The sequence below is a fragment of the Suncus etruscus genome, chromosome 12, assembly GCF_024139225.1.
Source record: "Suncus etruscus isolate mSunEtr1 chromosome 12, mSunEtr1.pri.cur, whole genome shotgun sequence".
In the NCBI taxonomy this organism is placed as follows: domain Eukaryota; kingdom Metazoa; phylum Chordata; class Mammalia; order Eulipotyphla; family Soricidae; genus Suncus; species Suncus etruscus.
The window spans coordinates 5,404,251-5,476,339 of record NC_064859.1 but is presented as its reverse complement, the minus strand read 5'-3'; the positions used below and the strand labels follow the sequence as shown (position 1 = coordinate 5,476,339).

General features: G+C 36.6%; 1 non-coding gene across 1 annotated transcript; it reads right to left on the bottom strand.

Annotated features, from left to right (window-relative positions):
* Nucleotides 1-51,346: 51,346 nt before the first annotated feature.
* LOC126024793 (small nucleolar RNA SNORA51) lies at nucleotides 51,347-51,479 on the bottom strand. Its single transcript, XR_007500895.1, has one exon. It is a non-coding gene; the product is annotated as a small nucleolar RNA SNORA51 (small nucleolar RNA).
* Between the last annotated feature and the right edge of the window lie 20,610 nt (nucleotides 51,480-72,089).

Genomic DNA, 72,089 nt, shown 5'->3' with positions numbered 1-72,089 from the left:
CTAAACTGGCCAAACCTGTTTGTTAGCAGGTATTCAAAGTGACAGGGAAAGTCCCTGAGGCAAAGTCATCCTGCTGTGGTGCTCAAAGACAAGGAGAGAAGACATTGTCTTGAAGATGCTATGTTTTGACTTGGCCTTTAGAAGTAAATAGGCTGACAGAAAGAGACCAAGCCTTGTCTTATTTGGTGCAAAAATTTCTCTTGGAAAAGGAATTTGATAGAGGCCTTATTTCAGCCTGTAATTTTTACAAAGGAGAGATAGCCAAAATTGTAATGCCAAGCATCTCTTCGGAAATTATTCAACCATCCATGCAGGGGAAAAAGGCGTCCACAGCTGGCCTTTTGAGGAACCTCATGGGGTTTATTTCAGTTCTCTCCACCAGGAAAATCTGAGGATACATCTGCTGGGTTTAGCTCTGTATGCTGTGGCAATCTAGTAGTTAGGATCACAGAGTTCTATCACCAAAAAAAAAAAAAAAAAGGAGATGTGATAAAACTTATAGTGCTGGTTTCAGTAAACAAAAAAAGTTTATTAATTAAATGTATAATCTTAAAAGCAGATAAAATAAATATTTATTTTATCCATATTTTTTAAAACATAGATAAAATAGACATAAATTTTCAAGAACAAAAATCCAGACTTAACTATACAATTTTTAGTGTCCACAGAGGTCAATGGAGTAAATTGAGTGTCTGGTATGTGGTGGTTTTTAATTTATTGGCATTGTTTCATTAATTGAGATGGTACAAAGAGGAATTTCCTTCTTCCTCCTAGAGAGAGGAAGCAACATTACTTCCAATAGGTAGAGAAAGATAGATGTGTTAGTTTCTAATTTTGTTGGATGAATAAGCATAAAAACTTCCAGTCTTTTAGTCTCACATAAACAGGTTTTCTGTTTATTTGTTTTCACAATAGGTTGGTGAGTTTGTTCTAGCTAAGTATCTTGATGGAAAGAAAAACGACTGTTTGAGAAGATGTCATGTTTCTCAGCTTCCACTTGATGTTCAGGGGGTGTTTAGAATAAATGGTAGCTCCTTTACATAACTTTCAAATATCTTTACCCTCTGCTTCAACAGACTTCTCTATATTTCATCAATCTTCTGTTTATCTTCCTCCAACTATGTCATTCTTTTTGCAAAGCAACATCTACAGCAATATTTTTTTATTTTTATTTTTACCATGTATACATATCTTTCACAGTAGTATTTTAGGTACATATCAACATTGAATCAGGGGAATCCCATCACCAAATTTGTCTTCCCCCCATCCCAGTTTTTCTTCTGCAACCCATATATCCCACCATCATCCCTCGGACTGCTAGAGTAGGTGGTCACCTCTTTGTCCTGCTCACTATTATTGATAATATATCTGCTTGGTCCTGGTACCCTCCCCTGTCCCCCCCCCCCTATTTAAGAAGCGGAGCTAAATAAATCGAGTTATGTGGCTTTGTTTGAAGGAAAGAAAAGCAATAGATTGAGGTACAAAATAAGAGGAAAAAAAGAAGTCAAATATGCTGAAAATAGGTGGAGTCTATTTTCAAACTGAGGATTTCAACCTCAGTTTGAGAGAGGATGTGGAAAGGGCAATTGAAACACCATCACAATATAGAAATAAATACCAAATTAAATATTCAGTGAGCACCACACAATAAAGACAAGCACCACACAACTGTCTCGGTTCTGAAATCAACTCATGCCAGAGTGCAAAAAGAAAGAGAAAGATAAGATAAAATAAAATAATATTGGAGACATCAACTTCAATCTCTACACTAATATAAAGACATCAAAAAAATTGATCAATCAATTAATAAATAAATATGTGAAAAAATGATTGTTTTGTGCTTTTTTTTTCCTTTTCCCCCTACATAGCACAGTAACTATTGGGCATATTATAGAGGGAATTCCCTTGGCCTAGAAGATACAGGGTTTCTCCCCCTCTGAAGTGTACTGTCATGGGATTAACTATAAACTCCTTGCATGATCATTTAGTCTCCCCTCGGTGTTTTCGTGGTGTATGGAAGACTTATGCTTCGTCATGGATGGTAAAATCAGACCTCTGTATCTAAAGATCTTGGTGACTGTGCAGCTCAAGGAATGGAGCTTATGATGAAGTCTTTCTTTGTGGTGCTAGCAGTTCTGCTTCTTCAGTGTCATTTTAATCCATCTTCTGTAGTTGGTGGTCTTGGTCATTATGTTGCTCCTAGGATGGAGCCTGTGATAAAGTCTTTCATTATGTTTCCAGAAGATGCAGTTGTCTCAGTCGGACCTCTGGAATTGGAGCTCTTGTTTGTTTGTTGAACAGATCGTAGACCAAAAGCTAGGCTAGAGCTTTTTGATGCTGCTGTTGTTGTTGGTCCCTGGATGTGTACTGTCTCGTCCTGGTTGAAACATCCAGTCATCTGTATATAACAATCTCGGCTTTTGCACAGATCAAAGGGTGATATGTTTTCTGATTTTGTCTTATCGTTAGCTGATGAGGATGAACAACTTGCTCTTAGATCAAGTTGTTCCCATTTCCTCGTTGTCAGATTATCAATTTAGCACTGGCACATGTTGATGTCAGAGCAGCATTATGCATGCCCTGGAGGGGATTGGGCTCCTGGAGCTGTTGTGGAGAACTCTGTCATTTCTAGCTCTGGGGTCCAGGAGTCAAGGCTAGATGTCGGTGTCTAGTTCTCTGGAGTCTAGGTTGTTTCCACATGACATATGTTCAGGGTGGGAAATGTCCCTGTGTTGTAAACAAGTATGAGTTCTTATCCCTAGTAGATAAGAGCTAGTTTTTACACATAAAATTTCCCCTTTGTTTAATATGTCTTTGCAGTAAGAAGTGGTGCTTCATTATATTCCTGGTGGATTTGGGGGTGGAGAGAGAAAAAAATCAGACACCCAACAAAATCTAGGAATATATATATGCTCACACATATCTAAAGAAAAAAAGAATTTATTTTTAAAAATTAAATAAAAGACGTAATTAGAGGAGAAAAGTGGGGCCGGGAGAGATAGCATAGAGACAAGGCATCTGTTCTTCCTGCAGAAAGATGGTGGCTCAAATCCCGGCATCCCATATGGTCCCCCATGCTAACAGGGTCGATCTCCGAGCATAGAGCCAGGAACACCCTCTGAGTGCCACCAGGAGTGACCCAAAAGAAGCAAAAACAAATCAAACCAAATAACAAAAACTAAAACAAAACAAAGCAAAAAAACAAATATAAAAAAGAAAAAAAAAAGAAAAAGGGAGAAAGTGATACAGGAGACTATATTTGGAGAGAAACAGGATAAGAGGTAGTGTTATATATTTATATTTATGATGAAACTACAGGATTCCCCATTGTCTTTTGAGATTTCCTTGTGAAGTGTGGGGTCCAGGCAGGGAGGTCTTGGATAGAGTTCTTGCAGTGGGGGTCCTTTGGAGCTAGTTCTGGTATCAAGCCACAGTCCACATTCAGGAGAAGTGATTAGGAGGGTCACACTGCATGGGTCAGTTGGTGTGTTGGTTGTATTTTCTTGCCCGGAACTAGGTGAGAGTTTGGTGGTTGTCTCTTCACTTGTGTAGTGCGTACTGGCTCGTTGGGTTAGGAGGTCAGTCTTGATGCCTAATGGATTAAGAACTGAGGGTGAAGAGTTATAATGTGGTGGGGATATCAGGGGTGGAATTGAGGGGTGAAGGGATAGCTGGATTTCTGGGGGAGGGAGAGGGGATAGTATATGGGAGGGGTTATTTAGGGTATAGGTATGGGTTGTTTGTGGTTTAGGTTTGTCCCTTAAGGAGGATTCCTATCTCCGTGTGCTCCTGCCCACATATAAACCTATAGAAGCTAGTTTAGGTGTATATTAATGTAGAGAGGTCAGGAGGGCAAGAGGTGTGCTGATTACAGAAAGATAGGTAAGTATAGTACTTGTAAGGAAAGGAAACTAATAGTTCAACTTTTGTATATGTATAGGTTTCCTGTCTCGAGTACTGACCATTGTGTTAGTGAGGTCTATCTATATAGGTGTTTACCCTTTGCAGTATTGTCCACAGCGCCCTATATGTCAGCTTTCCTTTCCTATAGAGAGGATAACCATGTGATTTTTATTGGACATAGGTTGAATTGATGATAGTGAGGAGGAGAAGGTGGAGGAATAGGGAGACAAGAAGAGAGAGCAGGAAAAACAAAACAAACCAACATTCAAACAACAACCACAACAAAAATATGAAGTAATGAGAAGGGAGGGTATAAGAGCAAGTGCATGTTAGTTTGGTTGAATGTGCTCGATGCTTAGGCCATGTGGTAAAACTCTGTAGGTCACGGTTGTTGCTTCGGTGATCTGGCTGGTCATGTGCTTTAGGTTCTAAAAGAAGGCATAATCTAGGGATAAAGGGTATGTTAAAGAGTTTTATCTGGCCATTTTCATGGATCAAGCATAGTATGGTGCCTCGTGTGACTAAGCACCGAGGTACCACCACAGGATGTTCACCCTTTGTATCCAGGAACCCCTATGGATAGAAGAACTGAGAGGTTATTTTGAATGTGGTAAGGTTAAGGCATTCAAACATGTTTTGAGTTGTTTCCGTTGGACTCAGTAATTTTCCATCTTAATCTTTACCTGTAATCCTGTATGAGATCCCTAGTTAAGTTATTAATGGGCCTTTGTAGTAAAACGATAATTACATACCTGTTCTCTCTACGCTTCTGTTTCTGCTGTTGCTGGTTTCTTTATGATATAATGTGTAATTGGGCTTTGTGTTGTTTCTCTTCCCTTTGTTTTGGGCTCTACTCCCCAGTATATGATGATTATTACAGTGTTTGAGATTTCTATCCCCCACAGCAATATTTTACTAGTCAAAATTATTTTTAGGTTAAAAGAATCTTCAGAATCTGAAAGTGTGCATGTCTATAATGACCATCAGAGATATCTTATCATTCTCAGAAATGACCCTCTTACATATGGCCATCAATATCTCATTATAACTCCCTCTTGAATGAAAAATGTGAGTAGTACTCCATATCTCAAGATGACATTTCTAATTTCCCTGAATCCATTTAGTTTTAAGACCTAAGTGAACTTTTATTATTAGTGGACTTGTCCCATATCCCCTGTCTTCTGACTTCATCCCACATGGAGATTTTTCCTGGAAATATTCAGTAGGGTATGACAGTGAGACCAATACTTTCACAACAATGCCAGAATCTCTTAGCAGCCAAAACTTTAACCACAAGTTTAATATGACCACTCCTAAAGTCCAAGGCTGCCTAAAAGTAGGTTTGTGTCCTCTTTTTGAGGAGTACTTTTCAACTTCCTGTCCTGGCACAGAAATTTTTGAAACAGTTGCCATAAAGCACTGCTGGGATAACTTTTAGAGTATTGAGTTTTTTGAAGAGTGACTTTTAATAATATCAAAGAAGTTAATACCTAATAAGTAATGTAAAACTCAACAACAATAGAAAACAGGTCATGAAATGGGCAGAGTATCTTCACTATAGAAAATGTACAGATGACTTAGTCATATGAAAAATGCATCATTTGTTGTTATTATTATAAAAGTGCATTAAAATAATAATATGTCACACGATTCTGAGAGTGATGCATGCCAGAAGACTGTAATTTAAGAGTGAATAAAAAGAAAGAATCCTTTGTATATTCTTGATGGGAAAGTGCAGCTTAGATGGAATGCTCTAGAAATTCCTCAAAATAATAAATTTAGAAAATATATAATCAAATAATACCTCTCTGGTTTGTCACTAAAATAAATGAAATACAAACTGAAATGTGTATGGTATTTGATACTTTCCTAAGTTATTACAATGTTCTGTACAATTAACTGGACTGGAAACAATTTAATTGTTCAGGAACACATCATTAAATGAAAAACAACGCAGGAGCTATTTGAACGCTATTTACCTACAAAGTGATGCGAAAGGATGTTATTAAGTATAAAAGATAAAAACCTGCCATTTGAAACAATAAAGATAAATCTATATGAAATATCAGATAAAGAAAAACAATGCTAAAAATTCACTTTGTGATATAGAGAAATCAATGAACAAATTAATAAAATATAAGATCAATGTTTTAATTGTGAAATAAATTTAGTTATTACAAGGGAAGGGAAAATAGTTAAAAATAGAACAGGTTAAGTAGCTGGACTATTAGGAGTGAATTTAATATAGTATGCACAAATATAGGTCTATATTGAGGCACAATGAAAATTCTATTGTTAGAATGCAATATTATATGAACATAGCATCTATAAAAACAAAATTACTTATTGTACATATTAAGCACTATAAAAAGAATGAAATACAATCACATATACTGTGAGGTTATTAATGTTTCTCTCACTGGCTTGCATTTAAACACGTAAACATGCTTTGCAGAAGAACATGGAATTACAGAAAGCTATTTTAAATATGAACTATCACCAGCAAACTGACAACCAAATGAGAGAAAATGTTACTAGTGGACCATGAACCACTGCAGAGATCTTGAATTACTGGTGCATTCAAAAAACTTAAAAGAAACTTTATGAGTGATGTGAAAATACATGTATGCTCATATATACTGAACATAGAAATGTTGCTTTGTGTGTGTATCATTGAGAAAATACATTCGAGAAACACTATTTTGGGGGTAAGAAAAGGTATAGAAGAATTCAGCTTTAACTTGAAATGACTTGTTTATTCATTTATGTTTACTAATGAAGTTCTGTAATTTATAATACAATTGATAATTTTTCATATTCATAATTCAAGGAGAATGCACATTATTTTTGTATCTTCCTCCCTCAAGGATCCAATGCCCATCTTCAACTCTCACTCCACCATCTTAATTTTGTAAATAAGGTTTTCCATTGTGTTGGTTTTAGTGCTTTGTTGCTAGCTTTAAGTCTTTATATACTAAATATAAGTGAAATCATTTGGTATCTATCTTTCTTTCTGACTGACTTAACTGAGCATGCCATCTTCTAATTTCAACCTCTTGCTAAGCCACAGACCACCAGAAAAGTATATACAACTTATTTCACTTTAATCTAGTTATATAGTGCTCCAAATCCCTTCACCTAAGTAAAACTTTAACAAACCATTTGGCTATATGTGAAGATGTCAAAATACATTTGTCATTAATAATATAAACTTATAAGACAAATAATTTGTAATTTTGAAAACATTAAAAACTCAAATTATTTCTAAATACCTATAAGTGAAAAAGGAAATCAGCCCCCCACACCAACCTTGGCGGGTGTCCCGCCCCTTAAGGAAGTCGTCACTACCTTGGCTCCGCCCTTAAGGAAGTCGTCACTACCTTGGCTCCGCCCTTAAGGAAGTCGTCACTGCTTTGGCCCCGCCCTTAAGAAAGTCATCACTGCCTCGGCCCCACCTTTACCCCTACCTCACCAATGATTCGTGTTACCGTAGCGGAAGTCCAGCCCTCAAGAACTCTCCTTCCCCTCCCACTTCCCATCCTATATAAGGGGGTGACTAGGGCACCACGCGGTCTTTGGTTCTGGTCCTATTCTGGGAATCCATAGACCCTGGCCATTCCGAATGGTCAGTATTAAAGCACTTTTAAGCATTTGCTAGAACTCATCAGCCTCTTCATTTCTCTGTGTCGGGCAGCCAGATTAGGACATCCGAATCTTTCATAAGATGTAGATAACTACATTTTTTAAATTTATCAGAGGAAAAGGCCACAATTTGATATTAAACTATCTGCATTTATAGTTAAATTTTGATCCAATTTTATACACCTAAAGAAAAAGAAATTTGAAGAGCAACTTTAGCTTCAGGTTTGCTTTAGTTGGTAGAAATAATGGACTTGGGGAATTGAGAGATATACATAGAGTAAGCTTTTTCCTTTAAGGTGACTTACCCTGTTCTTTACATATGTTCCCACAAGCACTCCCAAAATGCTCACAGAGCCAGGAATAAGCCCTTAGTCGTACTACTAGGTGGAGGAGGAGAAAGAGAAGGGAAAGAAGGAGGAGGAGGAGAAGGAGGAGGAGGAGGAGAAGGAGGAGGTACTCTATACAAATGAATAAACAATAGAGAACATGATATAACATATACAAGAACTTATATTTTTGGAAATATTTACAGACTCTCCTCAAGTAATACCTGATCATAATATTTAAAAATTTTTAATATATCTTTAATCTATGAAAAACTAACTTCTGCAAGTTTCATGTCTTATGTTTTAGATTCAAAGATATTATTCTTAATATTTATAAAACCAACTATTTAGACATAAGAACAGTGAAGCTTTACATACTTCTACTAAGATGTGAATAGGCTTTAAAAATACATTGATGAAAATTCCTGAGAAAATCAAAAACCTGTGTTAGTGTGTAAGTGTATGTATATGCGTGGTTTGTGTTGTGTCTACCTGTTTATTTATCCTTGTATGTGGTTACATATTTTGTGGTTGAATTATCCAAAGTTTGTACCCTCCCTTTGGATGAAGACTTTGCATTCCAGCTTCATTGCAGTGTGCACTTCTTCCATGTGGTTTGCTTTTACTTTCATCTGAGAATAATTTGGGAGAAGCAGAAACATAAAATTTTATTTGGCTTGAAAAATCTTTTCTCAATTTTTTTTTAAAATGTGACCAGTCCAGCCATTCTATATAAGGATAAAGAGTCAAAAGCAGGCTAATCCAGGAAAAACGTGAACTGAAAACTTCCTCAAATCCGATATTTGTCTAAACTAATCCCAAAATATCCAAGGCTTATTCTTTGCTTTTGAAAACTGCAACATCATAGGAATAACTTTTCCTCTATTATTGGCAGTTCTTTTGCTTATTCACACTTTGCCACTGAAGCTTTTTTCTAAAAGTTCTTTTGGAGAAAGATCGAGTTTAACTAAAATTAAGACTTTACTCATAATGTCACAGAGATTCAACTCAAAGTTATTTTATTTTTAGGCAGTGGTGCAAAATATTTAAATCTTGAGAACTCTACTTCAAAACTGACCAAAAATAAAAGCCATCTAATTGGGCATCCATTATTTAAAACACTGCCTAAGAATATTTACTAAACTTTTGAAACCAGGTATATGTTTGCTATGAAGTTAAATGGAAAAAGTAAAATCTAAAATTATCTGAAGCTACCTTAATAAAATCATGATTTTAAAAAATGAACAGTAGAAAAATATAGATTTTTAAAACTAACCATCAAAATAATAGTACAGATATTTTTTGCTTGAGAATATGGGATTTTTAAAGCCATTCTAAGTTTAATGATAATGAATATTCTTATAATTTCATGTCTGCATTGCTGACTATATTTGTTTAAGAAAAACAAAACAAATATAAAATCAGTTTTGTTTATTTTTCTTTACCATTTACAATGGAAAAATTCATATGGGAATTTTTAATTGAGATTATATTGGTTTAAAGACTGTAATTGTAAATGTTTTTATGTTTTAAGGGTACAGTGTTGCTGAAAGGCTCAGTAATCCAGATGCTGCTCTGACGCAGAGAAATGAAGAGACAGTCACTCAGGCAAAAGCTCAAGAGGGTTCTTTATTCTGGCCGGCCAGGGTCTAGTGCCCATCCAGAACTGAACAGAGGCAAAGGACCACATGGCTTTCTTTGTTCATCCTTATATACCATAAGAAGGGGAGAGGTAGTAGGGATGATTTTCTTATAAGGGCATAACTAAGACATTCTGAGGTAATACAAGTTCCTTATAAGGGCATAACATCCACTAAGACATTCTGAGGTAATACAAGTTCCTTATAAGGGCATAATATCTACTAAGACATCCTGAGGCAATACAAATTCCTTATAAGGGCATAACATCCGCTAAGTCATTCTGAGGTAATACAAGGTATCACATGAGCTTAGGGTTGGTATAACCTTCCTTATAGGACAAAAAGGGTTAGATACAAAAAGCAGCTATAAGCATAGAAAATTACAGAATTCTGGTTACAAAACCTGATCTTTAAGTTCCATGAGCTACAGCAGTGGGGGCTGGTGTAACTAGTTGTTGACTTCCCTTTTCAATCCCCACTTCTTGTATTAAGGCTTCTAATCCTAGAAGCCATTGTGATAGGGGTCTCCATCTCCTGATATTTCTGGTCAGAATTGCCTGCGTGAGCTAATTCTTGGTACTGTTGGCATAATACCATAAGCTTGACTTCCCCAAGAGAAAAGAAATGAAGGAGGAAAGGAAGGAGGAAAAGAGGGAAGGAAGGAGGGAAAAAGGGAAGAAAGAAGGAAAGGAAGGATGGAATGAGGGAAGGAGGAAAAAGGCAGGGGTAAAGGAAGAAAAGAAGAAAGGAAGGAAGGAGAAGAGGAAGGAAGGAGGGAATGAGGAACAAAAGGAAGGAGGAAGGAAGGAGGAAAGAAGGCAGGAAGAAAGGAAGAAAAGAAAGGAAGTAAGTAAGAAAGAAAGAAGAAATAAAGGAAGGAAGGAGGGAAGAAAGAAAGGAAGGAAGGAGAAAGGGAGAGGGGAAAGGAGGAAAGAGGGAAGGAAAGGGAAAAGGAAGAAATGAGGGAAGGAAGGAGGGAAGGAGGAAAGAGGGCAGGAGGAAAGAAAGGAAGAAAGGAAGGAAAGAGGAAAGAAGGAGGGAAGGAAGGAGGAAAGGAGGGATAGAAGAAAAGAGGAAAGGGGGAATGAAAGAAAGGAGGGAAGGAAGGAGGAAAGAAAGAAGGCAGGAAGAAAGGAAGGAAAGAGATAAAGAAAGAAAAAAGAACTGAGGAAGAAAGGAAGGAAAGAAAGAAAGGAGGAAAGAAAGAAAGAAAGAAAGAAAGAAAGAAAGAAAGAAAGAAAGAAAGAAAGAAAGAAAGAAAGAAAGAAAGAAAGAAAGAAAGAAAGAAAGAACAGAAAGGAAGGAAAAAGGGGAAGAGAAAGGGAGAGAAGGAGGAAATGAAGAAGGAAAGGAAGGAGTGAAAGAGGGAAAGAAGGGGGAAAGAAAGGAAGGAAGGAAGGAGGGAATGAAGGAGGGAAGGTGGGAATGAAGGAAGGAGGGAAAGTGGAAGGAAGGAGGAGTAAAGAAGGGAAAGAAGAAAGAAGGGAAGAAGAAAGAGTGAAAGAAAGAAAGAAAGAAAGAAAGAAAGAAAGAAAGAAAGAAAGAAAGAAAGAAAGAAAGAAAGAAAGAAAGAAAGAAAGAAAGAAAGAAAGAAAAAGAAAGAAGGAAGGAAGGAAGGAAGGAAAGAAAGATGAAAGAAAGATAAAGAAAGAAAGAAAGAAAGAAAGAAAGAAAGAAAGAAAGAAAGAAAGAAAGAAAGAAAGAAAGAAAGAAAGAAAGAAAGAAAGAAAGAAAGAAAGAAAGAAAGAAAGAAAGAAAGAAAGAAAGAAAGAAAGAAAAAGAAAGAAGGAAGGAAGGAAGGAAAGAAAGATGAAAGAAAGATAAAGAAAGAAAGAAAGAAAGAAAGAAAGAAAGAAAGAAAGAAAGAAAGAAAGAAAGAAAGAAAGAAAGAAAGAAAGAAAGAAAGAAAGAAAGATAGAAAGAAGGAAGGAAGGAAGGAAGAAAGGAAAGAAGAGAAAGAAAGAAAATAAAAAAGTTTAGAAGGAAGGAAAAGCAGGAAGAAAGAAGAAATAGAAGAATGAAAGAGAAGGAAATAAAGGAAGAAAAGAAATATAAAGAAAAAATAAAGGAGGAAAAAAGAAAGAATGTAAGAAAGCAGGAAGAAGGGAAGGAAAGAAATTAGAAAGAAGAAAAGAAAGAAAGCAGGAATAAAGGAAGGAAGGAAAGAAAGAAGAAAGAAAATAAAGAAGAAAGAAAAACGGAAAAAAAGAAAGAAAAAGAAAAAAGATTTGGGAGGGAGGGAAAAATAAAGGGTGGGAGGAATGATGGGAGGGAGGGAGAGAGAAAGAAATAAAGAAGGAAATTAGAGAGACAAAGAAGAATGATAAGGAAGGATAAATATCTTCTACACGTATATAGGAATACACTTAATTTTTTGTTTGTTTTTTTTTCTTTTTGTTTTTTTGGCCACACCCGTTTGATGCTCAGGGGTTACTCTGGCTAAGCGCTCAGAAATTGCCCCTGGCTTGGGGGAATCCTATGGGACGCCAGGGGATTGAACCACAGTCCTTCCTTGGCTAGCTCTTGCAAGGCAGACACCTTACCTCTAGCGCCACCTCACAGGCCCCGAAATACACTGAATTTTTATTTAAACATTTTATTAATTACTAGTTAAACTAAGCAGTGCTTGAAACACTTGTGGTAACTTCTGATAATGCTCACACCTGTCTGTTTTTGTTTTTTTTTTTTGTGGCCAGCAAGACCACCAGGGTGGGTGTGTCTCTTCTTAAGTATGTCTAATTTTTCTGCTTTTTTTTCTTTCATTGGAAGCTTTGTACATCGGGGGTTAGGTCAATTACTGTGCGGTTAATTAAAATTTAGGTATAGATTTGCTGTGACTATATGACATGTAAGCACAGATTCTTTCTATTCATCATCCAGACCCTTGTTCTCCAGTACTTTTGAACTTGTGTTCTAAAACTTATTATTCCAAAATTATACCTCATTTAATGTATTATTGTTGTTACAGAAACATGTAACTTTCACTTTTTTGATATTATAAAGAGAATTAGAGAGCTATTTAGGATATATTCGTATTGTTAGGTGTCACAAAGTACTATTTTACATAACTCATCTTTCAGATGGAAACATTTGCTTTCCCAAATGTGACTGGTTATAACAAGGAGGTAGGTGATTACTCTGACATGGAGATAAATACCAATATGCAGTGGTCACAGGACAGTGTATGTTATGAACCATTTCTGTATGAGTTTTACAGAAATGAATTTTTGTTAGCTATTACATTAAATACAAAGACTAGAATGAGTATTAATTATATAAAATGTAAAATTATTTACCAAATAACAATGTTTTTTCTCTTATTTTATATCATTGTGACTAAATTCAATAAAATAAATCATAAAAATTTGCAGAAATTTTAACTTAAATGCATGCCTCCTTTCTGATTGTGCACATAATTTATTATAATCTGAGTATTTTTTTCACTCTCCTTTAACTTTTTAATTAAATGGAAAACCATTTTTTCTTCTATTTAATTACCAATACCTCTGTCACATTCAAGTAATATTTTCTGTGTTTATAATTTTTTAAAAATTTGGAGGAAAATATTATAAAATACAGATACCACAAGTATTCCCCTTAACATAGTCCAAATTGTATACAAGTTCATAAACAACAAATCTATTTAGATTACACAGAGGATAGTCTGACAGTGGTCTCTGTGAAATACCAGTCTGTGCCACGTAAGGCAAAACCAATTGCTTTAAATCCTTTTATGAGAACACTTGCCTTAAACACTTGTCAAGAGAAAACCATTTTTTCCCAGCAGGAAACATTCTTGTGAATATTGTACTTTATGTGAAATTGTCATAGTCACTATATGGAAACCTGGACTCATATTTTGGTTTGAGTTTGAGACCTAGGCCAGTAGAACTCAGGGCTTGCTTCTGGCTCTGTCCTCAGATACCACCCCTGTAAAAATTTGAGAAATCTTATATGGTTATGGTGATCAAACCTGGGCTGACAGCATACAAAGCAAGCATCTTACTTACTGCACTTTCTGGCCCCATGGAAACCTGTATATTTTCAAGTAATAAAAGATTTTCTAAAAGCTCATATGAATCATTCAATGGAGACTCAAGTGAGTTTTAACAGGATAACAATATATTTTGTTTTTTAAAATTTTGAGGTGCATCTGGCTAAACATAAGGACAAAAGAAGGAAAACAAAAGAAGGACAAATAATGGAAAATGTATGAAAGAAGAAAAAATAGCATAATAGGTAATCAGATGAAACTTAGAAAGAGAAGGAAAAATAGGTGGAAGAAAGAAGGTTCAAAATGCAAATAATATATTCAAATAAAAATAGAACTATTGTGCATATATCCATTGACTATGACAAGAATAAGTAAAATAAAAATTGTAAAAGGGCCTGATTGCTGCCTAATGCCATTGCGAGCAGCTGCTGCTGACCATAGGCTGTGTCTTTTCGGAACAAACCCACCCAGAAGTGGAGCCAGAGGAGTCCAGCCACTCTGCTTCACTCAGCAGCCTAGCACATCTCAATCACACTATGGGCTTGACAATGGGGAAACAACACCTGCATAGAGAATGAAGGGCATCTCTGATGACCCTAAAAGTACCAACCACCTAATTAACCTCTATATACAGAGTTTAGAGAAAAAAAAATAGGAGGGTGTTCATAGAACTCAAATAAAATATAGATCAAACTGAATGAACCACAAATAAGAATCAAGAGGATATGAAAATAGAAATCAGAAAACTCCAAAATGAAATACGAGGACTGAAAAACTCAGTAGAATAAATGAAAACCTCATTGGAAAGCCTCTGTAACAAAGTAACAGCAGCTGAGGACTGAATCAGTGAACTGGAAGATGATGTGCATAACAACTCCATCCAACAAAGAAAAGAGCCTTAAAACAAGTGATCAGGCAATGGGAAAAATCCTCAAAGAATGTGACCATGGAAAGAGCCTTAAAACAAATGATCAGACAATGGAAAAAATCCCCGAAGAATGTGAACAGGAGGCAGAAGCAATAGCACAGCAGACGACCCTGTAAAGGACCCAGGTTCAATCCCTGGCATCCCATGTGGTATCCCCAAGCCTGCCAAGGGTGATTTCTGAGCACAGAGCCAGGAGTAACCCCTGAGCACTGCCGGTTGTGGCCCTCCCATAAAAAGAAAGTGAACAGATGAAAATAAAAGTCTGTTAAACTCAACAGAAACAATCTAAGAATCATTGGAGTCCCAAAGACCCAGAAAAGAAATCCCGAAAAGAAACAATAGTCAAGGAAATCATTACAGAGAAACTCCCAGAGCTAAAAGGTGCATGCAAATAGATCTTGCATGCCTGAAGAGTACCAGCTAAAAAAATAAAGCAGAGCACCACAAGATACATCCTAGTCACAATGATGAATCCCACAGATAAGGATAGAATACTGAAAGCAGCAAGATCAGTAAGGGAAAATAACATTCAAAGGAGCATCCTTAAGTTTTACAGCATACCTGTCACAAGAAATCTTTGAGGCCAGAAGGTAGTGGTGAGATATAGTGACAAAACTCAATGAAAGGAAAGCTTCACTTAGAATACTGCACCCAGCAGACTCACCTTCAGGTTTGAAGGAAGGATACATAGCTTCGCAGATAAAGGGAACCTCGGAAACTTTACAGACTCAGACTCAAAACCATCCTTAAAAGAAAAACTGTAAGGTCTATGTTAAGACAAGACAGACCAAAAGACACACCAAACTTCTATACAAAGATGAGAGTAAATCCCATGACAATTATCTCTGTCAACTTCAATGGACCAAATGCATTTGACAAAAGACACAGAATGAGAAAATTAATCAAAAAAGCTGAATCCAACATTCTGCTGCTGGCGCCAGAGTGATAATGCAGTGGTAGGGCATTTGCCTGGCAAGTGGCTAACCCAGGATAAATGCCAGGATCCCATATGGTCCCGAGTCAGGACCGATTTCTGAATGCAGATTCAGGAATGACCCAAGTGCTGCTGGGTGTGGCCCAAAACAAAACAAACAAACAAAAGAAATTCTGCTGCATACAAGAAACACATCTGAATAGTCAGAACAAACATAAACTCAAAATCAAAGATTGGAGGAAAATCATGCAAGCAAACAACTTTCTTTATAAAAGCTAGAGTGGCCATATTAAAATCAGATGACATAAACTTTAGACTTAGAAAAGTTATAAGAGACAAAGTTGGACATTTTTTAATAATCAAGGGATGTGTACAACAGAAAGAAATCATACTACTAATAAACATATATATATATGCCCAGTGAGAGACCAGAAAAATATTCTTAAATATTATAGAACAGTAAGACATCAATAGCAACACAATTATAGTGAGAGACCTCAACACCATCCTGTCACCCCTTGATAGGTCATCCAGGATGAAACCCAACAAGAATATATTAGCTCTAAGAGAAGAAATGGAAGAAAGTGGACATATATAGGACACTCCATTCCCAGAAAACTGGATACACATTCTTCTCCAAAGAACATTCTCTATTATAGACCACATGCTGGCACACACCACAAAGAATAAGAACAATCAGTGCTGAGGGGGATGTGGGGAGAAAGGAACTCTCATTTACTACTGGTGGGATTGCCACTAGTCCAGCCTTTATGGAAAAACAATATGAAGATTTCTCAAAAAACTGGAAATTGAGCTCCCATATGATCCAGCGATTCCACTCCTAGGAATATACCCTAGGAACACAAAAGCACAATGCAAAAATACCTTAAAATGTCTAGAAATACCTTAAAAATAAAAAAAAATTTGTTTTTGGTTTTTTGGTCACACATGGCCACACTCAGGGATTACTCCTGGCTCTTCACTCAGAAATTGCTCCTGGCAGGCTCAGGGAGCACATGGGATGCTGAGGATCGAACCATCACTTCCTGGGTTGGCCGCCTTCTAGGCAAATGCCCTACCACTGTGCTATCTCTTCGGCCCCACAATTAATTTTTAAAATGCATTCACAGATCACATTTTTATAAATGACAATTATATATCCTAAAAATCAGAATATATTAACTATTATTAAATATAAGAAATCCTTCAAATATTTGCCATCATTTAAGGATTTTAAAATGTTAATCAGTCTTCAGAATTTGCACAAAAATATGCAATGCAATATTAAACAATAATGTTAGGCATAAACATTTTTTAGAAAATTTTGATTATAATTTATTTTGAATTGTAAGATGATTATCAACTTGGCAGGGTCATTGTGGCCATATTTAAAAAAACTGTAGGGGCCAGCGAGGTGGCGCTAGAGGTAAGGTGTCTGCCTTGCAAGCACTAGCCAAGGAAAGATCGTGACCGCAGTTCGATCCCCCCAAGCCAGGAGCAATTTCTGAGCCCTTAGCCAGGAGTAACCCCTGAGCATCAAATGGGTGTGGCCTGAAAAAACAAAATAAAAATAATTAAAATAAAATAAAATGTAAAAAAATAAAAAGAAAAAGAATATGTGGTGAAATTATTCTCTCTGTTTCTAGGAGTATGTTTTGAAAGAGTTAATCAGTCAATTCTGAGTAAAGAGTTCCTTCCATAATATGAATGGGTCTCATGCAATTAGTTGAAGGTTTGAATTAAAATACAAGATTGATTTCCCTGAACAAGAGGAAATTCTTTACTTTTCAAACTTAAATCATAGCATGGGTTCTTCCCTGATTCTTCTGCCTTATGAAAAATTGTGCCATTAATAATAATTCCAAGGCCAACATAGTCACTTGGTAAATTGTGTTTACTTTAAACTTAAAAAATGAATGCTACCAATATAGACTCAATATAGAAATAGAGTAAGAGATTTCCATGACTTGAATTTTATATATTAAAGGTGTTTATTGTTTATCACTTTATAGAACCATTTGTGTAAATATCCAAGCTTTTTATCCCTTATGCTGTTCTCAGTATACCTGTTTTTGGAAACAATGGCTCACAATGTCCAGAGCCCAGGAATAAGTGGGGGAAACAGATATTGTGTTCAACTAATGCCCAGCTGATCCCTTTGGGAGGCTAGCTTGCAACCTGGACAAAACAGTGCAGTTTAGGGCCAAAGCTGGCTGGTTTTTAGTGATGATCATCTACACAGCCTGAATATCTTGGACTACAACTGAAAGTTTGTGCTCTGGGGTCTCCAGATTATTGATTTACCCACCCTAAAGAAGTTGAACTTGGTATCCTCCACAATTGTGTGAACTAATTCCTTAAAATAAATGAACTTCAAGACATTTCTCATTGGGGCCAGAGAGATAGCATAAAGGTAGGGAGTTTGCCTTGCACGCGGCCCACCTAAAAATGACGGTGGTTTAATTCCCGACATTCCATGTGGTCCCTGAGCCTGCCAGGAGCGATTACTAAGGGCAGAGACAGGAGTAACCCCTGACCATGGCCAGGTGTGACCCAAAAACAAACAAACAAAAAGGACATTTCTGATAGAAACATTTTAGTTTGTTAGGAGAGTTACAAAATAGAGGTATCTGTGATGTTCATGCATAAGTACGTGTAATTTTCTCATAGTCTACAAACAAGGCATGTGAGACATAACAAATTTCATTATTCAGAATACCAAATTAAGCTTTCTTTCATAAAATTCAAGCACTGAAATAGACTTCATATTTTATTCGATCTCTAATAGCAAGGAGTCAAATTTCACACATTGTCTGACACACCAAGTCTTTAGAAAAAGTGGTACATCAAGTATAAACAGTCATAGAGGGACCATGTAAGCTGAATAACTTAGGAGACATTCATATCATATATCACTGTTGGTTGTATAAAAAACTCCTAATCAGGGGCCAGAACGATGGCACAGCACTTTACCTTGTACGTGGCTGATCCAGGACAGACAGCGGTTAGATCCCCGGCAGCCCATATGACTCCCCAAGCAGGAGCGATTTCTGAGCTTATAGCCAGGAGTAACCCCTGAGCATCACTGGGTGTGGCCCCAAACCCAAAACCAAAACAAGCAAAACAAACAAACAAAAAATACTCCTAATCATCATTTAACTGTAAAAACATAAGGGATGCTTTATCACAATTTTAAAAGGAGAAAAGAGCAAATATTATAAATAAATTATTTATCAGGGCTGGAGCAATGGTGCGGCAGTAGGGCATTTGCCATAAATGTGGCTGACCCAGGAAGGACCATGGTTCACTCCCCCAGTGTCCCATATGGTCCCCCAAGCCAGGAGCGATTTCTGAGTGCAGAGCCAGGAGTAAACCCTGAGCGTCACAGGGTGTGCCCCCAAACCAAAAATAAATAAATAAATTACATATTAATTATTGGTTCAATAATTGTTTGAAAGATAAAGTTAATTTGGAACTACACTAAAATCATTGCCATGGTTTCCTTGAATAACAATTGTGGGGAAAAATCTCTTCCAAAGTTAGAGCTTCATGTCGCTTAATTGGTCATCTTTAAATAGAAAGATAATGGTCCAATATTAAAATTCATTTACATTTATGGATAGTAAATATTTTGGAAGGAGAAAAGTAGGAAGATCAGAGATAAGAATGTCTGGAGGCATGTTACATAGATGAATAGTGGGAGTGGGTAAACTGCAAAAGGTCTTTTTATGTTATGTCTATCAGAAATCATCTATCCTAGAACATTTTCTCAATAACTAAATCATCAGAATAGACTAAGCATCTATTCTTTGGTATCAGCTGCCCCTCTATTATTAGAGATCTCATTTTTAAAACACTGAGAAAAATGAACAGAATGATAATAATGTCAAGGGAAGGAGACCAGCTACAAGGCTTTTCATTTATCAAGACTAGTATTGCTTCTGGCACTGATAACTAACCAAAAGAAAAAGAGGCAAATATTAACCTCCCACTTAAAAACCATGTCTTTAAAGGTACCTGATCAAAGAATAGAGACTTAAAGATGGGACTCCTTCTACTACTATCAGTACTGTAAATCTTTTAAATGAAACCTTTTTGAACCCACACACTCCAATATGAATTTCCCTTTACTATAACAAATTATAGCAGCATTCTATCAGTAGGATTACAAGAGTCTTAGATAAGTGCAGTGTTTCTTAACCAGAATCAATTTCCCCCTCTAGGGATATTTGGCAGAAAAAGACATTTTTGTTGTCTTAACTGAGAGGATGCTACTGACATCTAGTGGGTAGAAGCCAGGATTAAACATTCTACTATGTAAAAGGCAGCGTCCCATAACAGAATGATTCATCTATTTATAGAATAAGTTGAATGACAAGAAATCACTATTTATTGATTTTTCCCATAATGTATCATATCAACCCAAAGTAGCAGTCATTAAAGAGCAACCAATAACTTATAGATAGCATATATGAGGTACAAGGTCGAAATAATACATTGAAGAATAGAATGCCATTTGCTTGGTTGGAGTACACATTCAAATTACTGACCATTATATTACACATTGTCTCATTAATGAAAATACATGAATCCAGGAACCGAGAGTTGAAACTAGTAAAGATCAGCACTTTCTTTTTCTAAAATTTAGGTTTTTATTTCTAGTGATAATGGTCTGGGAACCATCCACCAAAGAAATATAAGGAATACTTTTGTGACTGTGAATTTAATACTCCTCATGTCAAGTGGGCAAAAAGGACCCATATATTAATATAACTAATTTAAATATCAGAATAGAGGCTATTATAGTACATTGGAGACAGGAAGGAATGTGTTGGTCTTTGGTTAACTGTATTTTTTGTTGGTAAATGGAAAAATACAACAGATACAGTTTGAGGAAAGCCTGATGACTAGAAGTTTAATCATCACAATTAAGACTTTGGGTCATGCCACCAAATTAGCCAACAAATCAAACTGTGTGTAAAGACTGTGAAAATGGAAAATGACTTACAGTTGAAGCCTCAAATCTCCATGTAAGGTTATAGATATTGTTTGTACTTTTTCCAATCAATTGACCCAGTAAATTGACTTTCGGAATCCAAGAAAAATAATTTTCAGGATCAATAGGAAGCAAGAAAATATAAGACATGTGAGAGTTGTAGGTGCTTTGTATGTATGTAGATAAGTTTCAACAATGCTCAAATTCTCCAACCAAGAAATAATGATTAATCCCATCATCATCTGAGGGCATTAGTAGTTTATAATTTGTATTCATCCATTCTCTCTGTGGTTTACCTACACCTGAGAATCATATTACAAATATTACCAACCTTTAAATGCTAATGTATGACTCAAAATTGACTATGTGGAATATGAAGCCTACTTTAAATATATCTAAAAATATTGGCCTCTAAGGATCCTAAGGGATCCTCCAAGTGGTGCTTAGGTGGACAAAGAATCCAAGAAGTGGTTTTTGTCTGTTTAGACCTGTGGCTCAGTACAAGAACCATAGTATAAGATATAACAGTGTTCTGGCTCTGCACTGCTAAGGATACTAAGCCACTCTGGATGTGTTAGGGGCCTCTACGGCTACATGTAGCAACACATGGGGACCACGTAAAACTGGGAATAAAAACATGTGGGGGGTAGGTAGGAAAGAAAAAATGTTCGACTACAAGCTAAGCATTGCCCTACCTGCTATCTATCTCCTTGCCCCACCTTTTGGTTTATTTTGTTTTGAGGCTACTTCCAGGAGCGCTCAGGAGTTACTCCTGTCTCTGAGCTCAGAAATTACTGTGATGGCGTCTGCCTTGCATGCCCTAGCCTAAGACAGACCACGGTTAGATCCCCTGCGTCCCGTATGGCTCCCCAAGCTAAAGAGTGATTTCTGAGCACATAGCTAGGAGTAACCACTGAGTGTCACAGGATGTGGCCCAAAAGCCAATAAAAAAAAAATCACTCCTGGCTTGGGGGGCCATATGAGATGCTAGGGATAGAACTTTGGTTGGCCTGATGCTAGACAAACACCCTTCCCATTGTGCTCGGCCCTCTTTTTAATGTTTTTTCTTTTCTTTTCTTTTTTCTTTTTTTCTTGCCACATCTGGCGGCTCTCGGGGATTATTCCTGTCCTCTGTCCTCAGAAATCGCTCCTGGCAGGCTCGGAGGGCCATATGGGATGCCAGGGATAGAACCCGGGTCCATCCCTGGTGGGCCAAGTGCAAGGCAAATGCCCTACAGCTGTGCTATTGTTCCCGCACCAATTTTCTTTTTAATTTAAATTGGTTACTGCCTCATGACCTGCCTGACCCAAATTCGCCTTCCTTTCCATCTTATCCAGAGTTTGAACATGAAGGCAATCCTCCACCTAAAATTTAGATACTCAGTTTCATCTCAGAGTCAACCTAGGAAAATTGATATGAAATAGTCAAAATATATATTATAATATATATAGTACTAAAATGTATTGAAAATATATTGCTTAAGCTAATGCTAGGAATTAAAACCAAATCTCAACTGAAAAACAAATGAATCTCAAGTGAAAACAAACAAAAATCTATATCCCAGTTAATATTACAGTCAAATTATTTATAGTTAGATGCGAAAGCTAAGTAGTTCCAATTATGAATAAACAAAATTTTAAACATAAATTCTATAAAAAAACAAATCAGAAAAGAATGAATATAACTTTAAAATTCTACTTTAATTCCTAGTGTAATTTATCAATAAAGTCATCGCATCCTGCATTTTCCTTGTGGGAAGACTTCATTTAATGGAACGTAACTGATATATTAGTTTCAGGTACGTAACAATGATTAAGAATCACCACAATATGTTTAGTTCACAGTTATCAAGTTATATTTTTCTCTTGTAATTTTTAAAGTCACTTTCACAGTAATTTTGAAATATGCAACAATCAGTTATCCAACAACAAGGTAAAATGTATACCTCACAGGTATGATTAACATTGCCAATGTATTTAGTTAAAATTATAAGAAGAGGATATAGAAATCTAGAGAGGTTGCGATGAACCAGGAGGACACCTAAAGGTTGAAGTGAGGCAGCAAAGATATAGAAAATGAATGATTTGGAGTTTTATTTATTTATTTATTTATATATATACTTTGACTTATCAGTTAAAAACTAATTATATCCATTTTTACATATTGCAAGCAATATGGAGTCCAGAATAAGCTAATCTGTATATTTATTATATAACCAGACCAGAGGAAATATTTAACACTATTGAATACTTACAACACTAAACACCAAAGTGAAAACACAGATGCTTATGAAAGAAAAAGTTGGCAGCACAAACTTCTGGGAACTGAATAGGTTTTATTTGTTGTTTTTATTGTGATTTTTTTTTACTTGTTTGTTTTTGTCATCCATTGCACAATAGGCAGTTGTGATTCAGGTATATTTGTTTATTCTGGTAGAAAAATATTCTCCATCATTAAAAAAGAGACATAATCGACAACAAAGATTGCCAGTTTTTGTGAGATTTTAATTTTCTTTTAAAAAGACATATTGGGAATTTTATTACTTCTCTATGCTCTAAAGCATCACTCACTTAGCAAAGTGTTGAGATTCATAGATAAGTAAGTGATGCTTTAGAGCATAGAGAAGTAATAAAGTCACTTCAGAATACATGTGTTGCATGTCTTTCTCCTAGGATGGCTTTGTTATCTTTTCTCTATTTCTGATGTAAACAGCATAATAAAGGATTTATCTTTTATGCTACTCAAAACAACTTTATGTCGGGTAAAATTTATAATGTTGGATTCTACTTTTAGCCAGGAAATACAAACAAAGCTTGGAGACTGCTTGTTCCATGACCCCAAATTCATTCCTTGTTGCTATAGCATTACCCCTGAGAAAAGGGGACTCCTTGTTTTCCTCCCCATAGATGCATTCAATGGGCTTTTGTAAGCTCTTGAATTATAGCATTAAAATTTAAACACTAGGGATTTAATGGAGGATTATTATGACACTCCATTGAATTCTTTCTGTTGCCACTAACAACCCAAGGATGAAATAAAATAATTACTTTTAGAGGTGCTATTTTCTTAAAATTTGAATCATCTGTCTTATGTCCTTGGAGTTTTATATTTTAGTTTATATATGATGCATTAAAAGAATAGTAGTATAATAAAACTGACAAAGATTTAAAGGTTTTTTTTTAATCTTAACTAAGATTTTAACATTTTTTCTTTTAGTTCATCAATCTACAAAGGCAAAGGTATTTTCATAGGACTTCAGATGACGAACTTCATTATTTGAAAATCTGTTATTCCCAAACAACAAATTCTCCAGAGTATGGAAGATGTTCAAAAGAAATGGCATAGTCTATCTCAAATCTTCAAAGTGCTGTGGAAATAAAAAAATTCTTTCCAAAGGCTCTAGAGAGATCTGTCTATATGTTGTGGTAATGGCTAAGCCATTGGATTCGAGGAAAAAAACAAAATATTGAAACATTAGTTTATTATATTAATATATATAATACATATATTTTGTATTAGATACAACAAATTAATGGAACGGAAATTTCTTATTAAAATACTTAGTCCACTGATTACTAACTTTTGCATCACAGAAGACATAAATATTGGTATTTGAATTTTTATTTATTTATAGGATATGAGAATATTTACTATTGGTAATGTTGCATTTAGCTTTAGATTTTTCTGCTAACCATTTGCTTTTCTTTGTGCTATTATTTTTTTTCTCTTTCTGTTCTTAAATCTGCATACAGACTTACATTTAAGATTGTGTATTTTCTACACTAGCAACAATTAAAACAAATGTTGTTACTCTCTTGGCTATCAAAACTGTATATTGTTTCATCTCCTATATTTGTTGAACTATACTTTTAAAAAATTTTTCTTTTGGTTTTTGGGCCACATCCAATGGCTATGCGCTATGTGCTCATAAATTGCTCCTGACTTGGGGGACCATATGGGATGCTGGGAGCTAATTGCTCTCTGTCCTAGGTTAGCACATGCAAAGCAGATGCCCTACCTCTTGCACCACTGCTCTGGCCCCTACTTTTAAAAATATTTTTAAATTATGGTTTTCTTTGTGAGATATTCAAGTTCCTTGTAGAAATAATAATAGAATTAATCACAAAATGAATAATAGCAATACATACATACTACTTTGTATTTTCACCATTGAGATAATAATTATTAACCTTAGTGTGATTATATATATATGAAAATATGTTTACTTTGACCAAATACTTTCAGGGTTTTCTCTTCATAGATACAACCCATAACAAATATGCTTTTTTCCCCAGAGGTAACACATTCACAAATTTATATATATTTATATATATATATACTATTTTTAAATAAAAATGGTAATATTTACATTTTCAGCCTATTTATTATTCACCTAAAACACATTATGAGAGAAATTGTAAGGGGGACACAGCAGTTATATTCTTATAAAAGCAGAGGGCTGGACATTTGAGATCTACTCCTGGTTCTGTTCTTTGGGTCATATATGTTATCAGAGGTGCTCAAAAGATCTTATGCTCCCAGGAATCATATATTGGCCTTTTCCATACAAACTAAATTCTGCATGTGTTAAACCCATTGAACTATCAACAAGGTAACAGCCATTTTTTCAAGTCAAACAGGCTTAAACATACTTATGAATATATTCTTGAATATAGCATTTTAATATGACATGTGAAGCTTGTTGGATCTTTGCTACCTTGTTTGCCATTCCATTGATTCACATCCAAAAATGGGGAAAAATGACCGTGAATTTCATGGCTTCCATGGGTCAGGTGGTTAATTATAATGAAAACACAAGGTACAAGAAGAAAAGAAAAATGGTGAGGAGAAACACTGTCCTTTGTAGCCAGGCCAGAGAAGCAACAAGACTTGAAACCCACAAATGTCCTTCAGGAAAGGACCAGAGACTTCACTACCTGAAACTTACCAATGAATTTGATTTCAGTGTTCTCATATGTGCCAGTTCCCTTCGTAATTCTCTACATGCAGGTTTTTTTCAGACTGCAATTTTCTTGGTATGTTGGAATTTAGGAGAAGGAAGTGAGGTTATTCTGATGTGAAATCAGCAAAATAGTAGATTGAATTATAATTTACAAAATATAAAACTGTGTTTGTCATCATTATTGGAACTGGTCAAAGATTGAGAATCTAGAATATTCTGTATCCACTGAGATGCCTTTACTGTTCACTCAGTTAAAAAGAAAATAAAGCTCTCCTTATTTACCTTATAAGGCCACATTTTTAACTAATGTCATTGAATAATTTCATTCATCTTCTTGGCCTAAGCACTCCAAAACACCACAGGTTCTATCTAATACCATAACAGAAGGGTTTCAATTTTAGATGGAAACAAATACTTAGTCATTTAAACAAAATTAAAGAAAGAACTTTAGATATTATCTTAAGAAAAGTGATACAGCTGCTTTAAAAGGACAAAGCTCTGAAATATAACAATTTATCTTCTCAGAAACATGAAAAGTACTAAAATTAATTATGTAACTGTTTCCATAAATGTAAGATAAGTCTACTCTGCCTATATCTTCTCATGAAATCTGAGCTTTTGCTTTTCTTCAAATTAAAAGACTCTTCTGTGTCTGCCTGCCTGTCTGTCTGTCTGTCTCTCTCTCTATCTCTCGCTCTCTCTCATACACACACACACACACACACACACACACACACACACACACACACTCTCAGAGGATCTAAAGGCCCTTGAAAGGACCCTGCTGATGAGATGAGAGAAGGATAGCTGTTTATTGCACTGCTGCTAGCCAAAAACTTAGCCTTGCTCTGCTTCTGATGTACTGATTCCCACGGCTCCCCAGGCACCATCAGAGCATCAGGTGTAAGAGACTTTAACCAAGTTAGTTCATGTACAGTTATCCCAACCCCTTTCACCATTAGTAGCACCTTTCCTTCCCAGCAGTACTTTGCTAAGAGGATGGAGCCATATTTTTAGAAGGCCTCTGTAGATGGAGCCTCTACTCCTAACAGTCTAACCACTCCTCACAGAAGCCATCTATGCTCTAGGGCCTGAAATCTGCATCTCAACTGTTTTCTGGCTTTTAAAATAAGATTTTTGTGTCAGCCCTTCAGGTCTCCTGGATGGTTTAAAACCCAAAGTTTTCCCCAGTACTGTTATCAGCTCCCTTCCCACTACCTGCTTGCATGAAGCAAGGGTGTCGCCTTACAATAAGAAATAGATTCAGAGGCCAGAGCCATAGATAGCGCAGTGGTAGGACATTTGCCTTGCACGCAGCTGACCCTTGATGGACCGCGGTTCTATCCACCCAGCGTTCCATATGGTCCCCCAAGCCAGGAGCAATTTCATTTTTCTTTCTTTCTTTTTTTTCATTTTTGTTTTTGTTTTTGTTTTAGGTCCACACCTGTTGACACTCAGGAGTTACTCCTGGCTATGCACTTAGAAATTGCTCCTGGCTTGGGGGGACCATATGGGACGCTGGGGGATAGAACCTCGCGGTCTGTCCTCGGCTAGTGCCACAGCTCCGGCTGTCTTCAAAGAAGACAAATGTATTAACATATGTAATTTAAATTTAAATCAAAATTTAAATTCTTCTTTAATATCACAATCTATCCCATAAGTTATCTTTTAAAAGAAATCGTTTCACATATCTAAAGCATGAAATAAACAGAATATTTTTCAATAGCATTATTTATTTAATAAAGTATTTGTTTTATAGTTATGGATTAAGATATTTAATAGCTATATTAATCAAATTGGTAAACTGACATATAAAAAGATTTGAGATAATTAAAAAATATGAACTCAATTCAGATTTGTGGAAATTCATAAATATACTCATTATTTCTACATGTTGTGATATCATGGTTATTTTATTAGAGCCATTTTCTGGTATCTGGTGATGTAGCTTGGTGGTAGTATATCTGTCTTGCTTACCTATGCCAGGCATAGGCCCCATTCCTGGCACCACAAAACAAAAGGAATAAAAAGTCCAAATCTGCTAGGGGGTATACTAGAGTATTTATAAAAAAACATTTTATGCCTGTGACTTTAAAATATTTGGAAAGAGGGGCCAGAGAGATAGCATGGAGGTAGGGCGTGAAGCAAGGGTGTCGCCTTACAATAAGAAATAGATTCAGGGGCCAGAGCCATTCTTGCAGGCAGAAGAACAATGGTTCATATCCCAGTATCCCATATGGTGCTCCGAGCCTGCCAGAAGCGATTTCTGAGCGTAGAGCTATGAGCAACCCCTGAGCGCTGTTGGGTGTGAACCAAAAACCAAAAAATAAATAAAAATGTTCGAAAGAGGTATGCTGCAAGGTACAGATTTGTATGTTTGAAATTTTCCAGTAAGAACACGAAATCCAAAGTCAACTACAACAGAATCGATACCAAATTTACAACAAGTTAGACACAGAAGAGACCACTTATACTAGCAGCCCGAGGGGCAAAGGAGGGGCGATATGGGATGCATGCTGGCAACAGGGGTGGAGGGAGGACAACATTGGTGGTGGGAATGCCCCCATTCAATGTCACTATGTACCTAAAATACTACTGTGAATGATTTGTAATCCACTTTAGTCAAAATAAAAATTATTAATTAAAAAAAAGATACATTTGAAGGGGGCTGTCCTAGTGGGTAGGATGTTAGCTTAGCATGTGGCTGACCCAGGTTGATGACCCTAGCACCCCATATAGTCCTCAAAGCTCCTTTGAGTGATCCTTGAATTCAGAGCCAGGAGTAAACTGGAAGCATTGCCAGGTTTTCACACACACACACACACACACACACACACACACACAGACACACACACACACACACACACACACACCAAACAAGCAAAAAAACTTTTTTAATTTAAAATTTTATAAAGTTGAAGTTGAAGAGATAGCACAGTGGTATGGCATTTGCCTTGCATGCAGCCAAAAAAGGGAGGCACCCCGTTCGATTCCCAGCATCCCATATGGTCCTCAGCCTGCTGGAGCAATTTCTGAGTGCAGAGTCATCAGGAGTAACCCTTGAACATTGATAAATGTGGCCCAAAAAACAATCAATGAATCAATCAATAAATGAAGTTTGAAAAAATAAAATAAATTTATTTATTTTTAAGCATTTTAACTAAAGTATCATGATTTATGAAATTATTCATGGTTGAATCTTATACAGATAATATTCCAGCACCAATAGCACCACCACTATCAAACTCCCTCTCTCAATTTCCCAGATTCCTCCCCATAACTCCTATCAGCCTTTCATCTTGACAAGCATCATTTTTAGTTTTGTTGTTAAAGTTAGGTTTTCCTGATTTCAGTGTTGTTTATTTCATAGTTTGGATATTTAACTGTCTTTCCTTTACACTACCAACCTGTACCACCTTGGACTCTCCTCACCATTATTTTGTATCTGTTTTTCTCTCCATTCAGCCTATTTCTTTTCTCCTCTTCACTATATTCTGGGGTCAAGAGTCATCTAGGCAACTCTCCCTTTGCATTAAACCATTACATTCTCAATTATAAAGTTATCATAGTTGAGTTTTAGACATACAATATTCTAACACCAATCCACCACTAGGTTAACTTCTCTCTACAAGTATCTCCAGGTTGCCTCCCACCACCACTTCCACCACCAAGCTGACCACCTTCATAGGCAAGTTTTTGTTAAGTTTGGTGTTGAAGTTTGTATCTTATGTTTCAAGTGTTAGTTTGTGTTTAGGATATTTTGCTACACTGCTCCACTCCACTGGTACCCAAATCCCCTTGATCCCCACCCCCTTTTGTTTCCCAACCATCTCTTCTAACTCCTTCCCTTCATTTCTTCCCTTCTCTATACTCTGGAGCCCAGGGTGATCCAGACATTTCCCTTAAATCATTGCAATCCCTTATCCAGTTATTCTATATACCATGTATAAATGAGATCATCCTGTGTTTGTCCTTTTCTGGTTTATTTCACTTAATATAATATCTTCAGTTCAATTTACATTGCAGCAAATTGCATACTTTCATCATTTCCTAAAGCTTCATTATATTCCATTATGAATACATACCACATCTTTATGATTCCTTCTGTATGTTTGAACCTCTAGGTTGATTCCATATCTTACCTATTGCACTAAGAAGTACAGTGAATAATGGTATGCATATGTCTTTTTGAATATATATTTTGTGGGGGTAGATACACAAAAGTGAAATTTCTGAATCTTGTAGTAGCTCATTTCCTATCATCTCAATCAGGACCTTATTCTCAATCTTCCTAATCTAAGTTGTTAAGAAAATAGAAGCAGTTTCTCTTGAAACCTTCAACAAAACCTTGATTAACATGGGGCTGGAGAGGTAGCCAGAAGCAGTGAGGTGTCTGCCTTGCTGACACTAGCCTAGGACAGACGCATTTAGATCCTCCGGTGTCCCATGTTCCCCCAAGCCAGGAACGATTTCTGAGAGCATAGTCTGGAGTAACCTCTGAGCATTACCAAGTGTGGCCCCCCCCCCCAAAAAAAAAAAAAAAACCCACCTTGATTAATCTACACTGAAAATAACCCACATTTCAAAGTAACCTGTGCAGGTATATATATCTTAGAAAACACAATCATAACATTCTGAAGACATCTTTTCTTCATAATGATATGAATATGATGCACATCTACATCTTGTCATTATACATATTACTGATCCCTTAACAATAAGTTTTCGCAAATAGAATTAAGGAATCCACAGATTTAGTAGACAAATCTTACCTTTACTTTTGTCTGCACCTCTGAATCACAAATTTTAATACAGTGGTATTAAATAACAGAATATATATTGGTGGAAGAATGTTAACCCAAGCAGTAGATAAATTGACACCCCATTTTCTCCTCTTTCTTCTTCCTTCCTCTCTTCTTTTCATATTCATAAACATATAATTATGATCAAGAAATGGGAAAATTAATACATATAATTGCTGCAGACGGGTTTACTGTTATTTTTTCACTATGATTATTGGGGTAAGATTTTGTTTGGTAAGGTTAAAGTTAGATTAGTAAATGAATAAACTTTGCTACTTATGACCAGTTGATTATAATTAATAAGTAACTATTACTTAAGTTTCTATAAAAATGCATATAAAAATACAGAAAGTCGTCGCCAGTCACATGTTAACTTAAAATCTTATTTTTAGATAGCCGAAATTAAAATTATATTGTTAAATCTATATAAAGTAAGATTGGAGAGATCTTTCTTTTTGGGGGGAACAGCCATTTGAAGGCTGTGTGCAAATTCGGACTGCAGAGAAAGCATTCCTATTTATACATATGCAAACTAAGATAGCCATTTAGTATTATAATACAAAATAAATTGGAGATGCCAAGAGGCAAAAATTGTTTTCAAATTTACTGAAAACACAGAGCAATAATTAAATTTAAAAAAATAGTAATATGTAATTTAGATTACAATAAGTTATGTGCTCCAATTTTTATGAGCACTGTAACATAGGTTGAAAACATCTTAATATTCAATTGCTAGAGTTTTAGTATATAAAACATTAGATTAATACACTATTTTTAACCTTTCAAAATCATATTGATGTTGATAACCAGAAGCTACTATATATAATAACAATTTATTATTAGTAAAAAATGTAAATTTTCTTTACTTGTTTTATGCGCTAAATATGACCAGCAGGAGTGGAGGTATGTTTTAAATTAAGTAGTAGTAGTGTCTGAAACTAATTTTGCACTAATAGACTGACAAATAAAATGGCCTGATTAATTAATTAGCTTTAATGCCATTAACTACAAGAATTAGAGTTTTAGAGTTTGGGGACAAGTCCCCCTTTTACCAAATAAAGTTTTAAAATTTGGTAAAAATTTGAGGGCATCCTTTGAAGGTGAATTACACCTCAACTAGATTAGATTAAGACCAGTGCTGGCAGGTGGTGAATGCCAGCTTATTAAATTAACATTTGAAACTTACATTAAGGCTTAAAGATGGAAATGATGAAAATTGCCCTTATTTATAAAAAATACTATTAATATAGGTAATTAAATGCTAGATGTTTAATAAAGACAATCAAAATTAGTTTTTAGATGTATAATTATTTAACAATAAAAAGTATTACAATTAGATAGCATTTTTAATATTATTTTGACCAATGATATTACGCTTAAAGAAAGTATCATGACCAAGATTAAATTTAAAACTGTCAATAAAATTAAGTTGTTAAAAATATCACACATACACAAAATTAGCAATATTATCTAAGAATGGTTAAATTTTAATTAACTGCAACATTATTAGACAATTTTGATTTATTAAAAACTTTAATAGAAAGAGAAATTTGGAAACCTTAAAAAACCCAGACATTATTTTGTTAACCAATGGGCTCTGTGGGGGCTGATTCCTTCCCCCTCAGGGAACCTAGAAGCGGCTTGGACTCAAAAGGCAAACACATTTTTTTTCTTTGCCTTTCTCTGAGGCGAGGTTTGACCTAGGAAAAGCTGTTTTTTTTTTTTTTTTTGAAAGTTCGCACATTCGTAATATACTCAATTATAGTAAAAAACACTCACTGTTACAACACACAATTTTAAACATACAATCTCAATGCACAGTCAAACTTTTAAATTCACACAGCACATAAATTGACAAACAATACAAAGATGAGTTACAGGTGAAAGATATAAGAGATGAGAAAAAATTTTCCTGCCAGATCTTTGCTGGCTATTATTAGGAAAAAAAAGGGTAAAAAGGCCTTTTTAGAAGAAATAGAAGAGCCGACTCTAGTTAAAAGGTAGTTTTTTGAAGAGAAATAAAATAAATTAATTGCATTTGTTTATTTTTTTAATTCTTAGTTGGTAAATTTCTATTTTTGTTGCATCAGATATGACCTGAAATTTTTTATAGATACACACATATATATTATTTTTAAAGAACATTTGAGCAGAGGCTTATAGTAAAATTTTACTTATTATTAGATATGCAAGATGTTAGTAATCATGATATTTTGACAGATTTTGTAGTATATCTGTTCTCCATAAGGTATATGGTAAGTGAGGTAGAATATAAGGCTGGAAAGTTCCTTTGTTTACACCATTATCCCAAATTAAAATAATTGCACTTTTGGCAACAATATTTGCCAAGCCAAGGCCCATCAAAGGAGATGAAACATGTTCAGTAACCCATGAGTAGGGCCAGTCTTTTCCAGCAATACAGGAAAAGTCTGCACCGGTATCCAAGAGACTTAGTATATTCTTATCCTGAATCTTTATAGATATTAAAGGATGTTTACTTTCTAGTTCTTTATTTCTGTAAGGCAAAGGTTGCCCTGAGGCGTGTACATATTCCTCAAACGTTACAGGAGAACAAGACTCAGCACCATTAAGAGATGTAGTATATGGACTGGTTAGTTCTATAAAAATTTTTATTTTTTGCACAGGAGAAGCAGTAGCCAAGGCCAATATAAGTTTATTTTTTTTTCATTTTATTTTTTTTTTATAATTTTTTTATTTTGAATTATGAGAACAAAAGATGCAAAGAAAGAGGATAAGGTAAAGTTACAGTGGAAGGACAATCACCCATAACATAATTATCAGAAGAAGTCCCCTTGCTGATATCTTAACTTTGAACTTTCACCAAAGAAAGTTAAGATAAATAAAACAGAATCCATGTACAATTACTTTGTCCCTCAAGTCCCCAGATTGTAGCACATTATAATACTTCTTAACAGCACACAAGGCAATCTAAAGCCATCAAACTTACGTAACTCCTTAAACATTAGAGGCATAGTACTTTTTTTTTTTTTTTTTTTTTTTTTTTTTTTTTTGGTTTTTGGGCCACACCCGGTAACGCTCAGGGGTTACTCCTGGCTATGTGCTCAGAAGTTGCTCCTGGCTTGGGGGACCATATGGGACACCGGGGGATCGAACCGCGGTCCGCCCAAGGCTAGCGCAGGCAAGGCAGGCACCTTACCTTTAGCGCCACCGCCCGGCCCTGAGGCATAGTACTTTTTACATTTCCATGTACATGCATATTAGCTTAAGTTAACCTCAAATTTTAAGTGGGTGCGTTTTAAGGATTAGAGTCAAAGAGCACAGTAAAAACGGTGTTAGAGTGGCAATTGTTGTTTGCATAGGCCCACCAAAATATGAGAGGCATGGAAAGGAATAACCTTGTCCTAAATACAAAGAGATCCTACCCCTGAAGTTTCCTGGCATAAGACCGGCTCTAGGCCTCAGGAAAGTTATCGTTCGCTCCAAGACATTGTCCGTAGCGCCAACACACTTATCCACACTTATCACAAAGTCTCTGTTGTTGGTCTCATGTTTCTGTATTAAAGATTCTGGAATCTGCATGTCCTACATTGAAGTCATGATGTGGAGTGCCTTCTCGTTTCACCTCACCATGAAAGGGCAATGCAGGAAGCCCTGTCCTGTAAGTGGGTCCTTGTTGTTAAGTCTTCTCAGTGTTACTGGAAGTCTCTTTTGAGCAGGACGATGTCTGAGCAGTGGTGGGGTCTTCGTTGGTAGAGGATTGCTTCCAGGTGATGTTATAGACAAACCTCACCATAAAGGGGCAATACAGCAAGCCCTGTCCAGTAAGCAGGTCATTGTTCTTGTTGTCTTCCCAGTGTTAAGGAGTGTCTCTTTTGAGTAGATCGATGTCAGAGCAGCTGTAGGGTCGTCCCTGGTACAGGAATGCCTCCGGGTGATGTTATATACAACCTTGGATGTTTTGTAAATGTCTTCTGTAGATCAAGGGGTAAATGGAGAATGCCCATTTTTCTGAGGCCTGTGCCAGGTCTTTATGTCAATGTTCAGGGTGTAAGGTCTCATTGCACTACAAGATTTGTGTGTTCCCATTTCTATTAGATAAGAACTTATTGGTATGTATAGTATTTTCCCATGTTAGTGTGCCTACGCAAACAAGATATAAAGCCACGTGGTGCTATCAGATATATGGGGGCATAAGAACATTTCCAACAAGACCCATGACTTGGTTCAAACATAAGTAAGTTTATTTTTAAAGGCTTTTTTCTCCGGTTCTAAGTCTAATTCATAATTCAACCAATTTTTAGATTCTTTTACAGAAGTTGTAAACTCAGAAGGCCCCTGATTTTCTAATTTTGCCTTTTGAGCCATAGGTTTAAATTTTTGTCTATCATCTGTAAGATTACAAATTTGAGTACATATAGAAGAGATTTCCTGATGGGCGTCATGAGACTCCAGAATGTCCTGGTCCATCCTGCAACCTAAAGAACCAGGGACTAACTTTATGTATAGTAACCTGAATAAATTATTGCAATTGTTGTTAAATTAATGTAGTATGAACTTGTGCCTTAAAACAGTAGAATTCTGTTTACCTTCTCGTCTTAGACCTGGTGCTGCCAGGGAGTCCTAGGTACTCTGACGATGTTCCTACTCGTGCACCTAAAAATGAGAAAAAACTAGGGGGAAAAAAAGAGAAAGAAAAAGAGAAGAGATTGCTTGCTTTCTCCAATGGCCCCCAAACGTTGGGCACCAATCTGCTGCAGACGGGTTAGTGTTGCTAAGCAGAACCTTCATGGGGTCCAGAAACCTTTCACAGAGAGAAAAGCATGAGCACGAGTGGACGAATATGAAATATGAAATAAATGAGATCACACAAAATACATTGTATGGGGACCCTCGCCCAAGGGACGAGAGACAAATTTATTTTTCAGCCGATGACATTTTATAAGCACAGACTCTGGTATGCAAGGTGTCCTCAAAGAGCAGGAGAGCGAAACAAGCCTTAAATTTACATATTAAAAGACCATTCTTCAGGTGAGAAAGAACTCCGCTGGAGGGCAGTGAAACCAGAGCTGGGGATGTTTTTGGTTTTAGCAAAAAGCAGGTTTTTCAAGAAGCCAGGAGGAGAGAGACAGAGAGATTTATGATGTTTATGGGGGGGGGGGCAGACTCAGAAGAACAAGCTGTTGGCACAAGGTTATATTGGCGGGCTTTTGGTACTGACATTTCTTTATAGGAGAGCTGAGGCTGGATTTCTATAGTGGCCAAATAGAGAGAAAAATGTAATGTAATAGCCATGTTGGAATTACCGCCAATGATCCACGCAAAGGGTGGATTGACTTCGTTAAGCGGGCCTTTTGGCAAATAATTCTTTTAAAGGAAAGCACTGCACCAGGGAAGGGAAAAACCACGTTTGGTGTGTGCTTTCCTTAAATGGGAAGTAACATATAATAATGAAAATAAATATACTAGAGAAAAGAAAAAAAATTATGAAATAGAATTTTTGTTTCTTTCACTAATTTTTAAAAATTTGTATCAATAACCAAAGGCTTTTATTATGAAAAGTGACAAAATTAAAATTTTTCTTGGATTTAAAATCATGCTTATAGAAATAAAAAAAAACGTTTAAGGTAGGGGTCCAGAGATTTAGTTAAAGTTAGGGATTTGCCTTACATGTCAGTGACCCAGATTCTAGGTTTGATCCCCTGTGCCCCAAATGGTTTCCTTATCCTGCCAATGATTTTTGCATAAGCCTGGGTATGGCCCAAAAGCAGCAACAAGAATAGTTTAAAGAAAAGATTGATTTTGCTGTGCCTATGCAAACAACAACAACTGCCATACTCATACTTTTTATTATATTTTTAATCTCTTATCTTTAAAACAAAAGCTTACTAAACCTTCTGCTCTTGTATTATTTTATTGGAGATACAATAATTTTTATAGATATACTTGCTACTGATTTTTTTCTTTCTTTTTTCTCCTCTTACACTTTATATTTTTCGTTTTTCTTTATATTTTCTAATAACTTTGCTTTCTGTCATCTTGAAACAAATGTATTGTGATTAGTTATGTCAACTATGTGATGCACTTTTAAATAAAAATATTGAAAAAGTAAAATTAAAATATCATTTATATTTATTTATAAATATTTATAAATTATTTATAAACAGTACTGTCATTATAGAAGTCTTAGTCACACCAAGGAAAACATTCACAATGTGAGGGGGAAAAAATGTGCAACTGATCAATGTAATATGAGTAAATTTCTTGTTCAGCAAATTTCATAGATTTTGTTTTTACTTGCATGTGGAAATCGCATTTGGAAACAGGCAATCACAAGATAAAATTTTATTTTGGAAATATGGGTGGCATAAAATGTCATGTATTGTGATACTTCTAAGATAATAAATAAGCAATGCTTAGATTATATATGGCCTCTATGAACAAAGAATTAGAGATATAGTATAGCAAGCAAGGTGTTTTCATGCATGTGGCCATTCACTGGCACCCACTATGGTCCTGATCCCTGCCAGGAGTGAACCCTGAGCACTCAGTCAGGAGTGGGCTTTCAATAAAGAATACAGCCAGAAGCAGTCAAAAAATAAATAAAACGAAAACCCCATCCCCCACACACAATGATCATTTGGAAAGAGAGGTCAATTTTTACAATTTCTTTAAACCTTGTCCTGAGTTAAGATTAGCAGTAAGAATTCTGCGTAGTTATCCTTTCATCTCAAATATAATTTTCCACTTTAGTGACTTTTAAAGCAAATAGCCAGAGAATTTTTTAGATGTCAAGCTATTTTGCTTTATGTTTTCATTATATAATATAAATAAAATTTTAACAAAGAGAAATGATTGCTCTAAGATAAAAATATTCTAATTGTGGACCTAAAATTGACCTCAAACAAACTTGGTAGGAAGGTAAAAAATGAATAGCCACAAATATTTGAACTGCAGATATGTGTTATAAAGTAAAAAAAAATGTTACTAGTTATTATTTTAAAAATCAAATAAATAACTTTATTGTAAATTTATAGTTACAGGTATTGTTCATATGATTTAAACATATCAATTCAAAATTATTCAATTTTGTTCCAAATTATTAATTTTTTAAATTATCAATTAATAAATGTAATTAATATAACCTTTCATCTAATATTTCTTTCTAGCACCAAAAAGTTATGTTGGAGACACACATGATTTTTGACAAAATGAGGATAACTAAATCATTGACTAAAGTAATTAGTTTCAGAAATGGTATTAGGTTATGGAAAAAAATAAAAATATTAAGTCAAGTGACCCTGATAAATATTGACTTTTTGGCAAGTTTGAATTTTTTATGCTAAATAAAAATATTGGGTTACTTAGTGACATTTGACCTATGAGATCATCTCCATAATGTTATAATACACTGGACAAGAAATGCAAAACAAATGAATCTTTTCACTGAGCCAAATTATTACAACAGCTTTTGACTAATTCTTTTCATATTATGCTTTCTTTTTTCCAAACACCAGCCACTTCCTCTGTATGGTTTTCCTAGTTTTACAAGAATTTCAGCTTGTTGATGTCATAAACTCAGGAAATAATCATGAACACAATCATAAAATTAATAAGAAAACTTAATCAAAATGCAAAATCTTCATTTTTTTAATTTAAAAGGGTTAGCAAAATAAATGAAAAATTTGCAGTAAGCAAACAACATACAAGCTGGGTTATTTATTTATTTATTTGGTTTGGGGACCACACCCAGAGGTGCTTAGTAGTTACTTCTGGCTCTGCACTCAGAAATTACTCTTGACAGGCTCAGGGGACCATTTGGAATGCCAAAAATGAAACCCAAGTAAGTCAGCTGCATGCAAGGCAGATACCCAATGTCTCCTCAACATATCAATCTTTCTCCTCTCATATCAATCTTACATTTACTTATCATGTACCTATTTTTAATAGAAGGTGAAACTGTTAATAAAGTATCCTAAACTTTGCATATAAATATCAATGAGTAAATGTTCCACAAGTAATGAGTAATATAAATTACTCATTTTTAATGCTTGAATTTATAATATTGTGGCATGACCTTTTAAAAAATCCACTCCATAGTCATGAAAGAGAACTCTTTCATATTTGGGGGAGCTGGTCATTTATAAAATGATGTTGGATTCTAGGTCAATTTCAAGAAAGATAACCATGTATAAAGTCAAAACAAAGTGAGTTGTAGCTCCAACTACTTATAATGCCATAGTTTAAATTTTCTAAGTTTATATGAATATTCTGACCTTAGTACTGAAAACATAATTGTTGATGTTTAATAAAAATGTTTCACCACACATATTTTCTTTTGGTATCATGGATATAAAATAATTGGTTGACTAATTGACCTCACTTTTCAGACAATTGTGGTTCATAGAAACATGAGACACTGAATGAAGTAACCAAATAAACAACCTACTAGGACAGGAAGAAAAAGATAGGCAAAAAACCACAAAATGGACCTAAATTTTTTCTGTCCTGCTACTTAACAAATGGCATTTGCCCGAACAAGTCATTTTAACATTTTAGGAGTTACCCTAATATGTAATCTCATTACATATTACATATGTAATTACATATATAATATTACACATTAATTAGCAATTACATATAAAAGACAGCACTGTTTTGGTGTTAGCTTCTTTACATTAAAATAAATTAAATTAGCATACTATTTTGGGATATAACTGTTTAGTTTTTAATATGCAAGCTAACAATATCGATATCTTATATCTGGTTTCATCTTGTTAACTATATGGCATTAGATCTTTCTCACTCCCTTTATATGCTGCCTTGTTTAGCAAAATAGAAATTGGACTATGTTGTTTCTCTAGTCATTTCTATTTAAAATATTAAACATTGAAAAAAAAGGGGCTTCAGGGCTGGAGCGAGAAACAATATAGTCCAATAGTTATTGCCATATAGTTAATAAGATGAAGAACCAGAAGTAAGAGATCGATATCAATAGTTCAATATCGATATTGGTTCGACTTCCTGCATTCCATATGGTCCTCTGAGCCTACTGAAGCAATTTCTGAGCTCAGAGCCAGGAGTACCCTTGAGCAACTCCAGGTGTGAACCAAATGCCAAAATAAATTTAAAAAAAAAGAGAAAAAGGTGATTCAAATTTCAGCCTGATATAAGTCTCTGGTCTGCTTGATAAAACAACTGGAACTGACTTTTATAAAGCTGACAGATTCTGTTGTAAATCCCAATTACCCATCATAGACCGAGGCAGTAATTGGCATGTTATATAAAATGACGCAAAATTATCCAAACCTTTAATCTAACTCTACTTTTACAGTGTGCTGAATAAGGCTCTTGCAATATTTTGGTGTCTGTAACAATATATTCCGTGGTAGATGCACAACCACCACCAAACTCAATTGCCTTTCATTTTTAAATAACACTGTAATGCATGAATTGTATACTGGTTTTTAAAACTGCACCTTAATTTTGTTTTTATTGTTGTTTGTTTATAACTAGCAGTGACTTAGTATCGCAATGTAGTAGTAGAAGAAAAAAAATTCTAGTAATAGAATGTTCCTGTAGAGATAGAATGCATCTTCTGACTTACAGCAAGTAAGGAGTTCTAGGTGGAAAGACAGAGAAGAGTAGAAAGGAGAAGGAGAAAGAAAGGAGCGATAGAGAGAGAGGATGTGGGAGGGAGGAAGAGATAAAGTCAGAGAGAAAGAGATAGAATTAAAAAATTGGAGGGGACCTGTAATATCCAGTTTTTCTCAGGACTTACTTCTCACTCTGGGCTCTAGGATTAGTCCTGGCAGTGCTTATGGTATCATATAGAGTGCCAATGATAAAACTAACATTAGTTTATAAAAGCACCTTAAACCCTATTTAATTCATGGTCCACAAATGATTCTTTAATTGACTGAATTTATATTTTCTTTATTTTGCTTGTAGGCTCTACTCTATTATAAAAATATTTTAACTGTCAGGTAAAGAAAATGTAATGACAATATATAGGCAAAAGAACATAATTTTATTAACATAAAATAGAAATAAAACACGTAAGACATTTAAGATGAAACAGGATATATTTAAAGATGTGTACATTACTAAAATTTAATTATTATAAACAATTTAAAAATAATTCAGTAAGGGGCAATGGGAAAATAGATTCAGAATTGAAGAATTCTAGAATATTTTTAAGATATATTAATTCTTTAATTGTAAAAAGTTTACATTCATATTTCAAAAGATATAAATTTTAATAATTAGGGAAAAATAACCAACCAAGCAATATATAATCTACTACAATTTTAATGTTTTATAATGTAGTAAAATAATATATCAATTAGTGTCCTTTTAACAGGATTTTTTTTTATTTTTAGTAAAAAAATGTTAGTGCACTCTTATTGTCCAATCACACTTCAAGTCCTGGAATTTGGTATGCTAATTCCATCAGTCTCTGATTTAACCTATTATCATCACCTTATATCTGCTATCCTAATATAAAGATTTTCATTAGAATTTTACTTTAACTTATTTATTTTAGCGTGGGGCCACCTTTGTAGGTTCTCAGGGCTTACTCCTTTCTCTGTACTCAGAGATAACCCCTAGCAATGCTGAAAGGAACTTATATAAAACAGGGTCAGTCACATGCAAGTGTCTTACTCACACTGTGCCCTATTGACACTCAGGCTCCTATTGCTCCCTTTTACTTAGAGATCCCTTTAGTACTTCTAGAACAACTGATATGCTATTTATCCCCATTTTTTTCACCATTTCCCTCATTTTATAGCATAACTACTCTGTTCCTTCAAGACAGAAGTTTGGATAATATTCTTCATTCTGTTTCTTAATCTTATTCTGTTTCTTATTTTGGATGCTTTAATTAATATGCCATTATCATCAAATAATCCTCTCAGATTTGTGAAGTTACAATTGATTTTCTGTTCTCTATTACCAAAGAGTATTCCTGTTTTCCTTCTACAGTCCATACACCATTAAGATGTGCCAATTTTGAGTGAGCCAAGAAGGCCTCAGCAAAATCGCTCTCCTAGAGTTGCTCAGGCCAAAAAGCCAAGGAACACTGAGTCCAAGAGTGAAAACCAGCTATCAGCGGTAACTTGCAGAAAGGCAGGTCCTCTATCTGTGAAGTCAGACCAGAGGAATCTACCCCTGCTGTGTGATTACCAGTTAGGAGAGACTGTGCATGTTTCTCTACTGTTCTGTGTCCTGAACCTCTCCTGAGTGGGCAGAGAAGGACCCAGCAAAATCACTCTCCTAGGGGCTCCAGAAGAGCACAAACACTCTGCTTCAATTCACAGCTGTGCACTCTTTCTAACAAATGAACCCAACTATAACATGAAGGAAAAATCACACTACAAGTATAACAATGGGGAAAACTTGCAGGCAAATACCATGCACAGAGAATGAAGATGATAGCTCTGATTACCCAACTAATACTAACAATCTGATTAACCTCTCAGATAAGGAGTTCAGAATAGAAATATGGAGGATCCTCATGGAAATCAAAGAAAATATAGCACTAGCTGAACAGAACACAAAGAGAGAAATTAGAAAACTCCAAACAGAAATAACAAATCTGAAAAACAACTCAACTAAAAACCTTTATGGAAAGCCTCTCCAGCAGGGTAAAGCAGCCTAGGACAGAATCAGCAAACTGGAAGATGAAAGGCAGAGCAACTCCATAAAGCAGAAGAGATTGGAAAAGAACCTTGAGGCAAACTATTATACAATGGTAAAAGTACTCAAAGAATGTGAACAGATGAAAATAGAAGTGTTTGATAATCTCAACAGAAACAACATAAAGATCATTAGAGTCTCAGAGACCCAAGAAGGGGATCCACAGGAAGAATAAACAGTCAAAGACATCATCACAGAAAGACTCCTACAGCTAAACACTGCATGCAATCAAATCCTGCATGCCTGAAGAGTACCAGCTAAAAGAGACCCAAAGAAAAACACCCCAAGATGGTGGCCATGCTCTCTGCCTTTTTCCTGCTGAGTCAGCCTAGAGACACCAAGGACCATAATCTCTCCAGGACCCATGGCGTGGTTATCTTTTAATCCCTGATTTCCATTTCTCCACATTGTAAGAAGTAATCTACAGCCTTACAAATGGAGAAATTTTGCAGAACACCCCCATATTTAAACAAATCAAGATGGCTGCTCTGGTAATCTAAAAAGTAGGAAATAGGTATCCTTTCAAATAAGAAGTTTAGATTAAAATTATGGAAGATGTTCAGGGAGCTCTAAAAAAGCATTGATAGACTTGACAGGAGCACAGTTAAGCATCAAGAGGATTTGACGACTGAAATGAGAAATTTTTACACGAAATAACAGGTCTGAAAAACTGAGCTTATGCAACTCTTGCCTTCGTGGGGTTTGGGGAGACCCCATGCTGGGGGCTTTCTCCCTAGCCTGTGGAGTGCTGGGAGGCTTGGCAGGCCCCACAGATGTCCCCCTCTTTATTCCCTGACTCCAGGCCTTCCCTGGGTGCCATCTCAAATGGCTAGAAGTGGGTTCAGGTGGATTCTTAGAGGTCCTCAGGCTTCGCCCCTCCCTTCGTATTTCAGGGGGGACGTGCATGGGAAGGAGGGCAGCCAGATATCTGGCATCCGGGTTCCTCTTTAAGTCTAGAGGCCAGCTCTTGCCAGGTATGTGGATTGGGGAGGTCCCATACCAGAGCCTTTCTCCTTACCCTGTGGAGTGCTGGGAGGCTTGGCAGGCCCCCAGCCATCCTTGTCTTTTTCCCCTGACTCCAGGCCTTCCCTGGGTGCCAGCTCAGATGGCCAGAAGTGGGTTCAGGTGGACTCTTTGGGGTCCTCAGGCTTCCTCCCTCCCTCCGTACTCCAGGGGGAGGTGCATGGTGAAGAGGGCAGCCAGATCTCTGGCTTCTGGTTTCCTCTTTGATTCTGGAGACCAGCTCTTGCCAGGTATGAGGTTTGAGGAGTCCCCATGCCAGAGGCCTTCTCCCTAGCCTGGGGAGTGCTGGGAGGCTTGGCAGGCCCCCAACCATCCCTCTCTTTTTTCCCTGGACTCCAGGCCCTCCCTGGTTGCCGTCTCAGATGGCCAGAAGTGGGTTCAGGTGGATTCTTAGGAGTCCTCAGGCTTCCCTCCTCCTTCTGTACTCCAGGGGGTAGGTGCATGAGGAGGAGGGCGGGCAAATATCTGACTTCCGGTTTCCCCTTTGATTCTGGAGGCCAGCTCTTCCCAGGTATGGGGTTTGGGGAGTCCCCATGCCAGAGGCATTCTCCCTAGCCTGGGGAGTACAGGGATGCTTAGCAGGCCCCCATCTGGCCTCTCTTTTTCCCTGACTCCAGGCCTTCCCTGGGCGCCAGTCCAGGTGGGCTCTATAGGGGTCATCAGGCTTTCCCCCTACCTCTCCCTACAGTAATGGGAATGCGCTTTAGGAGGAGGGCGGGTCATTCCAGCACTGGTTTTTGTTGGGACAGTCACTGGAAATTTTTTCTCCTTGGTTTCCTATTGACAGTATTGTATGCATATAGTTTATACATGCATAATATCCAACTTGTATTGTGACCTTGATACTGCCCTACAAAGCTCATATATAATATTTTACTGCCTCAGTCCCAACCCTTATTTCTTCCCATCTTCCCATGTAGGCACAGCTCATGACATGAAGCTCAACACATAGAGTGATGAGTGCAGTTAGAGAAATAACTACACTGAAAACTATCATAAGAATGTGAATAAATGAGAGAAATAGAAAGCTTGTCTTGAGAACAGGTGTGGGTGGGGTGGGGAAGAGGGATATCTGGGAAATTGGTGGTGGGACTCTTGCACTGGTAAAGGGGGGTGTTATTTATATGACTGTTACCATACAACTACAACCATATTTGTAATCACGGTGTTTAAATAAAGATAATTTAAAAAATAAAAACACCCCAAGACACATCCTATCCACAATGAAATATACTACAGATAGAGATAGAATACTGAAAGTAGCAAGATCAAAAAGGGAAATTACATTCAAAGGAGCATCCATAAGATTTACAGCAGACATGTCAGAACAAATTCTCAAGGCCAGAAGACAATGATGGGATATTGTGACAAGACTGAATAAAATGGAAGCTTCACCTAGAATACTGCACCCAGCCCGACTCACATTCAGGTTTGAAGGAAGGATACAAAGCTTCACAGATAAGCAATAGCTCAGAAACTTTACAGATGCAAAACCACCCTTAAAGAAAATACTGAAAGGTGTACTTTAAGACAAGACAAATCAACAGACATGCCAAACTTCTGCACAAAAATGGCACTAAATCCTATGACAATCATCTCCACTAATGCAATGAACTAAATGCATCAGTTAAGAGACACAGAGTGGCTAAATGGATCAAAAAGATGAATCCAACCTTCTGCTGCTTACAAGAAACACACCTGAACAGTCAGAACAAATATAGACTCAAAATCAAAGACTGGAGGAAAATCATCCAAGCAAACAACACCCTTAAAAAAGCTGGGATGGCCATATTAATATCTGATGACACCAACTTTAGACTCAGAAAACTTGTAAGGGACAAAGATGGACACTTTGTATAATCAAAAAATATGTACAACAGGAAGAAATCACACCACTAACCCTAAACACACCCAATGAGAGACCAGCAAATTAATACAATTATTTACCAATTTGAAAGAGGATATCAATAATAAAACAATAATTGTGGGAGACCTCAACACGGCTCTGTCAACACTTGATAGGTCAACCAGACTGAAACCCCCCAAAAATATATATACTAGCCTGAAAAGAGAAACGGAAGAAAGAGACCTAGTAGATATAGATAGGACACTCCATACCCAGAAACCTGGATACACATTCTTCTCCAACGTACATGGATCATTCTCCAGGATAGACCACATGCTGGCACATAAAATATACCTCCATAAAATTAAGAGGATAGAAATTTTGCAGGCTACCTTCTCTGACCACAAGGCTCTGAAATAAGATGTGAACTACAAAGAAACACAGAAGAAATACTTTAACAACTGGAAATTAAACAGCCTGCTACTGAACAACCAGTGGATCCAAGATAAAATCAAAGAGGAAATCAAAACTTTCCTGGAAACAAATGACAACGAAGATACAAATTATAAGAATTTATGGGACACAGCAAAAGCGATTCTGAGAAGAAAATTTATAGCTTAGCAAGCACACATCAGGAAGGAAAAAGGGGCACGCCTGAATAGCTTAATGACGCAGTTTATAAAATTAGAAAATGATCAACAAAAGGAACCAAAAATAGGGAGAGAGAAGGAAATATCAAAGCTTATATCTGAAATCAATGAAGTGGAAACTAAAAAAAAAAAAATCAATGAAAGCAGAAGTTGGTTCTTTGAAAAAATAAACAAGACTGATAGACTATTGGCAAAACTCACAGAGAGAAATTTGATAACCCATATTAAAAATGAAAAGGGGGAGATCACTACAGATATTGCAGAGATTCAAAGGGTAATCAGAGACTATTTTGAGAAACTCTATGCCACCAAATATGAGAATCTGGAAGAAATGGATAAATCCTTGGACTCCTATAACCTTCATGGTTGAATAAGGAAGATGTAGCATATCTAAACATCCCATCACCATTGAGGAAATTAAAACGGTAATCAAATGTCTGCCCCAAAACAAAAGCTCAAGCCCAGATAGATTCACTAATGAATTCTTTCAAACTTTTCAAGAGGATCTACTACCAATCTTGGTCAGGCTCTTCAATGAAATTGAAAAAAATGGATACATTCTGGGGCCTGCGAGATAGCATGGAAGTAAGGCACTTGCCTTCCATGCAGAAGGACAGTGGTTCGAATCCCAGCATCCCATATGGTCCCCTGTGCCTGTCAGGGGTGATTTCTGAGTGTAGAGCCAGGAGTAACTCCTAGGTGGCTCCAGGTGTGACTCAAAAACCCAAAAACAAAACAAAACAAAAATGGGTACACTCTAAATAGCTTTTAAGAAGCCAACATCACCTACAAAACCAGACAGAGATGCTGCCAAAAAAGGAAATTACAGACCAATATCCCTGATGAACACAGATGAAGAGATTCTAAACAAAATCCTGGCAAATAGGATCCAATGCCTCATCAAGGAGATCATTCACTATGATTAAGTAGGTTTCATCCCAGGAATGCAAAGATGGTTTAACATCCGTAAATCTGTCAACATAATACACAACATCAATAACAAGAAAAATAAAAACCACGTGGTCATATCAACAGATGCAGAGAAAGCATTTAATAATGTCCAACACCCATTCTTGGTAAAAACTCTCAGCAAGATGGGAATGAAAGTAACCTTTCTCAATATAGGTAAGGGCATCTACCACAAACCAATGGCAAATATCATCCTCAATGGAGAAAAACTAAAAGACTTTCCTCTAAATTCTGGTACAATACAGAGCTGTCCTCTCTCACCACTGCTATTCAACATAGTACTGGAAGTACTTGCTATAGCAATTAGGCAAGAAAAAGATATCAAGAGAATCTACATAGGAAAGGAAGAAATCAAGTTCTCACTGTTTGCAGATAACATGTTATTCTACTTAGAAAATTCTAAAGACTAACAAAAAAACTTCTAGAAACAATAAATTCATGTATCAATGTGGCAGGCTACAAAATTATATAGGTTTTACCTGTATAATTTCCACCACATAAGTTCCAACATTTCTCTAACATTGTTCATTGAATCTCCCTAAATAATTTTGTTTTATAACAGTAAAATGAGATAGCAAAAACCAAGTCAGGAACTCCAAAAACCAAGTTAGGAACTTTTAAAAGCATATAAGCAGCTCTCTAAAGACAATAAAGTTCTTATGTAATTGTCAAACTTAACTATAAAGCAATGATTTATTTTGCATCTTACATAAAATATTAAAACTGTCACACTGATATTCTAAATAAAATTTTATTGGGTCTGAAGAGATAATGTAGTGGGTTCTTGCCTTGCTGAACCTGGGTGCAACTCCAGGACCACATATATTTCCCAAGAAATGCCAAAAGTGATCCCTTGGCATATAAAGAAAAGATTTTTGGAAGAAAAATATATAAAATAAAGATTTGGGAAGAACTCTTTATTTTTATAAATATGAGGCCTTCCAAGCAAGTAGACCCAGAACTATTCCTCAATAATATTTGACCTGGCCTTGGAAAACATTGTTCAGGCTTAATAATATGGCTCTTCTCAGATTCAGCAACACTGAAGGTTACCAGGATTAACCCCAGTAGTATATACTATGCAATTCAGCGACCTTTTAAGGAATCAGGATATTATTTATTCCCAGTCTCAGAATGATAAAATACTTTAAATCATCCTTGGCACATAAAGGAAATTAAGACATTGGATAGACAGGTTACTTAAAGTTCAGTTTTGTCATACATTTTTTCTACTTTTTAGTGACCACATGAAGCCGTATCTCAGCACATGGTACTTATCAATTATAAGAATAATTTATCAGGGGCCGGAAAGATAGCATGGAGGTAAGGCGTTTGCCTAACATGCAGAAGGACGGTGGTTCAAATCCTGGCATGCCATATGGTACCCTGAGCCTGCCGGGGGTGATTTCTGAGCATAGAGCCAGGAGTAGCACCTGAGCACTGCTGGGTGTGACCCCAAAACCAAAAAATAAATAAATAAATAATTTATCAAATATTTATTGACACAGTCTGCATTCTTTTTTTTTTCTTTTTTCTGGGGGCGGATTTTTGGGCCACACTCATTTGATGCTCAGGGGTTACTCCTCACAAAGTGCTCAGAAATTTTCCCTGGCTTGGGGGGACCATATGGGATGCCGGGGAATCAAATCGCGGTCCTTCCTTTCCTAGCACTTGCAAGGCAGACACCTTACCTCTAGTGCCACCTCACCGGCCCCACAGTCTGCATTCTTATATTTAAAGAGTACACATAATTTTGACCTTTATAGAAGCTATAGTTCAGCATGAAATATATATTTTATATTTTTACAATAGAAAATTTAAAATAGCAATAATATTAAAAGATAAAATATTTTAGAGAACAAAATTAGCATTTTTATGTTTTTTTTTCTTTCTGTCTTGGGGCCACATATAGCAGTGTTTTGGGCTATCTGTTCTCTGTGCTCTTGGCAGTGCTCAGCGGACCTATGGGTGCCTGGTATAAAAGTGGCTTTGTTGCTTTCAAGACAAGTAACTTGAGTACTAAAAAAAAAATACAGAATTTTCTTGTCTTCTCTTCTGTATTTTATTCTTCTGCTTTTTTTGGGGGGGGGGAATTAAATTGGGAAATGTTTTTGGATGCCAACAATTGAAGTCAGAAGTTACTTCTAACTGTACTAGAAGGTCACTCTTGAAAGTACACTGGGGAATAAAGTGGGGTCTGACACTTGAAAAGCAACTATCTTAACCTCTATATTTTTTTTTACCAGCCCAATATTTTCTTATTATAGCAAGACACTTTTATTTGGTAATTGTAAAAGAAAAGTAGCTAATTTAGACAGGTAGAATAATTTAGAATAATTTTGACAGGGAACAAGGTCAGTGGAAGACCAATAGATGTCAATCAGGACTTTTTTATCCCACCAAGTTTAGGTAAGCCTCCTAGACAGTCTACACTGCCAATATTGGCTAAAAATAGAGAAACTGAGGCCACCAAATAGTCCTGAGGAGTTCTGCCTAGAACCTCACACAATTTTACTAACTAGGAGTCTCCAGCTACCCTCCCCCTTAGCACCACACTAAGATTATAATACAAGGCCCCTAAATATTGCCGTAGAGCTTTGAACCGCTCTCTGTTCAACTTTGCTTTACAGAGAATATTTTTTGCTCTCAAATAAATTCTTTTTCTGTTTTACATTTTATTGCCTATGTCTCACTCCATTCTTGTCAATACTAAGAATCTGGAAAGACCCCCACAAGCAACAAAGTAGAAGAAAAAAGTAAACAAAGGGAATGTTGCACATTAGATTGGAATAGAGGTGGCCTCAGAATGCTTCATAAAGTATAGGAAGAGTTGCTTATTCAGGGCTGGAATGATAGTGCAGTGGAAGGTGATTGATTGCCTTGCATAAATCAGACCAGAGTTTAGATCCTAAACTCCTTAATCCCTACCAGGAGTGATTCTTGAGTGGAAAGCAAAGAGAAAATCTTTAGTGATTTTTTTTTAGTGTTTTTTGGGTGTTCCCCCCCAAAAAATCCAGACTCAAACAAAACAACAACAAAAACGTTGTATATTCCATGTTGAATTCCTGCTGTGAGTCAAGCGAGAAGTTCCACCATTTGTTCAGACAAAAGAAGAAATGTGGAACCACAGGTATGTCTGGCATGTCTTTATTCCAGTTGCAACCTCATCTTCTGGTCAAAATTACATTATTTAAGGAAGAGTGAACAAAGTTGGGGTAGGGCCTAGGGACCGCTCGCCCTTCCTCCCTCTATTCTACCCCTACAGCCCTAGGATCATGCACACTTGTGGATACTTAACAGGCAGTTACATAAGCCTGCTCAGATGCTAAGCCCTAGAGTGAGTAGCATAGCTTGGCCATATGCCTTCCTTCAACTTAGAATGAAGTACCTAGTATAAAAAGAAATTACTCACCACAGCTTGGAAGTGGTTAGGTCAAGAGTAGAAGTTCATAGGTTCCTTTTACAAAGCTACTTTTTACAGGTCTTCGTGGGAGGATCTGCCAAACAGTTCTCCTTTGGGAAAACAGGGGCAGGTCCCCGCCAAGCAATTCTTGGCTAAACTGATCATTTTAATTCGAGAATCTGAGGGCCTAGATCTGTGGTGCTGGAGATTTTCTAAGCTTCTCCAATTTGGGGCTTTCTGTGCAAATTAAAGTTCTTTGCTAGGGCATTGTTGAGGAGGACTAAATCTAGCATGTTTAACTCTAAACATTCCTTTGTTGTTGCATCCTTAACAGCTTCATGATCTCATTATTAGTTTAAATCCCCCTCCCCAAGTCTCTGAACTGCTTTTGTCATTGTGTGAGCTGTGGGGGGTGTGGACATAATGTCTGACTCCCAATGCCAGTGATTCCAGACTTGGTGGAGGTGCCTCAAGTGTTATCCTCACCTGCTGTGTATAACCTTCAAGTAATCTTTATACTATTATCATCATTTTATCAATGGGTCTTTGATAACATGTGCCTACTTGAACTGCTTAAAAATTCAGTGCTATAGTAGAAATTTTCCTCTATGAAATATAGCAGTTTTCCACATATCTTTCACTTTAGTTTCACAGTTTTACAAAAGTAGTAAAAACTGAGATATGTCCCAATCGAGATTTCAAGGCAACTTCTTAGATACTGTAGCCATTGGTCTGAATGAGGAAGCACAGTCTTGAATTTACATTAGATCTATCTCAAATGCAGTATCTTTAGGGCCACTAGACTTTATGGCTCCGGGATCTGCTATCAGGGAAGCAGCTACAGGGAAGCCTCCTTCAGGACAATTTTTGTAGCCTGCAGGAAAGATCCCAGACATCTGCTCAGTCCTCAGGGAGGCTGCTGGCTTGTTTATATTGAGCACTCTTGCTGTTCCACAGCCAACTAAACTCCTTTAGAATGTATTTCCATAATAGTCCCTAAGGCAATGACGCACAGCTGTGGAGAGGAAATAGGCCCTTTAATTTGTTAGCCGTGCCCAGAAAAGAAGAAAACAAAATGCTCCAAGGAGACTATAAAGAAGCCTTTTAAAAGTCTTCTGCAGAAAATGTTAATAAAAGGCAGTCCACATTTTCCCTCCAAATTATTTGAAATGTTTATGAATGTTTTGTTTACTTTAAATGTATGCCCAAAACTTTGATTTGAAGTCCATGAAGGGTTTTCTTCTGACTTCTCAGTTTCAAAATGTCTAAAATATCCTGCTACCATAAGACCTCTGAATTATTATTGCTGAAATATGTGATTTGGAAAACTTCTAAAGTCAAGGCAAACATGTCTAACGTTCTATCCAAAAGATTGAGGTTGAGATAAAGACATGATTTCTTAAAAATGAATATTCTTCATGTTTTATAGCAGGAAGTTAATTTTCTTAATTTAGCTTTATCCTGTATATAGCCCTTACATAGACCCATATTTAAAAAAATGGCCCTCAGGTTCTTATGCTTTTAATGGGTTTAGTTTGATTATCAGGAAATATTTCCACTGCAATATTATTAGATTCTAGAACTAAAAAGCAACTCTAGAAGTTTGTTATGCTAACTTTAACCCTAAGTTTTTAATGAGCATCTTTTTTTTGTCCCCCCATTCACAGTACAGACCAGGCAAAGGGCCTAGGTTGAGGTGTATATGGGGAGCATTTACTGTACCTCCTTTTTCTATACAGTCAGAGTAAAGAACAAAGCCTGTGATAAGCATTGGGAGGCCTTATCTTTTCTTTTCTTTTTCTTTTGATTTTTATATATATATAAAAAAATCTTCACCAGGGTGGGGAGGAAGGACACTTGGGATATTTGTGATGGAAATGTTTAATGAACATCTTATATAAATATGATTGACATTTGCTAAGATTGTAACATTTTCTTTTTTTCTCTCTGCCTTCCCAGAGGTCATTGGGAAGTCACTCAACTTGAATTGTTCACCATTCTGAGGTGTAAGATTACACTATAATAACAGTATTCAGATTGCTTGGCATGTTTTTAGGTTTTGCATAAATAGCACTGTTACTGTGGAAGTAGGAGGGAATGATGCTAGGTCATCTAGATAATACAAGTGGGACATTTTAAATCCACCTGTATGAGGTGTAACTAATCAAATTCTGGAAATCCTAGGGCAGAGATAGCAAACACAGAAAAGGGGTTACAGATAAGGTAACTTCCTTTTGACCCTACACTAGTACCCACATGCATAGACCTCAGACAAAGAAGACATCAGAGATTGGCCACCTGACACCGTACAATAAAAAGAGAGAAATCTGATACTAAAGCAAAGAACAGAAGTAAAAAAAAAAAATAAAGAAGAAAATAACAGCATAGGAGACAGTGAGATAGCATGGAGGGAGGGCATTTGCCTTGCATGTGGAAGGACGGTGGTTCAGATCCCGGCACCCCATATGGTCCCCTGAGCCTGCCAGGAGCGATTTCTGAGCGGAGAGCCAGGAGGAACCCCCGAGTGCTGCCGGCTGTGATCCAAAAACCAAAGAGAAAAAAGAAAAAGAAAAGAAAAGAACAGCATAAAATCTGGAGTACTATAAGCTAATTTTACACAATACTCAAGGTCTCACACACTCAGGAGTTAGTCTATATACACTACATAAGTACCATCCTGTATGTATTCATCAGTAATGCCCTTTTCTCACTTAATATTATATTTAAAATTTAAGTGATAAAAGTAGCTATAATAGTTCACTCCTTTTTTTTGTTTGTTTGTTTTTTAGTTCACTCCTTTTTACTGCTACACCATATTTATTGCATCATTTTTCCCACAATTTATACTACAACATATTTTTAATTTTTGTGTTATATAATGATGCTCTTGATATTTATGACCTATCCTATTGCACATATGAAACTAATTTTGCATATGCAACTACTTTTCAAAATGAATGCCTTATTTTACACTTCACCTTGGCTTCCAACTAAGCCAACACTCATATAGGGAGGAAGACAAATCCTACAAGATGTCAAGACTTTTGTATACTTATCTTCCAAGCATTCTTATTTTTGAATGAATTTAAAAGTTTAATTTTCCCTTTAAATATCACTCATTAAATGTAAATTTCAACTCATGTTAGGGGTAGGAATTTTATTTTATTTTCTCTTTATTGTATGACTAGTTCCTTTTGTTGTTTTAGGGCCACAACCAGTAATACTCAGGGTTACTCCTGCTCTGACTCAAGAACTAATCCTGACAATGCTCTGGGGAACATATGGGATACCAGAAATTGAACTTGGGTTGGTAGGATGCAAGGCAAGTGCCCTACCTGCCATACTATTGCTCCAGTTCTCTATGTAACTTATCTTATATAATCTTATATATACTTATACATGATTAATATTAATTTATAATATGTTAATGTATAGTTATATACTATATATAGTAATGTATTATTATGATTAATACATTGATATTAATAATATTATTAACCTTATATAATCTTATATAATCTTGCAATTTATTCATCAGGTAACCTTTAATCTTTCTAGGATTTTATTTCGAAGGTAAAAATATCTTCAATTTAGGGATAATCAAAAACATTAAACATTAAACTGGGCCAGTGTTTTAGTGCTTGCCTTGCATGTGGTTGACCCAGGCTATATCTACCTTAGCACCCCATATGTTTTACCCACATCCACCAAAAGTGTTCCCTGAGCTCAGAGATAGAAGGAAACTTTGAGTATCACCTGGCATGGCACAAAAAAAATTAACTTAGTAAACTTTATAAAGCATATATACTCATTTTTCTGAAAAAGTTTATCAATACTAATTAAAAGCTAGAAAAAAAATGATCATTTATTGTTATGAAAACATTTTATAAAATATATTTATACAAGAGTCAAAACTATAGAAAATGAAAATGAAGGTCTACTATTCAATATTCACCAATGAGAAGATATTTCTCATTATGATCCTAAAGTCAAAATATATATATATATATTTTTTTTTTTTGGTTTTTGGGTCACACCTGGCAGTGCTCAGGGGTTATTCCTGGCTCCAGGCTCAGAAATTGCTCCTGGCAGGCACAGGGGACCATATGGGGCGCCGGGATTTGAACCGATGACCTCCTGCATGAAAGGCAAACGCCTTACCTCCATGCTATCTCTCCGGCCCCATCAAAATATATTTTAATACTTTGCATCCATCTCTTAATAATCATTTAATTGGGATGATGACATTGTAGTGTAGAACAAAGGAAACTTACAGGTAGAGCTCAGACTCATGTGAAAATAATTAGGTGCTAAAATTTGCCCCTTGCTATTAGTTATAAATTAAAAAGCAAAAAAACCCAGCAGTTTCCATGTCTGTAACCTGCCACCCCCATAGACTCTCTCTGTTTTTGAAAGAGTTGTAAATCATGCCATTAAAAATTATGGATACACCAACAAAGCAACTGAAAGCTGAAAATCTTCGGAGGAGAGGATGGGCCAAGTCCTCACTGCCAAAGCCACACCTGCTGCACCTATCCTTCACAATGTTTACCAATAGAGCTGCTTCCCCACTTTTCTACGGCTCTCTGCAAAGATACAAATTTGATGAAAACTCCTGGCATTCCGGCATTTGGGTTGACAAAAAGACATTTTTTTAGTGCATCTGGGCACCTGTCATGCCTTCTCAGACTTCCAAAAGCCCTGGCAGTCCCACAAAAACTGCAGTATCAGCAATTGTGTTTGGACTTCCTAGACCACACTACAACTCCATGTTTGTTTAAGAATGGCATCCCAGTAGAAACACAATTATTTAGATACAAGTGTGTATCTGAAGTCAGCTAATGTTCAAAAACAAATGAAATAACAGAATGGTCACCTAGCAACAAAATGACAATGATTCAATAACCTTAAAAAATGCAATAATTCGCACAAATTTACTTATTGCTGTACTACTTTTTTCTTTTTTCTCTTTTTTTTTTTTTTTTGGTGACAGAACATTTTATCTTTAATTAAGTTTGTTTCAAAAATCCATGTTTTCAATTAAAACAATATGCCAGGATTATAAAAAATGATTCATCATTGGAGAAGGTGATTTGTTTCAGAATATTCACTGGAGTTTTGTGAAATCTGAAACAACAACCTGTTGCATTACAGGGCAGCTGTCTACCTCAGCTGTTCTATCATAATGCTATGGACAATGTTTTTTCACAGTTCTACAAGTTCATGATAAAAGTAACAGCAAATCTGCATCTCAAAGAAAATAGTGCCCAGAATACAAAGGCCACCCACTGAGTGGGAGAAATTATTCACCCAATACACATCAGATAAAGGGCTAATATCCAAAATTTACAAGGTACTGACAGAACTATACAAGAAAAAAACAACTAACCCCATCAAAAAATGGGGAGAAGAAATGAACAGACACTTTGAAAAAGAAGAAAGGCAAATGGCCAAAAGGCACATGAAAAGATGTTCAACATCACTAATCGTCAGGGAGATGCAAATCAAAACTACTATGAGGTACCACCTCACGCCACTGAGATTGGCACACATCACAAAAAAGGAAAACAAGCAGTGCTGGCGGGGATGTGGAGAGAAAAGAACTCTTTTTCACTGCTGGTGGGAATGCCGTCTAGTACAACCTTTATGGAAAGCGATATGGAGATTCCTTCACAAACTGAAAATTGAGCTTCCATACGATCCAGCTATACCACTCCTAGGAATATACCCAAGAAACACAAAAATACAATACAAAAATCCCTTCCTTACTCCTATATTCATTGCAGCGCTATTTACAATAGCCAGACTCTGGAAACAACCAAGATGCCCTTCAACAGATGAGTGGCTGAAGAAACTGTGGTACATATACACAATGGAATACTATGCAGCCATCTTTTTTCTCTTTCTTTCTTCTTTCTTTCTTTTCTTTCTTTCTTTCTTTTGACTTTCTTTTGTTTTTCTTTCTCTTTCTTTTTCTCCTTTCTTTCCATTTGTTCAATAATTTCTCTTCCACTTATCTGCAAACAAATACATTATAATCAATTATGTGATACATGCTCTTCAAATAAAGTAAATTAAATTAAAAATTAAATATCCTGGAGACTGGAGAGATAGCATAGAGGTGAGGCATTTGCCTTTCATGCAGAAGGTCATTGGTTCAAATCCCGGCATCCCATATGGTCCCCCTGTGCCTGCCAGGTGCGATTTCTGAGTATAGAGCCAGGAGTAACCCCTGAGTGCTGCCGGGTGTGACCCAAAAACAAAAACAAAAAAAAAATTAAAAATCCATCATTACGTTTAACAATAAGGAATACATTGGTTGAAATTATCTCTAATCATATATATGTGAAAGTAAAAATAAGACTTAAAAATAAACCAAATTTGTATTATATCTATTATGAATGATATAAACAGGATATGGACATAAGAACTATAACTTTATGCTCATTTATTATGAGAAAATAAATGTGAATAGAATATTTGTGTTAAGTATGGAGCCAGAAATACAGTAAGGGGCTTGTCTTGTGCACAGCTAACCCAGGTTTTATCCCCAGCATATGGGAATATGGTCCCTAGATCTGCCAGGAGAGATTCCTGAATGCAGAGCCAGGAAAAACCCTGTGTACAGTCAGGTGTGCATACAACCAAATAATCCAAATGATTTTAACCCCTCTTATTTAAAATTATTTCCTTAAATAGCACTTTTGTCAACCACAAATCAATTCTTGTGAAAGAAAAATTAACAGAGAAACCCACAAATATAACTTCCCATGTGGTTCAGTACAAGCAATACTAGATTGTAAAATGTGACATCTTTTAATTTCACTTCTACACTTCTCATGTGACAAGTATTTTGGTATGGCCAATAATGTATCTATTTGTCTGCCTCTCTATATCTATCTTAGTGTCCTTTATCTTTCTACCCATAATTTATCTGGGCATCTCTTTCAATCCATAGTCTCATGCTTTATCTTTCTATATCAAAAGCCTTCATTTTTCTTTAACTCCGCTAAAGTGTACTCCACAACATTTATATGTATCTTTTGTGTCTTTTAATTTTTATTTTATATTTTTGTGATATGTTCTTTTACCCAAATCTTCTACCATATTAAGTGTTTTACTAATTTTTTATGGTGTATTGTTAAATCGCTTATCCTAGAGATGAAAAAATAGATATCATAAATTAGTTTGTTTGCATGTGATCAGTTTGGCTTCTTATAACAGTATTGATTCTCTCAAAATTTAATTTCCATACTCAGATTCTGAGCTTTCAGTAACTATTTTATATTTTTTTATGAATTGAATGTTCACTTGTAACATACTGAGTCTTTAGTTACATATTATTTGGTTTATTCAAGTATATAGGCTCATTACTATTGTATTCTTAAATATCTGGTGGTTCTTAATTATGTTTTTAATTTATGGGTGAAATTTATGATTAGGTTGTATACCTCATCTATATAATTCTCACTACTGCTATGATTAGGTTGTTCCACTATTGCTCTAGAAAGGGTGAAAAAATCCTGAAGTTTTTGCAGCAGCCTATGCAGATCTATACTGTATGAGGCAAAAAATCTCTTTAGACTAAATATAGCAGTCTCTGCTGAGCTTGTTAATGTGTTCATTCTACTTTATCTTATTAAACTGCTTATAGTTCCATTTTATCTCTCTACCACAAGCTCCACAATACTGTTGCATTTTAGAATGCAGACATCCTGAAACTAACCAGAATTAATGTTCCAGGAATTTCACTTCTTGTGTGTGATTTTTACCATGCCCACTTACTAACCCTGCTTCTGTCTCATCTTCTACCACCCACCTCATAGTTCTGTTTCTAATATGGCCCTGTTATTACACCCTTCAGTTTGCTTTCAATTTTGCAGTTATTTTGATAGTTTCTAGATACATATTCAAAATTTTCCTTCTGTGATTTTAGTAAAACTAACTATACATTACATTTTTTCTTTTTTTTATTCCCTAAAATTTTTCTTTTTTGCTGCCATATGATATGAAAATAATTGAAAATAAAGTTAGAACTAAAGGGATTTGGGTTGAACCTTGACTATGTTATTGTTTGTGTGTGACTTTAATCTCATTAGTCTCTTTGTGCTTAAGTTTCTTCAAAATTAATATGAGCTTTAAACTGGTTCATAGGGTTTTGTGATTATTAAATGAAGTGACAGCTACAATGCTAAGTGCAGTGTTAGATTAAGTGCATGATTCTAAATTGCTCTTAACTTTCAAAGAAGACTTGCATTCAGGAATATATTTTTATTAGCAATTAAAAAAAACATTACATACAATTCCACATAAGCACAGAAGAGTTATAAAATGGTATAAAAATGTGAAAAAAAGTTGATTCTTAGTCTAATAGGACTGATTTCTTGAACATACTGAGCATTCTGAATAAATTACTAAATTAATTAATTTATATGGTAGTTTTAAAATATTAAAAACAACAAATGTCTAAGGGTAGATTATTTAAAAAATGAGGTTCTTAAATATTCTAATATCAATTTAAAAAGACGTTTGGGTAAAATATTACTCTTATAAGCTACTTTGGTCCAAATGATTAATAACATTTTATTGGATGACACAACTTTCTCTAGATTAGATTATGTATATTCAGCCTCATCAGATAAGCAGTTATGTTGTAAGATGATTATGTCATTGGCAAAACAGGAATCAGTTGGATGACATTGCTATGGATTATTTCAGACTGGTGCAGTTAGATAGTGTCAGGACAGCATTTCTCATTTGTGGGACCCTACAATATTCCAAAAGAAATAGGTAAATATTACTTAAACAAGGAACATAGCATGAGAGTTGAAGCCAATTGGCAGGCCAGGATTCACAGGACAATAAAAGGTCCAAAGGGAACAAGGTTGGAAAAGGTAGAGAAACACTGAGTTAGGACAATACTCTGAGTTAAATTGCCTCTAAGGAGGCACTTCTCATGCCTAATTTACATAGAGCCTAGAAAAGTGACTTTTAAACAGAGTAAACAACATTTGTAAAACCTTGAAAATAGGCTATTTAGCACTTAATTCCAGTAGTTAAAAAAAAAGTGTATTAGTGTTATCAAGCTGGTTATATTTTAAGTTATGCAATTATCTTTAGTATTTACTTCTACAAAACAAAAATAATTAATAGTAAGCACAACTTTTTTCAGCCTCAATTTTTCCTCAGAGATATGTGGAGAGAAATTTCCAATTACTTGACAGAAATTGCATTTCTAACATTTTACATCTTATTTTAATAAAAACTAACATTTGAGTCAGAATATATAGTATATGTCTCACATATTATGTGTTATGCTCTGGACTACATGCACAGAATTAAAAACAAAACAAAATGCCATATTTTGATATATTTATATAGCCTCTATAAACTATATTAATAATAAGAATGATAACTCAATCTAAGCCAAAATATTGACTCATATATTTTTATTTGTTCAGAAATTAATCAAAATTTGCTCTGTAATGGTTCTTATTTCAAGTTCTAGAAATGCAACAATAAGTAGAGAGCTTTATATCAAAATGGAGTTTACATTTTAGAATGTAGAAACAGTAAAAACTAAATTACAGTTGAATATAAAACATGCTGATTGACACCTTTAGTGCTTAAAAAGATACTTTAACTTATAAAAATATTATATTAGAATGATGCCTTATGTGAGAAACATGAATTAATAAGAGAAAAAAACTGCCAAAATGAAATGTTTGATCACAGAGGTTTGTAATAGATGATAATTAAGATCCTAAGGCTTTAATCTTAGTTTCCATTGGAATATAAAAAAGAAACATGTGCCCTACAATTTCAACTTCATAATTTAAAAAATATGAAATTCACTTTACTAATGAATAAAAGTTGTAGATATCCTCTTTAAAACAGATAAATTATAGAAAGAAAACAAATTATTGTAGGAAACCACATGTGTGCCAAAACAGGCAAACTCTGACCTTAGGGGAGACAGAGTAGGCTGCTAACTGTGAAACAGTAAACAGAAATTTATGAAACATAGAATCTGGATTCTAGTCATTCAATTTCAGTGTGACATAATATTGCTTCTGGAACTGAGTGTAATTTTCTGTTACTTTTTCTAAATATTAACTTGTACTTCATGAAAACAATCTGTTTGACATTTGACTACCAAATATGCTTAGTCTATAGTCATATATTAAGGCAGTGAGATAGTACAGAGTTTGTTTTTTTAAGATATCTTTATTTATTTATTTTGAGGGCCACACCCGGCAGTGCTCAGGGATTACTCTGTGCTCAGAAATCGTTCCTGGCAGGCTTGGGGACCATATAGGATGCCAGGAATCATACCACCATCAGTCCTGGGTCAACTGTGTTCAAGGCAAACGTTCTACCTGCTGTGCTACCTCTCTTGCCTGATAGTACAGAGGTTAAGGAGCTTGTTAACTCTGATTTTATTTCACCCTACTTACATTTTGCTTTCAGAACACCAAAAGATGTGATTCTTTTTGTGTGTGTATGTGTGTGTGTGTGTGTGTGTGTGTGTTTGGGTCACACCCGGCAGCACTCAGGGGTTACTTCTGGCTTTATGCTCAGAAATCGCTCCTGACAGGCCCGGGGGACTATATGGGATGCCGGGATTTAAACCACCATCCTTCTGCATGCAAAGCAAACCTCTACCTCCATGTTATCTCTCCGGCCCCATCAGATGTGATTCTTGAGCATAGTCAGGAGTAGGACCTAAACACCACTGAGTTGATGTTCATATTGTGGTCACCTAAACATAAACAACATTTCAAAAGAAAAAAGAATGTAATCAGAAAAAAGAATGCAGTCTAAGAGCAACTTTATCTATAGTCTCACAGAAAAAATTTTATAAAAATACATCCAAAACAAGAAAAATCTATAAACTTGAAAAGTAGTAATAAAATATTTAAGATAAAAATGAAAGATTGGTCTTCATAACATCATATTTGTTAGCTTGGGATTAATCCTAATGGTGATAAAAAAAATAGTAAAGGTCTCCAAAAAAAAAAAAAGTTTCCATTTCTTTAACAACTTGAGAGTCAGAGACTTAGTGACAGGTTGCAAATAAGATTTATTGGCAACATTTCACCAAGTTTGAAGATGGCAGACTCAAGTCCTCAAAGTATATCATAGACATAAGAAGCAGTCCTGGTCCCCTGTTTGGGACATCAGGCGGGGGAAATCCACGAAACTATGCCTGCCCAGTGGGGGCGAACTGTGAAAAACTGTGAGTGCTACCTGTAAATGTCTGTCTACTGTCCTCTTGCATGAATCTCTTTGGAGTGGGGCGAAAAGAGGCTCCAGCAGAGCATGGTCGCTTTGCTTCCCTACACACCATGCGCTCTTTCTAAGAAAAGAACACCATCGCAACAAGAAGAAAAAATCACACTAAGAACTGTGCTATATCACAGAAGCAAGCATTTCTCTCCGGACTGTCTTCTCTGTTGCACGCTCAGGCCTAGATTTGATCCAGTGTGAGGCTTCATCCACAGAGGACTCCCCTCCCTTAGAGGCAAGTCAGCTCATCCAGAAAGGGTGGAGCCAGAGAAGTGTGCTGCCTGCATCATATAGCCAATGAATACCACCACAACATGTAGAAAAACCCACAATATAAGTTTGACAATGGGGAAACAATGCAGGCCAGCATCAGACATAGAGAATGAAGATGACAATTCTGATGACCAGATAATGACCAAACAACTAATCGACCTCTCAGATAAGGACTTTAGACTAGCAATATGGAAGATGCTCAAAAAACTCAAAGAAACCATGGATCGAGTTGAACAGAACACTAATAAGAACCAAGAAAATATGAAGACAGAAATCACAAAACTCCAAACTGAAATAACATGTCAACTAACAGGCCTGAAAAAGTCAGTTAACGAAGTGAATGACAAAATGGATAAGCTCTGGGACAGGGTATCAGAAGCTGAGAATAGACTTGGTACTGTGGAAGATGAGATACTTAACAATTCCATACAGCAGGAGAGATTGGAAAAAAAAAAACTTAAAGCAAATGAACAGACAATGGAAAAATTAGTCAAAGAATGGGAACAGATGAAAATAGAAGTCTATGATAAGATCAACAGAAACAATTAAGAATCATTGGAGTCCCAGAGACCCAGGAAGAAAATTTCCAGGAAGAATCAATGATCAAGAACATCATTAAAGAGAAACTTCCAGAGCTAAAGAATATATGTGATCAAATCCTGCATGCCTGAAGAGTACCAACCAAAATAGACCTGAGAAAAACCACCCCAAGACACATCCTAGTCACAATGACAAATCCCACAGATAGAGACAGAATTCTGAAAACAGCAAGATCAAAAGGGGAAATTATGTTCAAGGGAGCATCCTTGAGATTTACAGCAGACCTGTCACCAGAAACACTCAATGCCAGAAAGCAGTGGTGGGATATTCTGACAAGACTGAATGAAATGAATGCTTCACCCACAATACTATACACAGCAAAACTCACTTTCCGGTTTGATGGAAGAATAAATAGTTTCACAGACAAAATACAGCTCAGAAACTTTACAGACACAAAACCAGTCTTAAGAGAAAAACTGAAAGACCTAATTTAAGACAAGACTAACCGAAAGACACACCAAATTTTGATATAAAGATGGCATTAAATCCCAGGTCAATTCGTTCTCTCAACGTCAATGGACTAAATGCACCAGTCAAGAGACACAGAGTGGCTAAATGGATCAAAAAACTCAATCCAACCTTCTGCTGCCTACAAGAAATGCACCTGAATAGACAGAACAAACATAGACTCAAAATAAAAGGCTGGAGAAAAATTATCCAAGCAAACAACACCCATAAAAAAGCTGGAGTGGCCATACTAATATCAGATAATGCAAACTTTATATTCAGGAAGGTTGTAAGGGACAAAGATGAACATTTTATATTAATCAAGGGGTATGTAGAGCAGGAAGAAATAACTCTCCTAAACATATATGCACCGAATGAGGGGCCAGCAAAATATTTAATACAACTGTTGAGAAACCTGAAAAATAATATCAATAACAACACTATAATTGTGGGGAACCTTAACATGGCTTTGTCAACACTGGATAGGTCAACCAGACTGAAACCCAACAAGAATACACTAGACCTGAGGAGAGAAATGGAAGAAAGAGGCCTAGTGGATATATATAGGACACTCCATCCCCAGAAACCTGGATACACATTGGAGAAGATACACATTCTTCTCCAATGTACATGGGACATTCTCCAGGATAGACTACATGCTGGCACATAAAACATACCTCCATAATATCAAGAGAATAGAAATTTTGCAGACTACCTTTGCTGACAACAAGGCTCTGAAATTATTTGTAAATTCCAAACAGAAACAGAAGAAAACCTTTAACACCTGGAAGTTAAACAGCCTCATACTGAATAACCAGTGGGTCCGAGATGAAATCAAGGAGGAAATCAAAAGTTTCCTGGAAACAAATGACAATAAATACACAAATTATCAGAACTTATGGGACACAGCAAAAGCAGTACTGAGAGGAAAATTTATAGCTTTGCAAGCACACATCAGGAAGGAAGAAGGAGCTTACCTGAGTAGCTTAATGACACAGCTAATAGAACTAGAAAGTGCTCAACAAAAGGACAAAAAATAGTAAGACAGAAGGAAGTAACAAAGCTGAGAGCAGAAATCAATGAAGTGGAAACCCAAAAAACAATCCAAAAGATCAACGAAAGGAGAAGTTGGTTCTTTGAAAAAATAAACAAGATTGATAGACCACTGGCAAACCTAACAAAGAAAGAGAGAGAGAGAAACTTGATATCTCATATTAGGAATGAAAAAGGAGAGATCACTACTGATATGACAGAGATTCAAAGGGTAATCAGAAACTACTTTAAGAAACTCTAAGCCACTAAAAATGAGAACCTGGAAGAAATGGATAAATTCTTGGACTCTTATAATCTTCCACGGTTGAAGGAAGAGGATGTAGCATATCTAAACACCCCATCACCATTGATGAAATTAAAACAGTAATCAAATGTCTGCCGAAAAACAAAAGCCCAGGCCCAGATGGATTCACTAATGAATTCTTTCAAACTTTCCAAGAGGAACTACTACCAATCCTGGCAAGACTTTTCATAAAATTGAACAAAAGGAAACACTTCCAAATAGCTTTTATGAAGCCAACAGCACCTTGATACCTAAACCAGACAGAGATGCTACAAAAAAAGAAAATTACAGACCAATATTACTGATGAATGCAGATGCAAAGATCCTCAACAAAATCCTGGCAAATAGGATTCAATGCCTCATTAAGAAGATTATCCACTACGATCAAGTAGGTTTCATCCCAGGAATACAAGGCTAGTTTAACATCCGTAAATCTATCAACATAATACACAACATCAATAACAAGAAAAATAAAAACCACATGATCATATCAATAGATGCAGAGAAAGCATTTGATAAGGTCCAACACCCATTCTTGATCAAAACTCTCAGCAAGATAAAAATGGAAGGAACCTTTCTCAATATAGTTAAGGCCATCTACCACAAGCCAGAGGCAAATATTATCCTCAATGGAGAAAAGCTAAAAGCCTTTCCTCTAAATTCTGGCACAAGACAAGGCTGTCCTCTCTCACCACTCCTATTCAACATAGCACTGGAAGTACTTGCTATAGCGATTAGGCAATAAAAAGATATCAAGGGAATCCAGATAGAAAAGGAAGAAGTCAAGCTCTCACTGTTTGCAGATGACATGATACTCTACTTAGAAAACCCTAAAGACTCTACCAAAAAGCTTCTAGAAACAATAGACTCATATAGCAAGGTGGCAGGCTAGAAAATTAACACACCAAAATCAATGGCCTTTCTATACACCAATAGTAATAAGGATGAAAAGGACATTAAGTAAACAACCCCATTCACAATAGTGCCACACAAACTCAAATACCTTGGAATCAACTTGACTAAAAATGTGAAGGACCTATACAAAGAAAACTATAAAACTCTGCTCCAAGAAATAAGAGAGGACACACGGAAATGGAAACGCATACCATGCTCATGGATTGGCAGGTTTAACATAATCAAAATGGCAATACTCCCCAAGGCATTATACAGATTTAATGCTATCCCTCTAAAGATACCCATGACATTCTTCAAAGAAGTGGATCAGACACTTTTGAAATTCATTTGGAAAAATAAACACCCTCGAATAGCTAAAGCAATCATTGGGAAAAAGAATATGGGAGGAATTACTTTCCCCAACTTTAAACTGTACTACAAAGCAATAGTTATCAAAACAGCATGGTATTGGAATAAGGACAGGCCCTCAGATCAGTGGAATAGGCTTGAATACTCAGGAAATGTTCCCCAGACATACAATCACCTAATTTTTGATAAAGGAGCAGGAAATCCTAAATGGAGCAGGGAAAGCCTCTTCAACAAGTGGTGTTGGCACAATTGGATAGCTGCTTGCAAAAAATTGAACTTAGACCCCCAGCTAACGTCATGTACGAAGGTAAAATCCAAATGGATTAAAGACCTCGATATCAGACCCAAAACCATAAGATATATAGAACAACACATAGGCAAAACACTCCAGGACATTACAGGCATCTTCAAGGAGGAAACTGCACTCTCCAAGCAAGTGAAAGCAGAGATTAACAGATGGGAATATATTAAGCTGAGAAGCTTCTGCACCTCAAAGGAAATAGTGCCCAGGATACAAGAGCCACCCACTGAGTGGGAGAAACTATTCACTCAATACCCATCAGATAAGGGGCTAATCTCCAAAATATACAAGGCACTGACAGAACTTTACAAGAAAAAAACATCTAATCTCATCAAAAAATGGGGAGAAGAAATGAACAGACATTTTGACAAAGAAGAAATACAAATGGCCAAAAGACACATAAAAAAGTGCTCCACATCACTAATCATCAGGGAGATGCAAATCAAAACAACTATGAGGTACCACCTCACACCCCAGAGAATAGCACACATCACAAAGAATGAGAATAAACAGTGTTGGCGGGGATGTGGAGAGAAAGGAACTCTTATCCACTACTGGTGGGAATGCCGACTAGTTCAACCTTTATGGAAAGCAATATGGAGATTTCTCCAAAAACTGGAACTCGAGCTCCCATATGATCCAACTATACCACTCCTAGGAATATACCCTAGGAACACAAAAATACAATACAAAAACCCCTTCCTTACACCTATATTCATTGCAGCACAATTTACCATAGCAAGACTCTGGAAACAACCAAGATGCCCTTCAACAGACAAATGGCTAAAGAAACTGTGGTACATATACACAATGAAATATTATGCAGCTGTCAGGAGAGATGAAGTCATGAAATTTTCCTATACATGGATGTACATGGAATCTATTATGCTGAGTGAAATATGTCAGAGAGAAAAATACAGAATGGTCTCACTCATCTATAGGTTTTAAGAAAAATGAAAGACATTCTTGCAATAATAAATTTCAGACACAAAAGAGAAAAGAGCTGGAAGTTCCAGCTTACCTCAGGAAGCTCACCATAAAGAGTGATGAGTTTAGTCAGAGAAATAACTACATTTTGAACTGTCCTAATAATGAGAATGTATGAGGGAAATGGAGAGCCTGTTTAGAGTACAGGCGGGGGTTGGATGGGGAGGAGGGAGACTTGGGACATTGGTGATGGGAATGTTGCACTGGTGATGGGTGGTGTTCTTTACATGACTGAAACCCAAACACAATCATGTATGTAATCAAGGTGTTTAAATAAAAAAAAGGAAGCAGTCCTTATAAAGAAGAGAAAAAGTATGTCTTCAGAAAGGTGGTTTCAGACCAGGCAGTTGTTGCCAGAACAAACAATAAATTCTCTGTGGGCTAGGTCTGAAATTACATTCTAGCTATCTTCAAGTCTCAAAGTTGGGCTTAAGCTATGAGGTAAGGCCATGGTGAGGATCACCATCCCTATATTTTTATACCATAATTTCCGGCATATAAGACGACTTTTGAAACAAAAATAAGTCAACCAAAAATTGGGGATCATCTTATATGCCGAGTAATCCCGAAAAATGTTTCTATGTGCCGCTAAACTAAAATCGTCTGGATATTGCCACAAAACAAATTTTCCAACTCTATCCTGCACCAATCACTGCAAGGCTGGTCAGACCTCCCCTCTGACTCACCCAATCCAAGCAGGCTTTTTATGCATGCAAATTAGATAATGTTCTGTACCACTGTAAAAATCCTGCTCAGATTGGCCAGAGTCAGAGGAGAAGTCTATTACAGTATAACCTCTGAACCTTTGCTTGTTGTGATTGGCTCACTTGGTACATACAGTTGCAGCACAGGAACGTTCTGTCTTATACATTGGATATAGGCCTAAACCTATGTTTTAACTGTAAAATTAGGGGGTTGTCTTATATGCCGGAAAATACGGTACTTCCATGAGGAAGTGCTTGATGAGTTTTTTGTTTATATTATTTGCTTGTTTTCAGTTTTTATTTTAGTCCTAAGTTCTTTGGAAGTTCAATTGTTCGAAGTACACAGCTTATGACTCTGGTGATACTGAAGGAAATAAGAACTTTGAATAGTTGTATCTGCTCTCTTTGAGCATCCAATCAAATATTAGCCTACTTCTTAGTTGCTAGTTTCTAGACAAATAAACTCTACTTTGTGTGGGTAAATTATACTAATGCAATGATTCTAAATTAAAAATATTTTGAAACTTTATTTTCATTGTCATTACATTACTTGAATTAAAATACTTTAGTTGATGTATAATCATGGCTAATAATTATCAGAAAACTCATAAAATATAAATAGATACATTTAAATATATGACTTGAGTATACTTTTAAAATTCCATGAAGAGATTTGTCTTTATTCATCAGAATAATTACAAAAGTAAATGGAAAATTAGATCTTCTCATACTCATTAGATTGAAATGTGTCACACAAAAATAAGCACTCAGTGTTCGCCCAGGTTTCAAGTTTTATTCACTGTTGGTGGGAATGTTGACTGGTTCAGTCTTTTTGAAGAACTATATGAACATCTAAAAAACTAGAAATTGGGGCTGGCAAGGTGGCGCTAGAGGTAAGGTGTCTGCCTTACAAGCATTAGCCAAGGAAGGACTGCAGTTTGATCCCCTGGCATCCTATATGGTCCCCCCAAGCCGAGGCAATTTCTGAGCACTTAGCCAGGAGTAACCCCTGAGCATCAAACGGGTGTGGCCCGAAAAACCAAACCAAAACAAAACTAGAAATTGTGCTTCCTGGAGGCCCAGCAATTCCACTTTTCTGGCATATTTAAGTGCCCAAAATTCTATTCAAAGAAGACATTGTCAATCCTGTGTTCAGTGCAGCACAGTTCATAATAATGAAAATCTGGAAACAACTCCTGTTCAAAAAGATATAATTAAGTAAAGAAATTAAAGTTCATGTGCACAATGGAATATTGCCGAGCTTTTAAGAAGAGATGAGGGTCCCACAGAACAGCCACTGCCAGTAATCAATCCCCCTCTGGCAAAGGTAAGTTGGGTGTGACCCACCATAAGTACTCATCACCCCAACTTTGAGGACCCTATCTTTTTTGAGTGTGACTGAGAAGCAGGGGGGAAAACAGCTTTAAAAATCAACAGCATGTAGATGGCACCACCCCCATGGAGCAGCAGCTGCCAGTCACAAGCCCAGCCTCCTACTCAGGAGAATTCAGTATGTTCAGTATGTTCAGGGTGTACAGGTACACACTTTCGCCATAGTCCCATTGCCCTGCAAACCCCAGTGACACTTCAGGCTATACCAAATAGTCCTAGACAGACCAGGCCCAACTTCTTTCTCCCTAAAAATATATGTAGCCCCAAACTAAAAGAAAAAACAAATAAACTAAACTGCAATTTCTCTACCATACTTGGGTAACCCCAAAAGAGATCTACTTCCAACCACCCCATACACAATTAAACAGACCACTTAAAAAATACTCCAAATCTAGCACCTTAACCCACCCTATGCAAAGAACAATGGGGTAAATTAAGGAAGACACCAACAGCTGTGGATTTGTAAAGAAACCTAGCAGATTCCCAAATCCTCCAAAATGTACACTTCATAGATGAGGACCTAAAATCAGCATTTAATGACTTAGCAATGGAATTCAAAGAATCACTAACCAAAGAAATTAAGAAATCCATAGACAAACAGTTCATCCAACTCAAAGAAAAACTTTGTCAGAAGATGAGAGTCCATACAAATGGAACTAAGAGAACTAAAAACTATGCTACCAAATTACAATAGCAGAAAATCATATAGATGAACTGGAAGACAAAATGCAAGTCAGCACAACAAAGAAATCAATAAAGAAATGAGAGACAAACTTTGGAAGAAAATGTAAGGTTCTTAATGAACAAAGACAAAAATAAATAATCTATGACTTAAAGGAATATCAGAAAGGGAGAAAAAAGGGAAAGGGTAAGAACAAGTAGTGAGGGATATAATAGTGTGGGGAGCCTAGCTGATGAAACCTGGGACATAGGACACCTCAGTAATTCCTAATCTGGTCACCCACATGACCAAAAGGCCCATGCCTTGAGAACAAAGGAAATAGACAAAAATAAAGTAATTCAGAGCAGCCCAATATATCCAGCCAGAAAGAAAAATATAGAGTTTGCCTTTGTGTTAGCAAACATTATTAAGAACTCTGTTTGAATCTTATGCCTTTTAGTAAAACGTGCTCAGGTCTACCTCTTTGCCCCTCCCTACTATCTGCCCCAGTTTATGCTAATGAATGCTTGTAACTGTGATTGGTGTAAAATTTGTAACACCCCTGACGTGTTTCAGCCCTTAAAAGCTGATCCCCCAACAATAAACTTCCCTTTTTGAACAGCATGTGTTGTCTTGAAGGCTTCTGTTACTAATTTCTCTAGTTCTCCTTTACAGGTCGGTTCTGCTCGAGTGAACCCACTAATAACTAGCAACTTTCATCTCCACACCCCCGCGGGTCGGGGGACTCCCACGAAAGTTGCAGAGTGGCGCCCACATGGGAGCTCGAGTTACAGAATCTGATCGGGTGGCAGAGTGCGACAAGTCCGGGGCTGAATTACGTCAGGTAAAATAAATTAAAGCAACGTAATTTAGTAGTCTAATGCCTAGGTGAAAAACCGCCACCCCATTACAGTCCCAGAGTAAAAATGGGGACCAGTCTGAGCAAAGGAGCAAAATTTATTAAAGGTATACAAGAAGTACTTAGAAGTAGAAATATAGTAATTGAAGAGAAAGATTTGTTGAAATTTTTAATGTTTGTTAATAAAATTTGTCCTTGGCTTGCTATTACTTGCCCAAAAATAGTTTCCAGTACTTGGGATCTAGTCGGGGCAGAACTCACTAATCATTTTAACACACATGGCAGTGAGTTCGAGAAAGAGATTATACAACAATATTGGGATCTCCTCAAAAGCATCATAGTAAAATCTGCTTTTGACCCTAAGAGCTTGCAAATTGTGAAAGATGCCCAGGAGCATTTGGAGCACACCTCCAAACAATGCTCACACCCCAGTTCCCGCTCCAGCTCATTTTTGCATATTGATTCCCTTTCTCCCCCCGAGGAGCCTTCTTCTCTTATGCAGAAAACTCTTTATCCCTCTCTGCAAGCGGCAGCCTCAGAGCCCCCTGAGGAGAAGCAGGACTCAGAGGAAGAAAGTGAGTTGCAGGATAAAACTGATCCCTACCATGGGAATGCAACCTCTCTTCCCTCACAGCCCCCCCGTATGATTTGCCCGCACCCATAAAAATGCCTCTTCCAGAACCCGATAATCCTTTATTGATAGAGATTCGGCAGCTCAGACAGCAAATTGCCCAGCTTCAAGCTACAGATCCATCATCTCCACAATTTTTGTTCCCCGTCCATGGCCCGGACGGGGAGGACTGGGAGGAGGAGGGTGAACTCCCCTCTTTACCCCTTGGCAGACCCCGCACGAGGGCGCAGGCCAGGCAAGAAGCAGCCGCAGCTGCTGCTGCTGCTGCCACTTCAGCAGCTCCAATTCCAGCTGCCAGAGCCCCCCAACACCCAGCCCAGCCCGACAATGGCTCCCTAGACCATAGTCCCGATCAAGCAGAACCCCCTGACATTCCTGAAGTCCCTATCAGATGGCAACTGCGGCAATACAAGGCCCTCGACAGAAAAGACCTCAAAGAACTTTTTACTGCAGTCACCTCTTATGGCCTACATGCTCCATACACCTTGTCTTGCCTTGAATCCATCGGTGGCAGCGGCGCTGTTCTGCCAGCCGAGTGGTGAGATATTGTTAGAACTGCTTTGAAAAATGATGTTTATGTTTCTTGGGAAGCTGATTTCCTATTAAGATGTCAGGGTATTGCTGCAGGAAATGATGACCTTTATGCCCGCATAGCAGGAATACCCCCATATCACGTTCTTAAAGAACAGTGTAAACTCCCTAGAAGCTTGCTTGCAAACACGGCTCTCGCTGCCCTACGAGCTTGGAAGTCCCTTCCCTGGGCTGGTACCTCTACCGCCCCGCTCTCTCAGATAGTGCAGGGCCCAGACGAACCATACAATTCTTTCATTGCCCGCCTTTCAGAGGCTGTGGAGCGTGTCCTGGGCATCACCGCCACAGATGCTGATAGTACTCTAGTGAAACAATTAGCCTTTGAAAATGCTAATGATACCTGTAAAAGTATCCTTAGGAACAACCTGAAAGGAAAGTCCTTGCATGATATGATTAATCTCTGCCGGGAGGCAGACCCCTTTGTTCATAAGATCGCCAAAGCCCTTGTTGCCTTTCAAGGCCAGAACAAAGGAAAAACCTGCTTTCAATGTGGTGCTCTGGGCCATTTTGCCTCCCGCTGTCCTCAGCGGCAGACACCGGTGTTACAAGCAGGTAACACTAATCCCCGCCCTTCTCTTTGTCCCCGCTGCCGCCGCGGCAGGCATTGGGTTTCAGCTTGCCGCTCAGTGATTGATTTAGAAGGGAATCCACTACCACAGGTACAGGGAAACGGGCCACGGGGCCAGCCCCGGGCCCCGAAACACATTGCATTCCAGCCGGCCACGGGGATCAGCCAGCACAATCCACCGCAGCCAGCCTTCTCACAGCAGCCCCAGTTTGCGGCGCTCTCTCAGACTTCAGCTCCCGAGGTCCAACCGCTGGTGCCAAATGGTATGTTGCCCCCCCAGCAACCTCTCTTGTCAGGGCCTCCCCAGGGAGTGCCGGCCTCGATCTCAGTGCAGCAGCCCTAAAGTTATTAACCCCTGAGGACGGTGTTCAGATTATTCCAACAGGTATTTTTGGACCCCCACCTCCAAACACCTTTTTTATGATTATTGGCAGAGCCTCTGCCACAGTGAAAGGCCTCATAGTACAACCCTCTCTGGTGGACAATGA